This window comes from Narcine bancroftii, unplaced genomic scaffold (assembly GCF_036971445.1).
Source record: "Narcine bancroftii isolate sNarBan1 unplaced genomic scaffold, sNarBan1.hap1 Scaffold_130, whole genome shotgun sequence".
NCBI classification, from domain to species: Eukaryota; Metazoa; Chordata; class Chondrichthyes; order Torpediniformes; family Narcinidae; genus Narcine; species Narcine bancroftii.
The window spans coordinates 22,362-92,674 of record NW_027211865.1 but is presented as its reverse complement, the minus strand read 5'-3'; the positions used below and the strand labels follow the sequence as shown (position 1 = coordinate 92,674).

The 70,313-nt window shown below is 49.5% G+C and overlaps 2 protein-coding genes and 3 long non-coding RNA genes across 5 annotated transcripts; 2 read left to right on the top strand and 3 right to left on the bottom strand.

Moving 5' to 3' along the window:
* Window positions 1-11,154: 11,154 nt before the first annotated feature.
* Window positions 11,155-17,313, bottom strand: LOC138750383 (uncharacterized). The gene is made up of 3 exons (XR_011349299.1): window positions 17,226-17,313; window positions 13,648-13,840; window positions 11,155-11,257 (listed from the first exon to the last, which is right to left on the bottom strand). It is a non-coding gene; the product is annotated as an uncharacterized lncRNA (long non-coding RNA).
* A 17,535-nt stretch (window positions 17,314-34,848) lies between these two features.
* On the top strand, window positions 34,849-36,653 carry LOC138750382 (proline-rich protein 2-like). The gene is made up of 5 exons (XM_069912451.1): window positions 34,849-34,853; window positions 34,955-35,126; window positions 35,454-35,879; window positions 36,057-36,295; window positions 36,578-36,653. The coding sequence occupies exons 1-5, from the start codon at window positions 34,849-34,851 to the stop codon at window positions 36,651-36,653; spliced, it is 918 nt and encodes a 305-aa protein (XP_069768552.1).
* Window positions 36,654-37,047: 394 nt separating this feature from the next.
* LOC138750379 (uncharacterized) lies at window positions 37,048-41,073 on the bottom strand. Its single transcript, XR_011349297.1, has 3 exons — window positions 41,030-41,073; window positions 40,026-40,251; window positions 37,048-37,241 (listed from the first exon to the last, which is right to left on the bottom strand). It is a non-coding gene; the product is annotated as an uncharacterized lncRNA (long non-coding RNA).
* A 13,571-nt stretch (window positions 41,074-54,644) lies between these two features.
* LOC138750381 (proline-rich protein 2-like) lies at window positions 54,645-56,449 on the top strand. The gene is made up of 5 exons (XM_069912450.1): window positions 54,645-54,649; window positions 54,751-54,922; window positions 55,250-55,675; window positions 55,853-56,091; window positions 56,374-56,449. The coding sequence occupies exons 1-5, from the start codon at window positions 54,645-54,647 to the stop codon at window positions 56,447-56,449; spliced, it is 918 nt and encodes a 305-aa protein (XP_069768551.1).
* A 394-nt stretch (window positions 56,450-56,843) lies between these two features.
* On the bottom strand, window positions 56,844-60,865 carry LOC138750380 (uncharacterized). Its single transcript, XR_011349298.1, has 3 exons — window positions 60,822-60,865; window positions 59,824-60,049; window positions 56,844-57,037 (listed from the first exon to the last, which is right to left on the bottom strand). It is a non-coding gene; the product is annotated as an uncharacterized lncRNA (long non-coding RNA).
* Between the last annotated feature and the right edge of the window lie 9,448 nt (window positions 60,866-70,313).

Here is a 70,313-nt window from a genome sequence, read left to right as displayed (position 1 = left end):
AACCAAGCGAGATGGAGGACTGGTCACGGTGGCTGCTGGGGAGCACATGCAGATAGCCTTGCCCACAAGGAAACTTTTGAGTCCTCATTCTCAGCATAGGGTGGCAGTGTCCTAGGGTCTCCTTCTTTCGCCTCGTCTTCCTTAATCATCTGGAGCCTGATTTCTTTCCCCTCTCATTCAGCCTGCATTATTTTCTGCATCCTCTCCCTGTTACTCCCTTGCTTTCTATTCCCTTCATTTTCTCCCTCATCATTAATTTTAGCAAAGATGACTGGCTTGGTTTAGTCTGTAACATGTTTGAGTTTCAAGTGGAACATTTAACGTGGGCTCAGTGCTGTTTTGAAATATTAGCAGAACAGAGGATGACACCAGTCACTGATGGATAGAAGAGAAAAAGATCCCCCTCTCTCTGGTAAGGTCGTGGGCAAGAGTCCTAAGAGAGGAACAAGTCTGAATAAACATCTTTCCTGATTAACTGTGTCCGGTGCATTGATTGAGTGGTGCTGTTGCAGCAGACCCCACTCTTATCCATAATTGATTGGAAACTAATCTATGGTCACTGGACCCAAAATGTTCACATACACGTTTTACCTCTCTAACCATTACAGCATCGCAATAGGCCAACTTGGCCCTTCGAGTCCACGCCGAACACTTTGTCCTACCTAATCCCATTGACCTACACTTGCCCCTTGACCCTCCATTCCTTTCCTGTCCAAATACATATCCAACTTCTCCTTAAGAGCTAATATTGAGCCTGCCTCCTCCACTTCATCTGCAAGTCCATTCCACACACCCACCACTCTGAGTGAAAGTCCCCCCTCACATTTCCTCGAAACTTCTGCCCCTTTCTCTCAACCCACGTCAAATCTATACCCCAATAATTTTAAATACCTCAACCCAATCCAACCTCAACCTTTTATGCTCCGCAGAATAAAAATCTTGCTTAACCTTTCCCTATAACTTAGACCTGTGGTTTTCAAAATGCTCTCAAACTCAAATTCCACTTGAAGCAATCCCTACACCAGAAGTGCTCTGTGATTAGTCAGGGATTGATTCAGGTGCTATGAAAGGAACCATCTACATCCTACAGGATGGAGCGCCAGAATAGCGTACATAGTTGAAGAAATTAAATTCCAAGACCTTGCTCTGCAAAGTGTTTCAACTTCAAAAGTACAGCCCCTCATGGCCAATCGCAGGAATTTACTGGGACAGGGTCCAGTGGAAAAGGGACACTGTCCAAATGCCAGTGTCAAATGATGTCATTTCACGCCACCTCTAACCCTACTCATATCCTCGGAGTTTGCCGATGTCGGCCTGATGGTAAAACCAGTGGCAGAGAGACAGCAGAGAATCACCTGTTTCCAGTCGAAGGCAGAACACTCCGCTCCCCGGGGATGAGTTGTGTTCAGTGGAAAAGCAATCTTGTGTCCCAGTGGAAATGGCACCAAGGGCTTCCTAACCTGAGACACTGCATGGCCAATGAACTGGGATTCCCGTGGAAAAAGGGTTTCAGACTGCTTTGTAAAATCTGCATGCAGTGCTTCAACCGAAATGAAGGCCAATGGGATGATGAGCTTCATTAAACTTTTCTACGTGGTCGTGCGTGAAAGTGAGGCCATTTTGTCAAGAAAGCGTAGAAAAATTAACCACGATCACAGGAGTGGCCTCCACGTGAGACCTGGAGCAATATCTTCATGGAAACAAGCGACAACTTGACCAAATATCTAATCTCATTTATCAAAATAGCACTGGCCTTCGCGAAAAGATGTATCACAATCAACTGGATGTCCGATAGCACGCTGGGCTGTGGAAATGAACTGCTGTTACCTACGGGGGAAAAAAAATCACATAAACGTGACCCTTTGGTAAAGGTCTGTCAACTGTACCTGGACCACATAGGGGCCCAGACACTAATATAAATGAACAATAAAAGGGGATGAATGTAACCATTATATAGACCAAAACCAAGTTTCCCCAACTGGACTCATCTACTTGTAATCTCTGAAAACGTGGATATGAAAACAAACTGCAATAGAGAGAGAAAAAATTCAAAGTGCAAAAGGGAGAGTCTTTAAATGAGTCCCTGAATGTGTGTTGAGTCTCGTGGTGAAGGGGTGGCAGCTGTTCCTGAACCTGGCTATACCTCTTTCCTGATGGGAGCAGTGAGAACAGAGCGGGTGATGTTGATCCTTGATTATTGCTGCTCTCTGACAGCAGCGTTCCCTGCAAATGTTCTCAATGGTGGAGGGTTTTTACCTAAGATATCCTGGGCGGTGTCTTAACTTTTGCAGAGCTTTTTGCTCAGGGGTATTGGTGTCACAAGACAACTGATCAAACCTACTACAAACTGAACCTTTCACCCCTCACACCCGCAAACCCACTATTTTTCTTGCATCAATGTGCCTGTCTAAATGTTAAAGGTCCCTATTATTCCAGACTCCACCATCCTGCCCGGCCATGCACTCCAGGCACCCGCAGCCTTCTGCACGTTCTCTTTATACAAGTCCTTCAGCAGCCTTGTGTTTTCTCAGCACTGCCTGCTCCTCCACCAAGCTCTGCCTCAAATCCATTCACTCTATCAGCTTCCTGCATCACTCCAGAGAAAAGCCCAAGGTTTCTCTCTCTGGATATTGCATTTACTTCATTCTGATGGGCTGAATTCCTGCAGCTTCCCAATCAAACATCTGCAATCACCTTTAAATTGTGCCCCTCTGCACAGATTTGTGCCACCTGCTTTTAAACAGGTTAAATCCTATGGGCATTCTGACAGTATCCTTCCACTCTCTCTCTCTTTCTCTCTCTACCGGTGGACATAAATCCTTCTGCCCAAATTGTTGCTTGGTCTGGGCTTCTGTCCTTTTGCCTGGATTCTCATCCTCTGCTATTTCAGTCTGAACCTTGCCGTCAGCCCAAGGAATAAAACCGTGGGGATATGGATCGGAATTCTTTCTGGCTAGAGCATCTCAAACACTGCTCTCATCCTCGTGTGTGCACAGCTAGAGACAAGAACAAATCTTGTCCTTAGTCACTGTGAAATCCATCTCCAGGATGCTGGCACTTTATTCCTGTGTGTTTTTTTTGAACCTTGCTTAGTGATAGTTTTTCCTTTTGAATTGAACATTACAATATATGTCAATGCACTTTCCAAATTGTTTTACAATGTCAACAAAATTTTGAAGAAAAATCTGAAGACTTCACCATCTGAGATGCAGGAAATAATCTGTGGCTTCGGCGGGTCTGCGCCCAGGTGTATTTGGATTATTTTAAACAGGACCATCTTCCAATGTCTGCAGTGGAACTGGGAGAAAGAAGGTTGGGCTGTCGGTGTCATAGTTAATGACGTCTCATTACAGAACTGAAAGCTTACAGTCTGTGGTGAACTGATATTCTCGTCTCACTGACGAGCACCCCTTCCTGCTCATTCCCATCCATGGGGCCGGGACTCCCTCACCCTCACGGGTCCCCCTCACACTCGCAGTTCTCCGATCCCCTCAACCACACGGATCCCCTAAACCACGCGGGTTCCCACCCCCACCTTCAGCCTCGCAGGTGCCCTCAGACTTCTGGGTCCACGTCCCGGTCCCCCCTCCGCCCTATGGGTCACCGTACCCCCTCAGCCTCCTGGGTCCCCGTCCCCCCTCAGCCTCCTGGGTCCCCGTCCCCCCTCAGCCTCCTGGGTCCCCGTCCCCCCTCAGCCTCCTGGGTCCCCGTCCCCCCTCAGCCTCCTGGGTCCCCGTCCCCCCTCAGCCTCCTGGGTCCCCGTCCCCCCTCAGCCTCCTGGGTCCCCGTCCCCCCTCAGCCTCCTGGGTCCCCGTCCCCCCTCAGCCTCCTGGGTCCCCGTCCCCCCTCAGCCTCCTGGGTCCCCGTCCCCCCTCAGCCTCCTGGGTCCCCGTCCCCCCTCAGCCTCCTGGGTCCCCGTCCCCCCTCAGCCTCCTGGGTCCCCGTCCCCCCTCAGCCTCCTGGGTCCCCGTCCCCCCTCAGCCTCCTGGGTCCCCGTCCCCCCTCAGCCTCCTGGGTCCCCGTCCCCCCTCAGCCTCCTGGGTCCCCGTCCCCCCTCAGCCTCCTGGGTCCCCGTCCCCCCTCAGCCTCCTGGGTCCCCGTCCCCCCTCAGCCTCCTGGGTCCCCGTCCCCCCTCAGCCTCCTGGGTCCCCGTCCCCCCTCAGCCTCCTGGGTCCCCGTCCCCCCTCAGCCTCCTGGGTCCCCGTCCCCCCTCAGCCTCCTGGGTCCCCGTCCCCCCTCAGCCTCCTGGGTCCCCGTCCCCCCTCAGCCTCCTGGGTCCCCGTCCCCCCTCAGCCTCCTGGGTCCCCGTCCCCCCTCAGCCTCCTGGGTCCCCGTCCCCCCTCAGCCTCCTGGGTCCCCGTCCCCCCTCAGCCTCCTGGGTCCCCGTCCCCCCTCAGCCTCCTGGGTCCCCGTCCCCCCTCAGCCTCCTGGGTCCCCGTCCCCCCTCAGCCTCCTGGGTCCCCGTCCCCCCTCAGCCTCCTGGATCCGGGTCCCCGTCCCCCCTCAGCCTCCTGGATCTGGGTCCCCCTCCCCCTCCTGGGTCCCCCTCCCCCTCCTGGGTCCCCCTCCCCCTCCTGGGTCCCCCTCCCCCTCCTGGGTCCCCCTCCCCCTCCTGGGTCCCCCTCCCCCTCCTGGGTCCCCCTCCCCCTCCTGGGTCCCCCTCCCCCTCCTGGGTCCCCCTCCCCCTCCTGGGTCCCCCTCCCCCTCCTGGGTCCCCCTCCCCCTCCTGGGTCCCCCTCCCCCTCCTGGGTCCCCCTCCCCCTCCTGGGTCCCCCTCCCCCTCCTGGGTCCCCCTCCCCCTCCTGGGTCCCCCTCCCCCTCCTGGGTCCCCCTCCCCCTCCTGGGTCCCCCTCCCCCTCCTGGGTCCCCCTCCCCCTCCTGGGTCCCCCTCCCCCTCCTGGGTCCCCCTCCCCCTCCTGGGTCCCCCTCCCCCTCCTGGGTCCCCCTCCCCCTCCTGGGTCCCCCTCCCCCTCCTGGGTCCCCCTCCCCCTCCTGGGTCCCCCTCCCCCTCCTGGGTCCCCCTCCCCCTCCTGGGTCCCCCTCCCCCTCCTGGGTCCCCCTCCCCCTCCTGGGTCCCCCTCCCCCTCCTGGGTCCCCCTCCCCCTCCTGGGTCCCCCTCCCCCTCCTGGGTCCCCCTCCCCCTCCTGGGTCCCCCTCCCCCTCCTGGGTCCCCCTCCCCCTCCTGGGTCCCCCTCCCCCTCCTGGGTCCCCCTCCCCCTCCTGGGTCCCCCTCCCCCTCCTGGGTCCCCCTCCCCCTCCTGGGTCCCCCTCCCCCTCCTGGGTCCCCCTCCCCCTCCTGGGTCCCCCTCCCCCTCCTGGGTCCCCCTCCCCCTCCTGGGTCCCCCTCCCCCTCCTGGGTCCCCCTCCCCCTCCTGGGTCCCCCTCCCCCTCCTGGGTCCCCCTCCCCCTCCTGGGTCCCCCTCCCCCTCCTGGGTCCCCCTCCCCCTCCTGGGTCCCCCTCCCCCTCCTGGGTCCCCCTCCCCCTCCTGGGTCCCCCTCCCCCTCCTGGGTCCCCCTCCCCCTCCTGGGTCCCCCTCCCCCTCCTGGGTCCCCCTCCCCCTCCTGGGTCCCCCTCCCCCTCCTGGGTCCCCCTCCCCCTCCTGGGTCCCCCTCCCCCTCCTGGGTCCCCCTCCCCCTCCTGGGTCCCCCTCCCCCTCCTGGGTCCCCCTCCCCCTCCTGGGTCCCCCTCCCCCTCCTGGGCCCCCCTCCCCCTCCTGGGCCCCCCTCCCCCTCCTGGGCCCCCGTCCCCCTCCTGGGCCCCCGTCCCCCTCCTGGGCCCCCGTCCCCCTCCTGGGCCCCCGTCCCCCTCCTGGGCCCCCGTCCCCCTCCTGGGCCCCCGTCCCCCTCCTGGGCCCCCGTCCCCCTTCTGGGCCCCCGTCCCCTTTCTGGGCCCCCGTCCCCTTTCTGGGCCCCCGTCCCCTTTCTGGGCCCCCGTCCCCTTTTTGGGCCCCCGTCCCCTTTCTGGGCCCCCGTCCCCTTTCTGGGCCCCCGTCCCCTTTCTATGCCCTCGTCCCCTTTCTGGGCCATCGTCCCCTCAGAGGTATTTAAAATTATGAGATGGATAGACAGTAAATGTAGGTCAGCATTATCCACTCAGAGATAAACCAGCGGATTTGGGATAAGAGTGAAATGGGAAAAGTTGAGAGGGGAAATTGGAGGAATTTATTCAGAGTAGAGGGAATGTGGAATGAGCTGCTGGGTGATGGTGAATGAGGAGTCAATTTTAATTATGAAGAATTTGGATGGGGATGTGAATGGGAAGGGTATAGTGGGCGATGGACTGGTTGCAGGTCAGTGGGAATGGGCCAAATAATAGTTCAGCACAGACTCGAAGGATCAAAGGACCTGTTTCTGTGCTGTACTGTTCTCTGGAGACTGGAGGTTAATTGGGGGTGAAGGGCCTGTTATTGTCCTGCACGTATAACGTTAAAGATTTAAGACACAGATGAACCTAAAAATTTTTAAATGTTGCATTGATAGGACTTTAATGCACAAAACTCCCCACCTAATTCTGATTGGATACCCTGGTTTGTTTGCTCCAGACAGTATTCAGATAAACATACAACCAGCATTTCAGGCTTGAGCCCTTTATTAGGCAAGTATCTGTACTATATAAAGTTCTCTGCTTGACCTGCTGAGTCTCTCCAGTATTTGCGTCGCTACAGAAATTGGTTGAGTTACTACGAGTGAACACAAAAAAATGTACATCCACAGGGACAGGAACTTGAAACATACACAACAGAACCACACAAATACCCCCATTAACCTTCCCATTTTGTGAAGGGTAAGATAAAAACACTCCTTACACGGGGACAGATCTGAACCTGGGTCACTGTCATTTTAAGAACATTCTGCTAAACATGCCAAGATCAAAATTCAATTGATTGTCCTGTAATAAAGCGCAATATTACACAAACCACTTCATTCATGCATAAGGCAGATAGGGTTACATGAGCAGAAAGTTAAATGAAGTGCTTCTTGCATTCAAGAGCAAGAGAATTCCCCATTTCCCATGCAATCCTCAAACCCAGCTCTTGCCCACCTACGTCCATCAGCAGCCCACACTTCAGAGGCAAACCTCAGACACAATCAGGTACAAACATCCCAAAACCATCATCCCAAGACAAGAGCTAAAGTTGCATGCACCGTAAACCACACACACGAAACCAACACATTTCTCTGACTCCATCGTTCTGAGCCACATGGAAAACACCAGATTGCAAACTACCCACATACGGTGGCTTCCACGAACACCAAATTCCTTTCACCCCAACAACTCAAATAACCCCAGAAAAAGGAGCCACAGTAAAACCAGGCTTCCTACCTTCCTCTGATGGCAGCATCATCTCAGGATGAAAGCCACAGGTTACAGGGGGGGGGGGGGGGGTAAGAGCGAAGAGCAGAAGGAGGGGAGGAGAAGAGGGGAAGAAGAGGGGGGTGAAGAGGGTTGGAGAATAGGAGAAGGGGAGAAGAGGGAAAAGTGGGAGGAGAACACGGGGGGGAGGAGGGGAGCAGGGGAAGGGGAAAGAGAGAAGAGTGGGGGGGAAGGGGAAGAAAAAAAATCACCTGCTTTAAACCCATGAATTTCTGTCACCTGATTAACAGCCCCTGAATTGATGCTCTCTCGCTATTGGCCACCTTGATGGAGACAGGAGCCAGGCCTGAGCTGGAATCTGGCCAACAGTTAATTGGCTGATCCTTCAGGTGTGAGGTATCAATGCTGAATATTGCTGGACATTGAAACAAGGGCTGGCTCCAACCTTTGTCATTGTGGTCAAAACAACATCAATGTTGTTTATTAGTTCGTGGGGTCAAAACAGTAACCAATGCTTCCAGCTCAGGGAGTGTCGGAGGAGCCTTGACTCATGACAGAGATCTGTTTGTTTTGGGGACTTGTTCTTTGACTGTGGGTTTGAAAGCCTTTTGTGCTCTATGATAGCTGAAAATTTCAATAAGACCAACTAGGGTTTTCTTTGTTCCTGATGGTTGTACAGCAGTTCAAACTATGCAGAATTGGGTATACTTTAAGCTGTTTGCTCTCCCAGTGCCTTGGAGCATTGGTTTAGGGCGATGACTTGGGAATATTTATGCCACAGGTGGTGCAATGGTCCTGCCACGTCAGTCACCTTGGTTCAAATCTGGCCCCGTCTGCACGGGTCTGCTTGTATGTTCACCCCACCCTTCAAACTCTGTACACGTGTGTGTGTGTGTGTGTGTGGGGGGGGGGATGGGGGTGGTGGTGGGTGGTTAATGGGACTATTTATGTGGTCAGAGTTCCTTTGGCCAATTACTCTGCTCTATGTTTAAATGTAAAGATTCAGTCTGGGTTCTCTCTGTGTGGATGTATAGTTAGTGCCCAAAATGTCTTGGCATTAATTAGAACCATAAAAACACAGACAACACCCCATTCAGCCCTTCAAGTCTGTGCTGAAGACATCATTCCACTCGTCCCACTGACCTGCACCCATTTCCATAACCCTCGAGACTTCTCCATCCTTGTCGCTATCCAATTTATTCTTCAAACTGAAGACTGAGCCTGCACCCACCACATCAGATGGCAGCTCGTTCCACACTCCCACCACTCATTAAGTTTCGAAGTTCCACCTAAACCTTTCCACTTTCACCCTAAAGTCACGTCCTCTTGTATATATATCTCCTCATTAAAGTGGTAAGAGCCTGCTCACATTTCCTGTGTCTGCATCATTCTGTGTCATATTAAGCCCTGACCACACAAATTCCCCCCATTCACTTTCCAATTTGATGAAGGGTGCAGAATATTAGCTGGATCTTGTTCTGATAATTGTGATGAAGACACCATCACACAGATTTTGCCAGGAAGCTAGGAGATAGAGTGACTAAGGACATTTCAATTCTCAACTCCTCGACTGAGTCTCATATCCTAATGCCTGCCTCATCTCTAAAACAATAGTGCGAATTGACTACAGCTGGAGCCACTTTCAGCTGCATTCTACGTCAAGAATCAGTCTGCAGAAGCAGAAACAGCCCTATGGAATGTTCTTTCAGATGGCAGCCTGAAAGGGACAGCTGCAGGAGAGGCGCCTCAGAGCGCACTCCAGTTCCTGTCAGTGCAGGACATCAGGGCAAGTGCGGCTGGCACAGGATGTTGGGTCAGGGGAGGCTGTCAGGCAGCAGTGATGGGTGGTGTCGTGCGCAGTGATGGAGGCTCTCGGGTGAGGTGAATGGGGCTGTCGGACGCGGGAAGGGTGGGTTGTCGGGCATGAGGAGGGGGGCTGTCAGGCGCGGGGATTTGGGTCCCTGGCTGATTATCATCAGGCGGCTGCATTCAGGTTCCTCGGGGGAATTGCTCAGACACGGAGATTATATCTCCCGAAGGAAGATTGGTAAGTACTCCTCCGATCCACATCAGGCTCTTTCACATGGCCTCCATACAGCCGCATTCGGGTAGAATATGTGACTTTACATCGGGGGTATTCTGGCCACCTGAAGGAGGCTCATCAGGCCTGATCCAAAGGCTGCAAGAAGCCTTCAGCACCACTCAGACCCAGAATGGCAGTTTCTGCTTTGAACTGTTAGCCACCATTGTCAACTTCAACAATTAAAAATTACTATGAAACTAGACATTTACATGTGTAAATTGGAAACCAGAAATCAGACAGGCAGAGAATGATTACCAATGTGTACTGTGAGCAACCCTTCCAGATTTCTGTTGAAATTTTGTAGACCAGAAGGATGTTCTTAATTATAACGGGCACATGAGATTAAATTGCCAACAACAAATCCTTTCTCTGTCTTGAGGAAGAGGATGTGCAAAATGTAAAGCAGAAGCTGTACTAATACCTTCCAAGAAATGTTATCCAATTTGTTGGCAGGAAAATGTCTTAAAAGCTCTACCATGTGACTGTGTTCTTTAACTCCCGTTCAAACATCGATAGTGAGGTGAGTCTGTTCACCCACCACTGGTACCCCTCATTCCTTCTGGCATGACTCAATAAAGACTGTGTTTTAGAGTTTGTGCTTTGTTACTGTACCTTTTTGTACCTTGACAGGAACTCGACTTCAACAAGGATGAGAAAAAAAAAACACTCAAACCCCTTACATGGTGACAGATTTGTCACTAAGAACATTCTTCCAAACATGCCAAGATCAAAATTCAATTGATTGTCATGGTATAAAGTGCAATATTACACAAAATTCACTTCATTCAGTCATAAAGCAGACAGAGTCACATCAGCAGGAAGTTAGACATAGTGTTCCTTGCAGTCAAGAGGAAAAGAGAATTCCCTGAGCCCCAAACCCAGCCCTTGCCCACAAACACCCAGCCCCCTGCCCCCAAAATCCAGCACAAACCATCAAATGCAGTCGCCTTGTTTAGAAAAGGTAATGGGGAGAATCTTGGGAATTATAGACCAGTATAGGATCTATGAGCATTTGCAGAAGTACAGACTTCTCAAAGACAGTCAGCATGGCTTTGTGATGGGAAGGTCATGCCTCATGAGTCTAAATGAGTTTTATTTGAGTGGGGTAACAAAGGAAATGAATGAGGGTCGTGTGGGAGATGTGGTCTACATGGATTTTAGCAAGAATTTGACGAGACTCATCAGAAAGTAATTTGGCAAAGGATCAGGGTAACTTTGGCTGTTGATAAAAAATTGTCTTGTTGGAAGAAAGCAGAGAGGAGTGGAGTGCCACAAGGATCTGTTCTGGGACCCCTGCTCTTGGTGATTTTTATAAATGACCTGCATGAAGAGGCAGAAGTTGGGTCAGTAAGTCTGGGTCTGTAAGGTTGTCAAAGGATACAAGAGGATACAGACAGGATGCAGATTTGGGCAGAAAAGTTGCAGGTGGATTTCAATCCAGCTAAGTGTGAGGTGATGCATTTTGGAAGGACAAACCAGAAGGCTGGGTACAAGGTTACCAGTCGGTTACATGAGTGAGGATAAAGAGAGGGACTTTGGGGTTCAAATCCAAATATCCCTCAAGGTTGCCGCTCAGGTTGATAGGATAGTTATGAAGGCCAATGGGATGATGAGCTTCATTAAACTTTTCTACGTGGTCGTGAGTGAAAGTGAGGCCATTTTGGCAAGAAAGCGCAGAAAAATTAACCACGATCACAGGAGTGGCCTCCGCGTGAGACCTGGAGCAATATCTTCATGGAAACAAGCGACAACTTGACCAAATATCTAATCTCATTTATAAAAATAGCACTGGCCTTCGCGAAAATATGTATCACGATCAATTGGATGTCCGCTGGGCTGTGGAAATGCACTGCTGTTACCTACGGAAAAAAAAAAAATCACATAAACGTGACCCTTTAGTAAAGGTCTGTCAGCTGTACCTGGACCACATAGTGGCCCAGACACTAATATAAATGAACAATAAAAGGGGATAAAAGTAACCATTACATAGACCAAAACCAAGTTTCCCCAACTGGGCTCATCTACTTGTAATCTCTGAAAATTTGGATATGAAAACAAACTGGAATTGAGAGAGAAAAAATTCAAAGTGCAAAAGGAAAAGTCCCTGAATGTGTGTTGAGTCTCGTGATGAAGGGCTATTCCTGAACCTGGCTATACCTCTTTCCTGATGGGAGCAGTGAGAACAGAGCGGGTGACGTGGATCCTTGATTCCTGATGCTCTCTGACAGCATCATTCCCAGCAAATGTTCTCAATGGTGGAGGCTTTTTACCTGAGATGTCCTGGGCGATGTCCATACTTTTGCAGAGCTTTTTGCTCAGGTGTATTGCTGTCACAAGACACCTGCTCAAACCTACTACAAACTGAACCTTTCACCCCTCAAATCCATAACCCACTATTTTTGTTGCATCGATGTGCCTGTCTAAATGTTAAATGTCCCTATTATTCCAGACTCCACAATCCTCCCCGGCCATGTGCTCCAGGCACCCGCAGCCTTCTGCACGTTCTCTTTTTACAAGTCCTTCAGCAGCCTTCTGTTTCCTCAGCACTGCCTGCTCCTCCACCAAGCTCTGCCACAAATCCATTCAGTCCATGAGCTTCCTGCATCACTCCAGAGAAAAGCCCAAGGTTTCTCTCTATGGATATTGCATTTACTTCATTCTGATGGGTTGAATTCCTGCAGCTTCCCAATCAAACATCTGCAATCGCCTTTAAATTGTGCCCCTCTGCACAGATTTGTGCCACCTGCTTTTAAACAGGTTAAATCCTATGGGCATTCTGAAAGTGTCCTTCCACTCTCCCTCTCTCTCTACCGGTGGAACTAAATCCTTCTGCTGCAATTTTTGCTTTGGTCTGGGCTTCTGTCCTTTTGCCTGGATTCTCATCCTCTGCTATTTCAGGCTGAACCCTGCCGTCAGCCCCAGGAATAAAAACGTGGGGATATGGATCGGAATTCTTTCTGGCTGGGTATACGTTGTAACACGGAGGCTGGAGCATCTCAAACACTGCTCTCATCTTCGTGTGTGCACGGCGAGAGACGAGAATAAATCTGGTCCTTAGCCACTGATAAATCCATCTGCAGGATGTTGGCACTTTATTCCTGTGGGTTTTTTTTTGAACCTTGCTTAGCGCTCGGGCTTTGAATTAAGATTTTTTCATTATTTTTTCTTTTTGAATTGAACATTCTTCTTTGGCTTGGCTTCGCGGACGAAGATTTATGGAGGGGGTAAAAAGTCCACGTCAGCTGCAGGCTCGTTTGTTGCTGACAAGTCCGATGCGGGACAGGCAGACACGGTTGCAGCGGTTGCAGGGGAAAATTGGTTGGTTGGGGTTGGGTGTTGGGTTTTTCCTCCTTTGCCTTTTGTCAGTGAGGTGGGCTCTGCGGTCTTCTTCAAAGGAGGTTGCTTCACGCCAAACTGTGAGGCGCCAAGATGCACGGTTTGAGGCGTTATCAGCCCACTGGCGGTGGTCAATGTGGCAGGCACCAAGAGATTTCTTTAGGCAGTCCTTGTACCTTTTCTTTGGTGCACCTCTGTCACGGTGGCCAGTGGAGAGTTCGCCATATAACACGATCTTGGGAAGGCGATGGTCCTCCATTCTGGAGACGTGACCCATCCAGCGCAGCTGGATCTTCAGCAGCGTGGACTCGATGCTGTCGACCTCTGCCATCTCGAGTACTTTGACGTTAGGGATGAAAGCGCTCCAATGGATGTTGAGGATGGAGCGGAGACAACGCTGGTGGAAGCGTTCTAGGAGCCGTAGGTGATGCCGGTAGAGGACCCATGATTCGGAGCCGAACAGGAGTGTGGGTATTAACTAAAGTTAATGCACTTTTCAAATTGTTTTACAATGTAAACAATATTTTAAAGAAAAATCTGTAGATTTCACCATCTGAGGTGCAGGAACTAAACTGTGGCTTCGGTGGGTCCGCGCCCAGGGTTATTCGGATTATTTTAAACAGGACCGTCTTCTAATGTCTGCAGCGGAACTGGCAGAAAGAGGATTGGGCTGTCGGTGTCATTGTTAATGACGTCTCATTCCAGCACAGAAACCTTCCAGTCTGTGGTGAACTGATTTTCTCATCCCACTGACAAGCACCCATTTCATATCCCTTCATACCCCTCCCATCCATGCCCATATCCAAATGCTTTCTGCAGTTAAGCCATTTCTGAATCCACACATCCATAGATCCCAAGCCTTATGACTAAGTCTGTGGAGCCTATCAAATGCCTCACCAAAATGAAGACAAACCTCATCCTCTGCCAGACCTTCATCCATTCCTTTTAGTAACATGATGGTTGAGGTCAGGGGTCACCAAACGGGTCAGACTGTCGACCGCCCTCATAGCATCCCTGATCCCTCATCGACCCCCACGCCTGGAATCCTGGCGCTGGATGGGGTGGGGGGAACATCACTGCCGCATCTACTTGAGGAACAGAGAGTCCTGTGGAAAAGTGGAACCTTTCTATTATTGGCCCCGACCACCCATTCCACATGCAGGTCCCCATCCCCAGCCCCCTCACATCCATCACAAACTTCCCGCTCATTCCCATCCAAGGTTCCCCGACCCCCTCACCGTTCTGGGTTCCCGACACCCCCCTCAGCCTCGCGGGTCCCCGACCCCCCCTCAGCCTCGCGGGCCCCGACCCCCCCTCAGCCTCGCGGGCCCCGACCCCCCCCCTCAGCCTCGCGGGCCCCGACCCCCCCCCTCAGCCTCGCGGGCCCCGACCCCCCCCCTCAGCCTCGCGGGCCCCGACCCCCCCCCTCCGCCTCGCGGGCCCCGACCCCCCCCCTCCGCCTCGCGGGCCCCGACCCCCCCCTCCGCCTCGCGGGCCCCGACCCCCCCCTCCGCCTCGCGGGCCCCGACCCCCCCCCTCCGCCTCGCGGGCCCCGACCCCCCCCCTCAGCCTCGCTGGCCCCGACCCCCCCCCTCAGCCTCGCGGGCCCCGACCCCTCCTCAGCCTCGCGGGCCCCGACCCCCCCTCAGCCTCGCGGGCCCCGAACCCCCCTCAGCCTCGCGGGCCCCGACCCCCCCTCAGCCTCGCGGGCCCCGAACCCCCCTCAGCCTCGCGGGCCCCGACCCCCCCTCAGCCTCGCGGGCCCCGACCCCCCCTCAGCCTCGCGGGCCCCGACCCCCCCTTCAGCCTCGCGGGCCCCGACCCCCCCCCTAAGCCTCGCGGGCCCCGACCCCCCCCTCAGCCTCGCGGGCCCCGACCCCCCCCTCAGCCTCGCGGGCCCCGAACCCCCCTCAGCCTCGCGGGCCCCGAACCCCCCTCAGCCTCGCGGGCCCCGACCCCCCACTCAGCCTCGCGGGCCCCGACCCCCCCCCTCAGCCTCGCGGGCCCCGACCCCCCCGCTCAGCCTCGCGGGCCCCGACCCCCCCCCTCAGCCTCGCGGGCCCCGACCCCCCCCTCAGCCTCGCGGGCCCCGACCCCCCCCCTCAGCCTCGCGGGCCCCGACCCCCCCCCCTCAGCCTCGCGGGCCCCGACCCCCCCCCTCAGCCTCGCGGGCCCCGACCCCCCCCCTCAGCCTCGCGGGCCCCGACCCCCCCTCAGCCTCGCGGGCCCCGACCCCCCCCCTCAGCCTCGCGGGCCCCGACCCCCCCTCAGCCTCGCGGGCCCCGACCCCCCCTCAACCTCGCGGGCCCCGACCCCCCCTCAGCCTCGCGGGCCCCGACCCCCCCTCAACCTCGCGGGCCCCGACCCCCCCTCAACCTCGCGGGCCCCGACCCCCCCCTCAACCTCGCGGGCCCCGACCCCCCCTCAACCTCGCGGGCCCCGACCCCCCCCTCAACCTCGCGGGCCCCGACCCCCCCTCAACCTCGCGGGCCCCGACCCCCCCTCAGCCTCGCGGGCCCCGACCCCCCCCTCAACCTCGCGGGCCCCGACCCCCCCCTCAGCCTCGCGGGCCCCGACCCCCCCCCCTCAGCCTCGCGGGCCCCGACCCCCCCTCAGCCTCGCGGGCCCCGACCCCCCCTCAGCCTCTCGGGCCCCGACCCCCCCCTCAGCCTCGCGGGCCCCGACCCCCCCTCAGCCTCTCGGGCCCCGACCCCCCCTCAGCCTCTCGGGCCCCGACCCCCCCTCAGCCTCTCGGGCCCCGACCCCCCCCTCAGCCTCGCGGGCCCCGACCCCCCCTCAGCCTCGCGGGTCCCGACCCCCCCTCAACCTCGCGGGCCCCGACCCCCCCTCAACCTCGCGGGCCCCGACCCCCCCTCAGCCTCGCGGGTCCCCGACCCCCCCCCCTCAGCCTCGCGGGCCCCGACCCCCCCCTCAGCCTCGCGGGTCCCCGACCCCCCCTCAGCCTCGCGGGCCCCGACCCCCCCCCTCAGCCACGCGGGTCCCCGCCCCCCCTCAGCCTCGCGGGCCCCGACCCCCCCTCAACCTCGCGGGCCCCGACCCCCCCTCAACCTCGCGGGCCCCGACCCCCCCTCAACCTCGCGGGCCCCGACCCCCCCTCAACCTCGCGGGCCCCGTCCCCCCTCAACCTCTCGGGCCCCGACCCCCCCTCAGCCTCGCGGGCCCCGACCCCCCCTCAGCCTCGCGGGCCCCGACCCCCCCTCAGCCTCGCGGGCCCCGACCCCCCCCTCAGCCTCGCGGGTCCCCGCCCCCCCTCAGCCTCGCGGGCCCCGACCCCCCCTCAGCCTCGCGGGCCCCGACCCCCCCTCAACCTCGCGGGCCCCGACCCCCCCTCAACCTCGCGGGCCCCGACCCCCCCCTCAACCTCGCGGGCCCCGACCCCCCCTCAGCCTCGCGGGCCCCGACCCCCCCTCAACCTCGCGGGCCCCGACCCCCCCTCAGCCTCGCGGGCCCCGACCCCCCCTCAGCCTCGCGGGCCCCGACCCCCCCCTCAACCTCGCGGGCCCCGACCCCCCCTCAACCTCGCGGGCCCCGACCCCCCCCTCAACCTCGCGGGCCCCGACCCCCCCCTCAGCCTCGCGGGCCCCGACCCCCCCCCTCAGCCTCGCGGGCCCCGACCCCCCCTCAGCCTCGCGGGCCCCGACCCCCCCCCCTCAGCCTCGCGGGCCCCGACCCCCCCTCAGCCTCTCGGGCCCCGACCCCCCCCAACCTCTCGGGCCCCGACCCCCCCTCAGCCTCGCGGGCCCCGACCCCCCCTCAGCCTCGCGGGTCCCGACCCCCCCTCAACCTCGCGGGCCCCGACCCCCCCTCAGCCTCGCGGGCCCCGACCCCCCCTCAGCCTCGCGGGTCCCCGACCCCCCCCTCAGCCTCGCGGGCCCCGACCCCCCCTCAGCCTCGCGGGCCCCGACCCCCCCTCAGCCTCGCGGGCCCCGACCCCCCCTCAGCCTCGCGGGCCCCGACCCCCCCCTCAGCCTCGCGGGCCCCGACCCCCCCCCTCAGCCTCGCGGGCCCCGACCCCCCCTCAGCCTCGCGGGCCCCGACCCCCCCCTCAGCCTCGCGGGCCCCGACCCCCCCCTCAACCTCGCGGGCCCCGACCCCCCCCTCAACCTCGCGGGCCCCGACCCCCCCTCAGCCTCGCGGGCCCCGACCCCCCCCTCAACCTCGCGGGCCCCGACCCCCCCTCAACCTCGCGGGCCCCGACCCCCCCTCAACCTCGCGGGCCCCGACCCCCCCTCAGCCTCGCGGGCCCCGACCCCCCCCTCAACCTCGCGGGCCCCGACCCCCCCTCAACCTCGCGGGCCCCGACCCCCCCCCTCAACCTCGCGGGCCCCGACCCCCCCTCAGCCTCGCGGGCCCCGACCCCCCCCCTCAACCTCGCGGGCCCCGACCCCCCCCCTCATCCTCTCGGGCCCCGACTACCACACACCCTAATGTCACCCCGACCCAAACTCCCTCACGGTTCCCCGGCCCCACCTCACAACCATCTCCCCGCCCGTTCCCCTCCGAGCTCCGGCCGCCCCGGACCCAAAGGGCGACCCGTGGAAACTCCCTCCTCCCTGGTCTCGCTCCCAAAATGCCCCGATTCCCGCCCGTGAAGCACCGACACGAACCTCTCCCGCTCGCGACCAACTGCTCCGAAGGCGGGAAAGATCAACAACATGGCGGCCCCCAGGGGTCGCTCTCGCGAGAGCTTAAGCCACCCCTCCACGGGATCTCTTCGCCAGCCCAGTCCCACTGGGGAAGGGGCCGAGAGCTGCCTCGGGCCTCCAGTCCATCTCCCCTTCAGGCTGCACATTTCCACACCAGGACCTGCCCCACATTCCCCCCCAAGAGTCCAGTCCATCCCACCTCCACCACCTTGGCCCAAAGCTCATTCCACGCTCCCACCCCCCTCTGAGGGAAGAAAATCCCCCTTCAATCTCAATCCATGTCCTCCTCTTTGAATCTCTCCCACTCTCCTTGGAAACAGCCTGTCCCCATGGACACGATCCGTCCCCCCTCACAATTTTCAAATCTTCCTCAATCTTCTACGCTCCAGGGAATAAAGTCCCAGCCTGTCCAACCTTCCCCTGGAACTCAAACCCCGAAAGCCAGACCACCTTCTTGTCCCTCTCCTCGACGCGCTGTCTCATTCCTATCCTTCCTCTCCTCCGGCCACCCAAACGGCACACAATGTTCCCAAGTTGGCCTCACCCAGGCCTTGTCCAACTTCCTCGTGTCCTCCCACCTCCTGCACTCAATCCTCTCATTTCTGAAAGCCAAAATACCAGAAGCTTTCTTCACCCCCTATCTCTACATGGGACTCCACTTTTGTGCAGTTCTGTACCACAGTTCCTCCATCCCTTTGTTCGACGACACTCCTCAATGGTCTGCCATTTAACATTCAAACTCTTACGTTTTAAGAATCAATTGCAGAGATCCATGGATGTGGGAAGTCAGGAGGGTTAGGGACTGGGTGCAGGTCGATGAGACTGGCAGAATGATATTTCACCAGGGATGAGAAGGGCTGAATGGTCTCTTTGCTGTGGTTGTTTCTAGGGTAGAGTTCACACCATTCTCAAGTACGAGGGTGAGGTGAGGGAGTCACGTGATGGAGTCGTGGCTGGTCGAGTGGAACCAGCCCTCTCCAGGGAAAAGAAAAAAAAGTTTGAAAAATCAGAGCTCAATAAACATAAAATACAGGAAGAGAAAGAGAAAGTTTCAGAGAAGGGACAGAAGATGGCACCTGTGAGAAACAGAAGTACCTTCACAGAAATTGTTCGAGACAAAAATTGAGAACAAAGAACATTTATTATACAACAATGCAAAGTTGGGTGCTTCCCCTTACCCTGGGAATACACACAGATACTGGGGCTGACCCAACTTTTATACATTTCATTTCAGTACAGAGATACCTTCCCCCCAACATTCTTCTGCCTCCTGGATTGGTTTAGCATTAGGTAATTCTGCCCACGTGGATTCTAACTTCTTATCAGTTTGTGTCTTCTTGCAAACTTGTTAGCCAGAGAAGTATCATGTCTTTGTTCTTCACTCATTAATCAATCCCTAAGACTTGCTAAAGCTATCTACTTGTTATCCTGTTTTGAAGATCCTTAGTTTATTACACTTTTACAACCCTTCCTCTCATTCCAGCATCCCTTCACCCTGATTTAACCCATAATACTTCATCTCTAATGAGCACTTGCTTGACTCCTCACATTCCAGTATCCCTTCACCTTAAGTTAACCCATAATACTTTATTCTTAATTGGCACTTGCTTCCAGTATCTCTGGACTCCTAACATTCCAGTATCCCTCACACACCCAAAAGAGAAATCGTAATAATAAAAGAGAAAAGGGAAGAAGGAAAATCACTGGAGAAGAAAGAAGAAGGCCTTATCTGCACATTGGAGCAGAGAGCCACCGTGGAGAAGAGCGGCCGATCTCTGATGTTCCCAGAGGAGTGGTGTCCTCCCAACCGGTGGACTTCAAAAATGGCTCTCAGAGCCAAGAAGAGGTGTTCAACTGCACTTGCGCGAAGAGTTGCACAAAGCGCAAGTCAAAGAAAAGGTGAATGCCAGTGGGAGGGGGACTCAGCTGAGAGACGCAAAAAATTGACGTATTGGAAACAGTAGGCGAAACAACATGAACAACATAAAAATTGTGGGCCTGAAAGAAGGCAAAGAAGGGTCAGGTATGAAGGAATTTATAAAAGGATGGATCCCAAAGATGCTGGGAATGACAGATTCACATGAAGAAATAGAAATCGAAAGGGCACATGGAACTGCCACCACATCTAAAACCGAGATCCATATTGGTAACATTTCTAAGATAGACGAGATAACATACTGGAGCAGGCAAGAGAACACAATAAGCCGTTGGAATACAAGGGACAAAAAAATTTTTTCCCGGTCATAAGCTTTGAACTTTTAAAGAAGAGGAAGGAATTCAACACGGCGAAAACAATCTTATGGAAGAAAGGTTATAACTTAATATTAAGACATCCAGCAGTACTCAAACTATTTATTTCAGGGGAACAGAATAGAATGTTCTTGGACCCAAAGAAAGCCCAAGAATTTGCTGAACATTTGCAGGACAGGAGAAGAGTGACAAGAAAGAAGTCTGGCAAGAAAATATACAAAAATATAAAGTAAAGATAATGTATCCATAAAGATTTAAAGATGGCTAACAGAAGGAGAAGAAGGGAAAAAAAGAGAGAGAGAGAGAGAACTTTGTTATATGTATAGGAAAATAGTGTTCTCTGGGGGGTTGGGGGGGGAAGAATAATGGTCACTGTGAAATCGGTTGATGCTTGCGAGTAAGTTTGCAAACTGAATGGAAAGGGGAGTTGTGGTTCCTGTCAAGGGACAAGGGGCAATCCAAGGAGGGGAGGTTCATTTGGGGTTAAAGGGTTATTGCTTGTGGGGATTGTTGGGGTATTTCATGTCTTAAGTGTGTTGTCATATACTGAGTTTAAAAAGGAAAGCTTAAAAAACAGTAATGGAAAAAAGGGATGGAGGTGGTGAAGAGGCGGGAAAGAGTGAAAATAAAGATATAAGATGGCCACTTTGGACGATATGACTACAAACATTTTTTTTTTAATTTTTTATTTTTCACACCATAAACCACATTAGCCATGTTACACACTTTTTCCTTTTCACACATATACAGTGACATTTTCTCCCCCCCCACCTCCCTCCTCCCAATCCACACCCCCCCCCCATCCCCCACCTCCCATCCATTTAAGGTATACAATCTAGGATACATTAAACCAGTCAGACAATGTTGTCACTCAACAAAAATACACCAGAAATTCTACTGAGTCCATTCTTTTCTTTCCTTCTCCTTCCATCAACTTAGGTAATGATTGTCCCCGGTAGGTTTTCGCTATTGTATTTAATGTAAGGCTCCCATATTTGTTCGAATATTTCAATATTATTTCTTAAACTATATGTTATTTTTCCTAATGGAATACATTTATTCATTTCTATATACCATTGTTATATTTTCAAATTATCTTCCAATTTCCAGGTTGACATAATACATTTTATTGCTACGGCTAGAGCTATCTTAACAAATCTTTTTTGTGCATCCTCCAAATCAATTCCAAATTCTTTGTTTTTTATGTTACTTAGGAGAGAGATCTCTGGATTCTTTGGTATATTGTTTTCTGTTATTTTATTTAATATCTGATTGAGATCTTCCCAAAATTTTTCTACTTTCTCACATGTCCAGATTGCATGAATTGTTGTTCCCGTTTCTTTTTTACATCGAAAACATCTATCAGATACTGTTGGGTCCCATTTATTTAACTTTTGAGGTGTAATGTAGAGTCTGTGTATCCAGTTATATTGTATCATACGTAGCCTCGTATTTATTGTATTTCTCATCGTTCCAGAACATAATTTCTCCCATGTTTCCTTTTTTTATCTTTATATTTAAATCTTGTTCCCATTTTTGTTTAGTTTTACCATTTGTTTCCTCATTCTCCTTTTCTTGCAGTTTAATATACATATTTGTTATAAATCTTTTGATTATCATTGTATCTGTAATCACATATTCAAGGTTACTTGCCTCTGGCAAACTCAAACTGCTTCCTAATTTATCCTTCAAGTAGGATCTCAATTGGTAATATGCCAGCGCTGTATCTTGAGTTATATTGTACTTATCTTTCATTTGTTCAAAGGATAAGAATCTATTTCCTGAAAAACAATTTTCTATTCTTTTAATCCCTTTTTTTCCCCCATTCTCTAAAGGAAAGGTTATCTATTGTAAAAGGGAGTAACTTGTTTTGCGTCAATGTTAGTTTTGGTAATTGATAATTTGTTTTATTTCTTTCTACATGAATCTTCTTCCAAATATTGAGGAGATGATGTAATACTGGAGAACTTCTATGTTGTACCAATTTTTCATCCCATTTATATAATATGTGTTCAGGTATCTTTTCCCCTATTTTATCTAATTCTAATCTCATCCAGTCTGGTTTTTCCCTTGCTTGATAAAAATCTGATAGGTATCTTAATTGTGCGGCTCTATAATAATTTTTAAAGTTTGGCAGTTGTAAGCCTCCTTCTTTATACCATTCTGTTAATTTATCTAGTGCTATCCTCGGTTTCCCCCCTCTCCATAAAAATTTCCTTATTATTTTCTTCAACTCCTTGAAGAATTTTTCTGTCAGTTGTATTGGCAATGCCTGGAATAAGTATAATATCCTTGGAAAAATGTTCATTTTAATACAGTTTATCCTTCCTATTAGTGTTAGTGGCAAATCTTTCCAATGCTCTAAATCGTCCTGTAATTTTTTCATTAGTGGATAATAATTGAGTTTATATAGTTGGCCGAGATTTTTGTTTATTTGTACACCTAGGTATCTTATTGCCTGCATTTGCCATCTAAATGGAGATTCCTTCTTAAATTTTGAGAAATCCGCATTATTCATAGCCATTGCTTCACTTTTATTTACGTTTATCTTGTAACCCGACACTTCTCCATATTCCTTCAATTTCTTATATAATTCTTTTATTGATAGTTCTGGTTCTGTTAAGTACACTATAACATCATCCGCAAATAGACTGATTTTATATTCCTTGTCTTTTATTTTTATTCCTTTTATATTATTATCTATTCTTATCAATTCTGCTAGTGGTTCTATAGCTAACGCAAACAATAAAGGTGATAGTGGGCATCCCTGCCGCGTTGACCTGCTTAAGTTAAATTGCTTTGATACATGTCCATTTACTGTCACTTTCGCTAACGGTCCCTTATATAATGCTTTAATCCAATTAATATACTTCTCCGGTAAATTGAATTTTTGCAATACTTTGAACAAATAATTCCATTCTACTCTGTCAAAGGCTTTCTCTGCGTCTAAAGCAACTGCTACTGTAGGTGCTTTATTTCCTTCTACTGCATGAATTAAGTTAATAAATTTACAAATATTGTCTGTTGTGCGTCTTTTTTTGATAAATCCAGTTTGGTCTAAATTTACCATTTTCGGTACATGCTCTGCTAATCTGTTTGCTAATAGTTTAGCTATTATCTTATAATCTGTGTTTAGTAAAGATATTGGTCTATATGACGCTGGTGAGAGTGGATCTTTCCCTTGCTTTAGTATTACTGTAATTATTGCTGTTTTACATGAATCTGGTAAGCTTTGTGTTTCATCAATCTGGTTGATTACATCCAGGAGGGGTGGAATTAATAAGTCTTTAAATGTTTTGTAGAATTCTATTGGGAATCCATCCTCTCCTGGTGTCTTATTATTTGGTAATTTTTTTATTATCTCTTGTATTTCTACTATTCCAAATGGTTCTGTTAATTTATTTTGTTCCTCTATTTTTAGTTTTGGTAGTTCAATTTTAGACAGAAATTCATCTATTTTCCCTTCTTTCCCTTCGTTTTCAGTTCGGTATAATTGTTCATAGAATTCTCTAAAGTTTTCCTTAATTTCTTTTGGATTATATGTAATTTGTTTGTCTTTTTTCTTTGATGCCAATACCATTTTCTTAGCTTGTTCTGTCTTAAGCTGCCATGCTAGGATTTTGTGCGTTTTTTCACCCAGTTCATAATATTTCTGTTTTGTCTTCATTATATTCTTCTCCACCTTATATGTTTGTAGTGTTTCATATTTTATTTTTTTATCCGCCAATTCTCTTCTTTTAGTTGTATCTTCCTTCATTGCTAATTTTTTTTCTATATTTACTATTTCCTTTTCCAACTGCTCTGTTTCCTGATTATAGTCCTTCTTCATCTTGGTTACATAAATTCTCTAAAATCCTGCCTTTTAAGTATCATGGGGTTTAATCTCCATCTATACATTCTTGGAGGGATGTCCTCTAGCTTTACTGTCAATATTAAGGGTGAATGGTCCGATAGTATTCTAGCTTTATATTCTGTTTTTCTTACTCTATCTTGCATACTAGCTGATAACAAAAATAGGTCTATTCTTGAGTATGTTTCATGTCTAGCCGAGTAATATGAATATTCCTTTTCTTTTGGGTGTTGTTTCCTCCACATATCCAAAAGTTTCATTTCTTCCATTGATTTAATTATAAATTTGGTTACTTTGTTCTTTCTGTTAATTTTTTTCCCAGTTTTATCCATATTTGAATCCAAATTCAGGTTGAAATCCCCTCCTATTAATATGTTCCCTTGCGTATTTGCTACCTTCAAAAAGATATCTTGCATAAACTTTTGATCTTCTTCGTTAGGTGAATATACATTGAGTAGATTCCAAAACTCCGAATATATCTGACATTTTATCATTACATATCTCCCTGCTGGATCCATTATTTCCTCTTCTATTTTAAATGGCACATTTTTACTAATTAATATAGCCACTCCTCTTGCTTTTGAATTATACGATGCTGCTGTTACATGTCCTACCCAATCTCTCTTTAATTTCTTGTGCTCCAATTCAATTAAGTGTGTTTCTTGCACAAATGCTATATCAATTTTTTCTTTTTTCAGTAAATTTAGCAGTTTCTTCCTTTTAATTTGGTTATGTATTCCATTACTATTTAAAGTCATATAGTTCAACGTAGCCATTTTATACTTTGTTTATCTTCCCTTTCCGTTTTTCCATCATTACCTTTCCTCCTTTTCCATTTCTGTTTTCTTATTTTAAACCCTTTATAAGACAACATTCCTAAAACATCAAACATTTTCCTTATTCTCCTATTTAAAACTTCTTTAGCCCCAATCTCCCCTTCCCCTCCTGTGTTGTCCTTTATCCCTTGTCGGACAACCACATCTCCCCTCTCCATTTGGGTTTGCGAATTCACTCGCAAGCGTCAGCTGATTTTGCAGTGACCGCAACTCCTCCCCACCCAGCCCCCCCCCAGAAAAGATTTCACTTTACATATGTAACAAAGGTATGACTACAAACATTAATGGAATATATAACCAAGTTTAAGTATATCCCATTGGGAAAAAAAACCACATACAATTTAAAAGACAAAGTTACAATGTTTGAAAAATCCTGGGAAGCATATATGGAACATAACAGAAAGAGCAGGCCTTGGACCACCACCACCTAAAATGATAAGAAGATAAACACGATCAGATTTAATGTGAATAAGTAGATGATACGTCTTTTTTGTTCGTATTCCTTTTGTAAAAGATATTGTTTTATTGTATTTTATATGTTCAATATTTACTGTTTTTGGAGGGGGGTGGGAAGGGGGAAGCCTGTAACTAGTGGTGTGCTGCAGGGATCTGTACTGCAGGGATCGGTGCTGGGACCAGCGTAGCTTGTCATATAGATGCACAATCTGGACAACAATGTGGTGATTGGATCAGCAAGTTTGCAGACAATACTCAGATCAGAAGCGTGGTGGACAGCAAGGAAGGTTTTCAAAGCTTGCAGATGGATCTGGACCAGCTGGAATAAACAGCAGATGGAATTTAACATGAACAACTGTGAGGTGTTGTGTTTTGAAGGACAAACCATGAAAAGACGGTGAACGGTTGGGCACTGAGGAGTGCGGTAGAACAGAGGGAACTGGGAAACAGGTGTCATTCCATGAAAGTGCTGTCACAGGTGGATAGAGTTGTAAAGAGAGTTTTTGTCATATTGGCCTTCATATACCAAAGTACTGAGTTTCAAAGTGTGGAGTTTACGGTGAAGCCTCACAAGAAATTGGTGAGGCCAAAATTGGAGTCTTATGTGCAGTTGTGATCACCTAACGACAGGGAAGATATCAATAAGATTGAAAGAGAAAATTCACTAGGATGTTGCTCTGACTTCAGGAAATCAGTTCCAAGGAAAGGTTTAACAGGTTAGGACTTTATTCCCTGGAGGGTAGAAGAATGACTGAGATTTGACAGAGGTATTTAAAATTATGAGGTGGATAGACAGTAAATGTAAGTCAGCGTTATCCACTCAGAGACAAACCAGCAGATTTGGAATAAGAGTGAAATGGGAAAAGTTTAGAGGGAAAATTGGAAGAAATTTGTTCAGAGAGTAAAGGGAATGTGGAATGAGCTGCTGGGTGATGGTGAATGAGGAGTCAATCTTAATATTGAAGAATTTGGATGGGTATGTGGATGGGAAGGGTATGGTGGGCTATGGACTGGTTGCAGGTCAGTGGGAATGGGCCAAATAATAGTTCAGCACAGGGCGGAGCGGGGAGGGGAGCGGGGGAGGGGGGAGCGGGGGCGGGGGAGGGGGGAGCGGGGGCGGGGGGAGCGGGGGGGAGCGGGGGCGGGGGGAGCGGGGGCGGGGGGAGCGGGGGCAGGGGGGGAGCGGGGGCAGAGGGGGAGCGGGGGCAGGGGGGCAGGGGGGAGCGGGGGCAGGGGGGAGCGGGGGCAGGGGGGAGCGGGGGCAGGGGGGAGCGGGGGCAGGGGGGAGCGGGGGCAGGGGGAGCGGGGGCAGGGGGGAGCGGCGGCAGGGGGGAGCGGCGGCAGGGGGGAGCGGCGGCAGGGGGGAGCGGGGGCAGGGGGGGCAGGGGGGAGCGGGGGCAGGGGGGGAGCGGGGGCAGGGGGGAGCGGGGGCAGGGGGGAGCGGGGGAAGGGGAAAGAGAGGAGAGTGGGGCGGGGAGAGAAACTCATCTGCTTTAAACCCATGAATTTCTGTCACCTGATTAACAGCCCCTGAACTGATGCTCTCTCACTATTGGCCATGGTGATGGAGACAGCAGCCAGGCCTGAGCTGGAATCTGGCCAACAGTTAATTGGCTTATCCTTCAGGTGTGAGGTGTCACAGCTGCATGTTGCTAGACATTGAAACAAGGGGCGGATTCGACCTTCTTCATTGTGGTCAAGACAACATCATAGAATAGTAACATCATGAGCAGCTCCTGGAATGGGATGCTGCTCGGCAGTGGACTAGTTAAGCAAGTGACATATCTTTGTGAGGTGATGAATTCAGCTCACATATGTGCTTGTATGGCCCATCTGGTCCAGGATATCTGGCCTAATGCCCTTGCCCACATCTCTATTCCCAACCCTGCTCCTCCTCCCCCACCCCCCTCAATATAACAAGGACAGAATTCTCCTGGTCATTGCCTCCCACACCATAAATTTTCCACCACTCCTGCCATCAGACACCTCCTTCCTTTCTGTTGTGATTGCTCCATCAGTGATTTGCTAATTTCTTCCCATCAACTGTTCCCTTGGAACCTGACTGTGAAGCAAAACTTCACTGATGAACCCGTAGGGTCCTCCACTGGATCTGTTGATCCTGACGTGGCCTCCTCTATGCTGGGTCGATTGGACGCAAACTGGAAAAATCATTTCATTGGTCACCTTCACTCCGATGGCTCCAACAGAAGGATCTCCCAGGGGCAGACCATTTTAATTCCACATCCCATTCCCACTCAACATGGTTGTCCAAGGCCTCACGCATTGCCAAACCAAGGCCTAGCACAAATTCCATCTTGGAAGTCTCTAATCAAATAGCATCAATATCGACCTCCAAATTTCTGGTAAGACCACTCCTCTGGTCTCTATTTCCCCACCTGTCTCCTTTCCTCTCATGTCCCTTTGCCTTCATTCTATCAGAGCTATGCTTCCCTGTCCTTTTTCCCCCAATTTTTCTCTTCTACCCTCCCACCTGTGTCCACCTGTTACCCCTTAACTGTTACCTTTTTGTCTCTTCCTCTCCCCTATCTTTTTATTCAAGTGTTTGCCTGTTATCCTGCACTCCTGATGAAGGGCTCAGACTCCTCAAAAAATCCCAAGAATTCCTCTCAAAACACCTGGACCCATGAACATGCCCAAATATCCACCATGTCCTTTTTAGTAAATACTGATGGCAAACACCCAGTCAGTACCACAACCATGTCCTCAGACTCCAAGCAACACTGTCACAGCCTCAGTGACCAGGTTTCAAATGTGGCGCTGTCCGTAAGGAGTTGGTACTTTCTCCTTGTGTCTGTGGTTTCCTCACATGCTTCAAAACATACACCACCAAACTTCTTAATGACCCAAAACACTTCTAAAATGAAACATTGGAATAAAGAGTGTTTTACAAATATTTAAGATTCAAAAACACCTAAAAATGATTGACTTAATTTTGGTGAATCAGTAAGTGCAGGTGGAGATGGAGTTGAGAGAAATTGGGACCACACCGCCCTCCAGTGTCACGATGGGCAAACTGCAAAAGCCCACATTAGGCGCAATATCTCCCCCTGGTGTCAGAGTGAACTCACCGCGCACTTGAGCGCTTCATTCAGTGGAGCAGAATTGGAGGGGCAGAGACAGATGAGAGGGCTCAAAACAGAGGGGTCAAAAGCAAGAGGAGGAGACACCGCATGGAGTGAGAGGTGTGGAAAAAGAAGGGTGGAAACAGAGATGTTGAAACCAAGATGCGACCAGAGGGCTGCAAATAGATGGATTCAAACAGAGGGATGTAAAAAGAGGCGTGGAAACAAAGGGAGGAAACAGAAGATTGAATCAAGAGGCGGAGAAACAGACGTTTGGAAACAAATGGGTGGAAACCCTAAGCCTCAGTGCCCAAGTGTTGGGTCACATCATTAACCAGCGTCCCAGGTAACGCATGAACCAATCGGATGGGGAATAGCATTAACCAGCGTCCCAAGCCACGCATGAACCAATCAGGTGGGGAATAGCATTAACCAGCGTCACGTGCAACCGACGAACCAATCGGGTGGGGAATATCAATAAAAAGCATCCTCGGCAACGTATGAACCAATCGGGCGGTGAATATAAATAAACAGCGTCACATGTAACGCATGAACCAATTGGGTGGAGCATATTATTAACCACCATCCCAGGCAAAGCATGAAGCAAACGGGTCGGGTATATCATTAACCAGCGTCACATGCAACCCCTGAACCAATCAGATGGGGAATATCATTAACTAGCGTCCCAGGCAACGGATAAACCAATCGGGTGGGGAATATCATTAACCAGGGTCACATGCAACCCACAAACCAATCAGGTGGGGAATGTCATTACCCAGCGTCACATGCAACCCCTGAACCAATCAGGTGGGGCATATCATTAACCAGCGTCCCAGGCAACGTATGACCCAATCGGGTGGGGTATATCATTAATCAGCGTCCCAGGCAACGTATGAACCAATCGGGTGGGGTATATCATTAATCAGCGTCCCAGGCAACGTATGAACCAATCGGGTGGGGTATATCATTAATCAGCGTCCCAGGCAACGTATGAACCAATCGGGTGGGGTATATCATTAATCAGCGTCCCAGGCAACGTATGACCCAATCGGGTGGGGTATATCATTAATCAGCGTCCCAGGCAACGTATGAACCAATCGGGCAGGGCACATCATTAACCAGCGTCACGTGCAACCCACGAACCAATCAGGTGGGGAATATCATTAACCAGCATTAAAGGCACCTCACGAACCAATCGGGTGGGGAATATCAATAAAAAGTATCCTCGGCAAATTGTGAACCAATCGAGCTGTGAATATAAATAAACAGCGTCACATGTAACGCATGAACCAATCGGGTGGAGCATATCATTAACCAGCATCCCAGGCAAAGCCTGAACCATTCGGGTGGGGTATATCATAAACCAGCATCACATGCAACCCCTGAACCAATCAGATGGGGCATATCTTTAACCAGCGTCCCAGGCAACGCATAAACCAATCGAGTGGGGCATATTATTAACCAGCGGCCCAGGCACCACATGAACCAATCGGGTGGGGCATAATAATTAACCAGGGTCACATGCACCTCACGAACCAATCGGGTCTGTCTGTGACTCTCTCTCTCGGTGTCTCTCATATTTGCTTATTCATTACCCACCATTATCCATCCCGACTGGTGGTGTGGGCTTTGTTCCCCAAGGCGTCTGTATTGGCTGTCCATAGACCATCTCTGCCCCAACGCATTCCTCAGTGTCACCTGCATTAAAATCAAGATGGCATCAGCACCTTTTTGGACACTTTTAGCCGTGTTTCCTCAGTTGTTCTGGCCAGTTTTGTGTTTCGTTCACACATTCCTGCTGCCTGGGGTTCACGGCACTCGTGGAAGATCGCCAGTTCCTGAAACAATTCTTCATTTATCTTATTTGTAACGTTTTTACATTTAATTTAACATATGCATTAAAAAACTTAAATTTCTTATTTGAAAATAAGATAAAATTAATGCATAGTGATTTCAAAAGTAACCCCTCCCACAGCTGCCCAATAGAAAACAATAAAGAGAGGAAACATCTAGATAGTATTTATAAAAATTGAGCAAAACTCTCAAATAAAATCTTGCTTTTCTTGGTTTTAGGAGTCAGAAAGTTCGTGTTGGGTGATTACAACTTAATTCCTACAATTGGTAAATACACATCCCAAATCTTCAAAAGAGAAATTCAAATTTGTTCCATGAATTCAATGTAATTATTTCAAGTGGGATACAACGGCCTATTTCAGTGTGGCCCTCGACCCATTCCCAAATACGCATCGGACTTCCAAGTTACTGCCACACATTTTAACCCAATAACAATTACAGCACAGAAACAGGTCATTTGGCCCTTCTTGTTTGCACTAAACTAAAAATACTCTCTTCTAGTACCACCTCTCTGCATTCCCCTCCCCTCCAATTTGGACCCTGCCACCACTATTTCTCCTGGAAGCTCATTCCACTCAGCCACCACTCTGAGTAAAGAAGGTCCCCCTTATGTGACTTCGAAACTTTTGCCTCTTAACTCAAGACCTGTTTCAATCTCTGCTACTCGCAATGGAAAAAGCTTATCCACATCAACTCAATCTATCCTTCTAGTAATTTTAAATACTCTATCAAATCCGCTCTCAACCATCTGCAATCCAAAGAATAAAGTCTTCCTTGGCTCAATCTTTCTTTGTAATCAAGTTTCTGATATCCAGGTAACATTGACGTAAATCTTCTCTGCACCCTCTCTACTTTGTTGATCGTGTAAGAGATCAGTAACACTGATCATTGTGAGAGATCAGTATCACTGATCTTAAAGAAAAGTGAGGATTGTGAGAGATGAGTAAAACTGATATAAAAATATGAAGATGAGGAAACTAATATAGATATATGGGTACATGAATAAAGCCAGTATGAACAGGATAAGAAATGGATATTAGAATGTAGGAAGTAGAGTTAGTCAGAATAAGATAAGGGTCTTCTAGCCCTAGACAGTATTAGCAAGTTCTACATATGAAGAGGTTGTAGCCCTGAGAGTTAGGAAGGTGTAAATTAGAACAAAGACAGGTTTGTGAATAAGGACAATGAGGATAATGACATGATGGGACACCGACAGGTCCTCCAAGTTCACAGAAACAGCACGTAGGCAGACAGGATTGCCTAATGCCAAACTCATCCAGGAGGCAGAAGAATGTAAGGGGGAGGGTATTCCTATACTGAAATCAACTCTATAAAAGTTGGGTGAGCCCCTGTGTGTGTGCGTATTCCCAGGGTAAGGGGAAGCACCCAACTTTGCATTGTTGTATAATAAATGTTCTTTGTTCTCAATTTTTGTCTCGAGCAATTTCTGTGAAGGTACTTGTCTTGGGTAAACTTGTACCTCTCACTTTGTTCATTTTAGATTGGTCACAGTGTTTGAACTACCGAAAGAAAATAGACACACACACCGAGAGCAGTTCAGATTATACAAATGTTTATTACAAATTCAAAAGCTGATTTCACACTACAATATGCAAGCCCTTCCCAACTATACTTATCAACGCTTGGACTGGTCCCAACTGCCGAAGCGAGGCAACGACTGCACACTTATAGTTGGTTGTCAGGGCGCCGGTAGCAACTTCTCCACCTCCCCTGACTGGGACGTTGGCTGGACTCCAGAAGTTCTTCTTCTTGCTGAGAGATGCTGCCACCACTCGGAGAGTCTCTCCCTTCAGCAGCAGGACCTTGCCTTTTATTACCCAAAAACTGCTTACCCAAGCACCTATTCCCAGCACAGCATGAAAGTTAAGCAAGCAAGCTAGCATGCTAGGATAATTAACGAATAACATAATTTTCAGCTTATCATTTTTAATACAATGGTTTATTCTACATCAAGGCTAAGCTCTGACAGTCTGTGACCAAAACAAGCAGGAAGATTAAATGTTCTCGGTACACAGATGTCCTTTCTTCAGATAACAGCATCTCTGGCCCCTCGGTGGAATTTTGCTTATGTCTGCTGAGTCTAAAAACAATTAGGTTCTCAGCCTTGCAGAACCCAAAGCTGCAAGTTTAAAAAAAAAGGTTCTCAGCTCTGCAGAACCAAGAGCTGGAAATTAAGAAAAAAACAGGTTAACTAAAATAGGTTAGAATCTCCCATTACAGTACTTCTTTTTCTAACAATAGCTTTCCTCTCATTTGGTGACTAGAACTGCACACAGTACTCTCAATAGGGCCTCACCAATACCTTGTTTAGTCTCAACCTCACTGCCCGACTCCTGTATTCGATGCTATGGTTGATCAAGGCCAGCTATTTGAACAGATTCTTTTTGAGGTACTCTCTGATTACCCTCCAATAATTTACCTATCACTGTCAGGCTCACCTGGTTAGCTTTTGAAGCCATTTTTAAACAAAGGAGCATTAGATTACATCCATTCCTCTGGCACCTCACCCGTGGATAAACAGGTTTTAAATATTTCTGTCAGGGCCCTTGCAATTTCTACTCTTCTTTCCCTCAAGGCCAAGGGAATATCATGTCAGACCTCCATCCACCAACAGACAAAAATCAGCCATCACAAGGTGAAGGCAGGACAGTAGTCCCACCTCTCCAGCACGAGTCACCCCAGGATCAAGTCAGCACTGACTGCAAGAAGTTTCTACATCCTCTCGGTGTCTGTGTGGATTTCCTCCCACACTCCACAGCTCAAGGGGGCCGTAAGTTCATTGGCGATTTGGGATGCTCAAGACCATGGGGTGGAAGTGCACATTCTGGTCCTGGGGGCATCAATTCAATTCAACAGCACAGATGAACCTTTGGGCACGACCTGATCTTTTTCTGGTTTCAAACTCATTATTTTTGAAAATTGTATGTGCACCTCTAATGCAACACGACTGCTGCTAAACAGGCTTCATGATACATATCCATGACAAGAACTCGGGAGAATCTGATTTGGTTGCTAGACTTTTGAACAGAACAGTGTCTGGACATTTTATCCCTAAACTGAAACTTTATAGACGTACAGAACAAAAAGAGGGCAAAACAAGCTTGTGTCTCACCAATACCACAATTCACAGACACTTTTTAAGTTCTCAAGGGTGGCAGAAAACACAAAAATAGACAAACTCCTTCCACACTGTCACTTTGAGAGTTTGGACTCACCATGCTGTAAATATTGCCAAGCCATCACTCTCTCTCCAAATCAATGACCAAAAGTACTGGCTGAGCGATAGATTTGAGACATTTTACCCGCTATGTAGCAATCAGGCACAAGGAAAATTGCTGCTTCCATTGTAAAGTATTTAGGAATCTCAGACCACAAACAACCTTCACCCCGAAAAACAAGCAATTCTCCACAATAAAACTAGGTTTCCTTCCTGTCTGCAAGCATTTGCTCTCTTGAGTCTGAATGGCACAAGTGGGGAAACCGTTTCAAACCCATGACCTGAAACAGCATATTCTCTTCCCCTAATTGGAGCTGTCTTGCAATTGGCCACCACTGCCCAAGCAAGAATGAACTGGGAGATCTCACACTTGCTCCTTCACAGGTGAGACCTCCCTGTTCATTGGAGCTCCATATTATCCATCTTGCTCTATTTTGTTAACCTTAATCAAGTCTCCTCTCATTCTCCAACACTCCCATGAAAAATAAAAATCATGTATCCTGTAGTTCGCGAGTCCGGACACCAGGTGGTGGTATTATACCTAGATCTCTCTCCCTCGCTTCATGCATGCAGTACTCGGTGTGAACATGCGGTGGCAGCACTTTACAGCCCTTGCAATCTGCAGCTTGGACAGGAGATGGTTGCTTTGCACCTCGTGGGCTCTTGCACCAAGATTGAAGATTTGGAGATTTCCCATTGATTGGCAGAGAACATACACGACATCACATCCAACCCTGAGATTCCCTTTTTCCTGTGGACACGGCCGAATTCCCACGCATGGGTCGTGCAAAAATAAACGGTTCAGTGGAAACCTGGAAAGATAAAAGAATTGAAAACAAAGAAAATCAATAAAGTGCTGCAAGAGTCCTGAAATGAGTTCCTGATTGAGTCTGAAGGTGGAGGGGGAGCAGCTTTCCTGAACCTGGGGGTGTGAGTCTTGAGGCTCCTTGTGCTCCAATTGTTGCTTTGGTCTGGGCTTCTGTCCTTTTGCCTAGATTCTCATCCTCTGCTTTTTCAGTCTGAACCTTGCCATCAGCCCCAGGAATAAAAACGTGGAGATATGGATCGGAATTCTTTCTGGCTGGGTACACGTTGTAACACGGAGCCTGGAGCACCTCAAACACTGCTCTCATCCTCGTGTGTTCACGGCTAGAGACGAGAACAAATCTGGTCCTTAGCCACTGATAAATCCATCTCCAGGATGCTGGCACTTTATTCCTGTGTGTTTGCTTTGAACCTTGCTTCGTGCTAGGGCTTTGAATTAAGAATTTTTCATTATTTTTTTCCTTTTGAATTGAATATTACAATATATGCTAATGCACTTTTCAAATTGTTTAACAATGGAAACAATATTTTAAAGAAAAATCTGTAGATTTCACCACCTGAGGTGGAGGAACTAAACTGTGGTTTCGGTGGGTCCATGCCCAGGGGTATTCGGATTATTTTAAACAGGACCGTCTTCCAATGTCTGCAGCGGAACTGGCAGAAAGAGGATTAGGCTGTCGGTGTCATTGTTAATGACGTCTCATTCCAGCACAGAAACCTTCCAGTCTGTGGTGAACTGATTTTCTCATCCCACTGACCAGCACCCATTTCATATCCCTTCATACCCCTCCCATCCATGCCCATATCCAAATGCTTTCTGCAGTTAAGCCATTTCTGAATCCACACATCCATAGATCCGAAGCCTTATGACTTAGTGTGTGAAGCCTATCAAATGCCTCACCAAAATGAAGACAAACCTCATCCTCTGCCAGACCTTCATCCATTCCTTTTAGTAACACTTGATGGTTGAGGTCAGGGGTCCCCAAACGGGTCAGACTGTCCTCATAGCATCCCTGATCCCTCATTGACCTCAACGCCAGGAATCCTGGCGCTGGATGGGGTGGGGGGAACATCACTGCCGCATCTACTTGAGGAACAGAGAGTCCTGTGGAAAAGTGGAACCTTTCTATTATTGGCCCTGACCACCCGTCTCACTTGCAGGTCCCCATCCCCAGCCCCCTCACATCGCTCACAAACTTCCCGCTCATTCCCATCCAAGGGTCCCCGACCCCCTCACACTCACTGGTCCTCCTCACCCTCGCAGATCCCAAACCCCGTCACCGTTCTGGGTCCTCAACCTCCTGAGCTTCACGGTTCTACCTCAGGCTCTCAGGTCCCCCTCACCCTTCTGGGCCCCCCTCCCTCCTCCCCCCTCAGCCTCACGTGTCTCCGATCCCCGCTCACCCTTCTGGGTTCCCGACAACCCCTCAGCCTAGAGGATCGCCGACACCCCTCTCACCCACGCAGGTCCCCAACACCCCTCACCCATCTGGTTCCCCCCTCACCCATCTGGTTCCCCCTCACCCTTCTGGTTCCCCCTCACCCTTCTGGTTCCCCCTCACCCTTCTGGTTCCCCCTCACCCTTCTGGTTCCCCTCAACCTTCTGGTTGCCCCTCCCTCCTCAGCCTCACCGGTCCCTGATGCCCCCACACCTTTCTAGGTCCCAACCACCCTCAGCCTCGCGGGGCCCAACCACCCTCAGCCTAGCGGGGTCCAACCACCCTCAGCCTCGCGGGGCCCCGACACCCATCAGCCTCGCGGGTGCCCGACCCCCCCTCAGCCTCATGGGTCCCCGACCCTCGTGAGCCACGTGGGGCCCGACCCCCTAAGCCTCACGGGTCACCCCCTCAGCCTCGCGGGCCCCGACCCCCCTCAGCCTCACCTGGCACAACGCCCCTCAGCCTCGCGGGACCCAACACCCCACAGCCTCGCGGGGCCCAACCCCCCACAGCCTCGCAGAGCCCAACACCCCACAGCCTCGCGGGGCCCGACCGCCTTCAGCCTCGCGGCCACCGACCAACATCAACCTCGCGGGTCCCCGACCGACCTCAGCCTCGCGTGTCCCCGACCACCCTTAGCCTCGCGGGTCCCCGACCCCACTCAGCCTCACGCTTCCCCCTCCCCCCAACAGCCTCACGGACCCCGACCCCCCTTCAGCCTCGCGGGTCCCCGACTACCACACCCTAATGTCACCCCGATCCAAACTCCCTCACGGTTCCCCGGACCCACCTCACAACCATCCCTCTGCACGTTCCCCTCCGAGCTCCGGCCGCCCCAGACACAAACGGCGATCCGTGGAAACTCCGTCCTCTCTGGTCTCGCTCCCAAAATGCCTCGATTCTCACCCGTGAAGAACCGACACGAACCTCTCTCTCCCTCCCGCTCGCCAACTACTCCTCCAAAGGCGGGAAAGATCAACAACATGGCGGCCTCCAGGGGTCGCTCTCGCGAGAGCTTTGGCCACCCCTGCACGGGATCTCTTCTCCGCCACCCCGAGCCCCTGTATGGAGCCCTTTGGAGCCCCCTCTGTCCTGAGAACCTCGACCCACTGGGGAAGGGTCCAAGAGTTGCCTCGGGCCTCCAGTCCATCTCCCCTTCAGGCTGCACATTTCCACATCAGGACCTGCACCACATTCCCCCACAAGATTCCAGTCCATCCCACCTCCACCACCTTGGCCCAAAGCTCATTCCACGCTCCCACCCCCCTCTGAGGGAAAAAAAATCCCCCTTCAATCTCAATCCATGTCCTCCTCTTTGAATCTCTCCCACTCTTCTTGGTAACAGCCTGTCCCCATGGACACGATCTGTCCCCACTCACAATTTTCAAATCTTCCTCAATCTTCTACGGTCCAGGGAATAAAGTCCCAGCCTGTCCAACCTTCCCCTGGAACTCAAACCCCGAAAGCCAGACCACCTTCTTGTCCCTCTCCTCGATGCGCTCTCATTCCTATCCTTCCTCTCCTCCGGCCACCCAAACGGCACACAATGTTCCCCAGTTGGCCTCACCCAGGCCTTGTCCAACTTCCTCGTAGCCTCCCACCTCCTGCACTCAATCCTCTCATTTCTGAAGGCCAAAATACCAGAAGCATTCTTCACCCCCCCACCCCCCCCCCCCCATCTCTACATGGGACTCCACTTTCGGGCAGTTCTGTATCACAGTTCCCCAATCCCTTTGTTTGACAACACTCCTCAATGGTCTGCCATTTAACATTCAAACTCTTACGTTTTAAGAATCAATTGCAGAGATCCATGGATGTGGGAAGTCAGGAGGGTTAGGGACTGGCTGCAGGTCGATGAGACTGGCAGAATGATATTTCACCATGGATGAGAAGGGCCGAAGGGTCTCTTTTCTTTGCTGTGGGGTTTCTAGGGTAGAGTTCACACCATTCTCAGGAAGGAGGATGAGCAGACAATGTCATGGTCCATGGGTAGGAAAGTTGATGAGATCCTGCCAGGAGAGATGAGAGATGAGAGAGTTAAGTGCGAAGGTGAAGGGCACAACCAAGGGGTCTCTCTCTGTCTGTTTGTGTGCGTGTGTAACTACGTCTGTGTGTTTCTCTCTATGTCTGTGTGTGTGTCTCTCTCTGTCTGTCTCTCGGTCTGAGTGTGTCTCTGTCTCTGTGTCTGACTCTGTCTGTGTCTCTCTCTGTCTGTGTGTGTCTCTCTCTCTGTGTATCTCCCTCTGTGTGTGTGTCTCTGTGTCTGTTTGTGTGTCTCTGTCTGTCTGTTTGTCGCTCTGTGTGTGTGTCTCTCTCTCCCTCTGTGTCACAATTTGTGTCTCTCTGTCTGTATATGTGTGTGTGTCTCCCTGTCTATGTCTCTGTATCTGAGTCTCTGTATCTGAGTCTCTGTGTGTGTGTGTGTCTCTCTCTCTGTCTGTGTCTTTCTCTCTCTCTGTCCCTCTCTCTGTGTGTCTCTCTCACTCTGTGTTTCTCTCTCTGTGTCTCTGTGTGTGTTTCTATATCTGTGTCTCTGTCTCTGTGTGTGTCTCTATGTCTGTCTCTCTGTGTCGTGTGTTTGTCTCTGTGTGTGTGTGTGTCTGTCCTCATAGCATCCCTGATCCCTCATTGACGTCAACGCCAGGAATCCTGGCGCTGGATGGGGTGGTGGGAACATCACTGCCGCATCTACTTGAGGAACAGAGAGTCCTGTGGAAAAGTGGAACCTTTCTATTATTGGCCCTGACCACCCGTCCCCCTCACATCGCTCACAAACTTCCCGCTCATTCCCATCCAAGGGTCCCCGACCCCCTCACACTCACTGGTCCTCCTCACCCTCGCAGTTCCCAAACCCCGTCACCGTTCTGGGTCCTCAACCTCCTGAGCTTCACGGTTCTACCTCAGGCTCTCAGGTCACCCTCACCCTTCTGGGCCCCCCTCCCTCCTCCCCCCTCAGCCTCACGTGTCTCCGATCCCCGCTCACCCTTCTGGGTTCCCGACAACCCCTCAGCCTAGAGGATCGCCGACACCCCTCTCAGCCACGCAGGTCCCTAACACCCCTCACCCATCTGGTTCCCCCCTCACCCATCTGGTTCCCCCTCACCCTTCTGGTTCCCCTCAACCTTCTGGCTGGCCCTCCCTCCTCAGCCTCACCGGTCCCTGATGCCCCCTCACCTTTCTAGGTCCCAACCACCCTCAGCCTCGTGGAGTCCAACCACCCTCAGCCTCGCGGGGCCCCGACCCCCATCAGCCTCGCGGGTGCCCGACCCCCCCTCAGCCTCATGGGTCCACGACCCTCGTGAGCCACGTGGGGCCCGACCTCCTCAGCCTCACGGGTCACACCCTCAGCCTCGCGGGCCCCGACCACCCTCAGCCTCGCCGGGACCCAACGCCCCTCAGCCTCGTGGGACCCAACGCCCCTCAGCCTCGTGGGACCCAACGCCCCTCAGCCTCGCGGGGCCCAACCCCCCACAGCCTCGCGGGGCCCAACCCCCCACAGCCTCGTGGGGCCCAACCCCCCACAGCCTCGCGGGGCCCAACCCCCCACAGCCTCGCGGGGCCCAACCCCCTTCAGCCTCGCGGCCCCCAACCGACCTCAGCCTCGCGGGTCCCCGACCGACCTCAGCCTCGCGTGTCCCCGACCCCCCTTAGCCTCGCGGGTCCCCGACCCCACTCAGCCTCACGTTTACCCCTCCCCCCAACAGCCTCACGGACCCCGACCCCCCTTCAGCCTCGCGGGTCCCCGACTACCACACCCTAATGTCACCCCGACCCAAACTCCCTCATGGTTCCCCGGACCCACCTCACAACCATCCCTCTGCACGTTCCCCTCCGAGCTACGGCCGCCCCAGACCCAAAGGGCGACCCGTGGAAACTCCGTCCTCTCTGGTCTCGCTCCCAAAATGCCTCGATTCCCGCCCGTGAAGAACCGACACAAACCTCTCTCTCCCTCCCGCTCGCCAACTACTCCTCCAAAGGCGGGAAAGATCAACAACATGGCGGTCCCCAGGGGTCGCTCTCGCGAGAGCTTTGGCCACCCCTGCACGGGATCTCTTCGCCACCACGAGCCCCTGGATGGAGCCCTTTGGAGCCCCCTCTGTCCTGAGAACCTCGTCCCACTGGGGAAGGGTCCGAGAGTTGCCTCGGGCCTCCATTCCATCTCCCCTTCAGGCTGCACATTTCCACACCAGGACCTGCACCACATTCCCCCACAAGATTCCAGTCCATCCCACCTCCACCACCTTGGCCCAAAGCTCATTCCACGCTCCCACCCCCCTCTGAGGGAAAAAAAATTCCCCTTCAATCTCAATCCATGTCCTCCTCTTTGAATCTCCCCCACTCTCCTTGGAAACAGCCTGTCCCCATGGACACGATCCGTCCCCACTCACAATTTTCAAATCTTCCTCAATCTTCTACGCTCCAGGGAATAAAGTCCCAGCCTGTCCAACCTTCCCCTGGAACTCAAACCCCGAAAGCCAGACCACCTTCTTGTCCCTCTCCTCGATGCGCTCTCATTCCTATCCTTCCTCTCCTCCGGCCACCCAAACGGCACACAATGTTCCCCAGTTGGCCTCACCCAGGCCTTGTCCAACTTCCTCGTAGCCTCCCACCTCCTGCACTCAATCCTCTCATTTCTGAAGGCCAAAATACCAGAAGCATTCTTCACCCCCCCACCCCCCCCCCCCCATCTCTACATGGGACTCCACTTTCGGGCAGTTCTGTATCACAGTTCCTCAATCCCTTTGTTTGACAACACTCCTCAATGGTCTGCCATTTAACATTCAAACTCTTACGTTTTAAGAATCAATTGCAGAGATCCATGGATGTGGGAAGTCAGGAGGGTTAGGGACTGGCTGCAGGTCGATGAGACTGGCAGAATGATATTTCACCATGGACGAGAAGGGCCGAAGGGTCTCTTTTCTTTGCTGTGGGGTTTCTAGGGTAGAGTTCACACCATTCTCAGGATGGAGGATGAGCAGACAGATGTCATGGTCCACGGGTAGGAAAGGTGATGAAATCCTGCCAGGAGAGATGAGGGAGTTAAGTGCGAAGGTGAAGGGCACAACCAAGGGGTCTCTCTCTGTCTGTTTGTGTGCGTGTGTAACTACGTCTGTGTGTTTCTCTCTATGTCTGTGTGTCTGTCTCTCGGTCTGAGTGTGTCTCTGTCACTGTGTGTCTCTCTGTGTCTGAGTGTGTCTCTGTGTCTGTGTCTCTGTGTCTGACTCTGTCTGTGTCTCTGTCTGTGTGTGTCTCTCTCTCTGTGTATCTCCCTCTGTGTGTGTGTCTCTGTCTGTCTGTTTGTCGCTCTGTGTGTGTGTCTCTCTCTCCCTCTGTGTCACAATTTGTGTCTCTCTGTCTGTATGTGTGTGTGTCTCTCTGTCTATGTCGCTGTATCTGAGTCTCTGTGTGTGTGTCTCTCTCTCTCTGTCTGTGTCTTTCTCTCTCTCTGTGTGTCTGTCTCTCTCTCTCTGTGTTTCTCTCTCGGTGTGTGTTTCTATATCTGTGTCTCTGTCTCTGTGTGTGTCTCTCTGTCTATGTCTGTCTCTCTGTGTCGTGTGTTTGTCTCTCTGTGTGTGTGTGTCTGTCTCTCTGTGTCGTGTGCGTGTCTCTTTCTCCGTCTGTGTGTGTCTCTTGTCTGTCTCTCTCTCTCTGTCTGTGTATGTTTCTGTGTGTGTCTCTCTCTGTGTGTCTGTCTGTGTGTGTGTGTCTGTCTCTCTGTTTCTGTGTGTGTGTGTGTCTGTCTGGGTATGTGTGTGTCGCTCTCTCTCGGTGTCTCTAATATTTATTCATTACCCACCATTATCCATCCCTACTGGTGGTGCGGGCTTTGTTCCCCAAGGCGTCTGTATTGGCTGTCCATAGACCATCTCTGCCCCAACGCATTCCTCAGTGTCACCTGCATTAAAATCAAGATGGCATCAGCACCTTTTTGGGCACTTTTAGCCGTGTTTCCTCAGTTGTTCTGGCCAGTTTTGTGTTTCGTTCACACATTCCTGCTGCCTGGGGTTCACGGCACTCGTGGAAGATCGCCAGTTCCTGAAACAATTCTTCATTTATCTTATTTGTAACATTTTTACATTTAATTTAACATATGCATTAAAAAACTTAAATTTCTTATTTGAAAATAAGATAAAATTAATGCATAGTAATTCAAAAAGTAACCCCTCCCACAGCTGCCCAATAGAAAACAATAAAGAGAGAAAACATCTAGATAGTATTTATAAAAATTGACCAAAACTCTCAAATAAAATCTTGCTTTTCTTGGTTTTAGGAGTCAGAAAGTTCGTGTTGGGTGATTACAATTTAATTCCTACAATTGGTAAATACACATCCCAAATCTTCAAAAGAGAAATTCAAATTTGTTCCGTGAATTCGATGTAATTATTTCGTGGGAATCAATGGCCTATTTCAGTGTGGCCATCGACCCATTCCCAAATACGCATCGGACTTCCAAGTTACTGCCACACATTTTAACCCTATAACAATTACAGCACAGAAACAGGTCATTTGGCCCTTCTTGACTGCACTGAACTAAATACTCTCCTCTCGTACCACCTCTCTGCATTCCCCTCCCCTCCAATTTTTCCTGAAATGACAAAATGGACCCTGCCGCCACTATTTCTCCCGGAAGCTCACTCCACTCAGCCACCACTCTGAGTAAAGAAGTTCCCCGTCATGTTACTTCCAAACTTTTACCTCCTGTTTCAATCTCTGAGATTTCTTCATTATTTTTTTCCTTTTGAATTGAACATTACGATATATGTTAATGCACTTTTCAAATTGTTTTACAATGTAAACAATATTTTAAAGAAAAATCTGTAGATTTCACCATCTGAGGTGGAGGAACTAAACTGTGGTTTCGGTGGGTCCACGCCTAGGGGTATTCGGATTATTTTAAACTGGACCGTCTTCCAATGTCTGCAGCGGAACTGGCAGAAAGAGGATTGGGCTGTCGGTGTCATTGTTAATGACGTCTCATTCCAGTACAGAAACCTTCCAGTCTGTGATGAACTGATTTTCTCATCCCACTGACCAGCACCCATTTCATATCCCTTCATACCCCTCCCATCCATGCCCATATCAAATGCTTTCTGCAGTTAAGCCATTTCTGAATCCACACATCCATAGATCCCAAGCCTTATGACTGAGTCTGTGGAGCCTATCAAATGTCTATGTTTGTGTGTGTCTCTCTGTGTCTGTGTGTGTCTCTGTGTGGGTCTCTCTCTCTCTCTCTCTGTGTCTCTCTGTGTCTGTGTGTGTCTCTCCCTCTGTATGTGTGTCTCTGTCTGTCTGTCTGTGTGTCGCTGTGTGTGTGTCTCTCTCTCTCCCTCTGTGTCACAATTTGTGTCTCTCTGTCTGTATGTGTGTGTCTCTCTCTGTCTGTGTCTCTGTATCTGTGTGAGTCTCTGTGTCTGTCTCTGTGTGTCTGTGTCTCTCTGTCTGTGTCTCTCTCTCTCTGTCTGTGTGTGTGTCTCTCTGTGTCTCTGTGTGTGTTTCTATATCTGTGTGTCTGTGTGTGTCTATGTCTCTGTGTGTGTCTCTCTATCTGTCTGTGTGTGTCTGTCTGTGTGTTTGTGTGTCTCTGTCTGTTTGTGTGTCGCTGTGTGTGTGTCTCTGTCTGTTTGTGTGTCGCTGTGTGTGTGTCTCTCTCTGTGTCTCTGTGTCACAATTTGTGTCTCTCTGTCTGTATGTGTGTGTGTCTCTCTCTGTCTGTGTCTCTGTATCTGTGTGAGCCTCTGTGTCTCTCTGTCTGTCTCTCTCTCTGTCTGTGTGTGTGTCTCTCTCTGTGTCTGTGTGACGCTGTCTGTGTCTCTGTGTGTGTTTCTATATCTGTGTGCCTCTGTGTGTCTCTCTGTCTATGTCTGTGTGTGTATCTGTCTGTGTGCATCTGTCTCTCTGTGTCGTGTGTCTGTCTCTCTGTGTCGTGTGTGTGTCTCTCTGTGTGTCTCTCTGTCTCTTTCTGTGTGCATGTCTCCCTCTCCGTCTGTGTGTATCTCTCAATCTGTCTGTGTCTGTCTGTCTGTGTGTGTCTCTGTCTGTCTCTCTCTCGCTGACAGTGTCTCTCTCTCTGTCTCTGTCTGTGTGTGTTTCTCTGTGTGTGTGTGTCTGTCTCTCTGTTTCTGTGTGTGTGTGTGTCTGTCTGGGTATGTGTGTGTCGCTCTCTCTCGGTGTCTCTAATATTTGCTTATTCATTACCCACCATTATCCATCCCTACTGGTGGTGCGGGCTTTGTTCCCCAAGGCGTCTGTATTGGCTGTCCATAGACCATCTCTGCCCCAACGCATTCCTCAGTGTCACCTGCATTAAAATCAAGATGGCATCAGCACCTTTTTGGGCACTTTTAGCCGTGTTTCCTCAGTTGTTCTGGCCAGTTTTGTGTTTCGTTCACACATTCCTGCTGCCTGGGGTTCACGGCACTCGTGGAAGATCGCCAGTTCCTGAAACAATTCTTCATTTATCTTATTTGTAACATTTTTACATTTAATTTAACATATGCATTAAAAAACTTAAATTTCTTATTTGAAAATAAGATAAAATTAATGCATAGTAATTCAAAAAGTAACCCCTCCCACAGCTGCCCAATAGAAAACAATAAAGAGAGAAAACATCTAGATAGTATTTATAAAAATTGACCAAAACTCTCAAATAAAATCTTGCTTTTCTTGGTTTTAGGAGTCAGAAAGTTCGTGTTGGGTGATTACAATTTAATTCCTACAATTGGTAAATACACATCCCAAATCTTCAAAAGAGAAATTCAAATTTGTTCCGTGAATTCGATGTAATTATTTCGTGGGAATCAATGGCCTATTTCAGTGTGGCCATCGACCCATTCCCAAATACGCATCGGACTTCCAAGTTACTGCCACACATTTTAACCCTATAACAATTACAGCACAGAAACAGGTCATTTGGCCCTTCTTGACTGCACTGAACTAAATACTCTCCTCTCGTACCACCTCTCTGCATTCCCCTCCCCTCCAATTTTTCCTGAAATGACAAAATGGACCCTGCCGCCACTATTTCTCCCGGAAGCTCACTCCACTCAGCCACCACTCTGAGTAAAGAAGTTCCCCGTCATGTTACTTCCAAACTTTTACCTCCTGTTTCAATCTCTGAGATTTTTTCATTATTTTTTTCCTTTTGAATTGAACATTACGATATATGTTAATGCACTTTTCAAATTGTTTTACAATGTAAACAATATTTTAAAGAAAAATCTGTAGATTTCACCATCTGAGGTGGAGGAACTAAACTGTGGTTTCGGTGGGTCCACGCCTAGGGGTATTCGGATTATTTTAAACTGGACCGTCTTCCAATGTCTGCAGCGGAACTGGCAGAAAGAGGATTGGGCTGTCGGTGTCATTGTTAATGACGTCTCATTCCAGTACAGAAACCTTCCAGTCTGTGGTGAACTGATTTTCTCATCCCACTGACCAGCACCCATTTCATATCCCTTCATACCCCTCCCATCCATGCCCATATCAAATGCTTTCTGCAGTTAAGCCATTTCTGAATCCACACATCCATAGATCCCAAGCCTTATGACTGAGTCTGTGGAGCCTATCAAATGTCTATGTTTGTGTGTGTCTCTGTGTGGGTCTCTCTCTCTCTGTGTCTCTCTCTCTCTGTGTCTGTGTGTGTCTCTGTGTCTGTGTGTGTCTCTCCCTCTTATGTGTGTCTCTGTCTGTCTGTTTGTGTGTCGCTGTGTGTGTGTCTCTCACTCCCTCTGTGTCACAATTTGTGTCTCTCTGTCTGTATGTGTGTGTCTCTCTCTGTCTGTGTCTCTGTATCTGTGTGAGTCTCTGTGTCTGTCTCTGTGTGTCTGTGTCTCTCTGTCTGTGTCTCTCTCTCTCTGTGTCTCTCTCTCTCTGTCTGTGTGTGTGGTCTCTCTGTGTCTCTGTGTGTGTTTCTATATCTGTGTGTCTGTGTGTGTCTATGTCTCTGTGTGTGTCTCTCTATCTGTCTCTGTGTGTCTGTCTGTGTGTTTGTGTGTCTCTGTCTGTTTGTGTGTCGCTGTGTGTGTGTCTCTCTCTGTGTCTCAATTTGTGTCTCTCTGTCTGTATGTGTGTGTGTCTCTCTCTGTCTGTGTGTGTGTCTCTCTCTGTGTCTGTGTGACGCTGTCTGTGTCTCTGTGTGTGTTTCTATATCTGTGTGCCTCTGTGTGTCTCTCTGTCTATGTCTGTGTGTGTGTATCTGTCTGTGTGTGTCTGTCTCTCTGTGTCGTGCATCTGTCTCTCTGTGTCGTGCGTCTGTCTCTCTGTGTCGTGTGTGTGTCTCTCTGTGTGTCTCTCTGTCTCTTTCTGTGTGCATGTCTCCCTCTCCGTCTGTGTGTATCTCTCAATCTGTCTGTGTCTGTCTGTCTGTGTGTGTCTCTGTCTGTCTCTCTCTCGCTGACAGTGTCTCTCTCTCTGTCTCTGTCTGTGTGTGTTTCTCTGTGTGTCTGTGTCTGTCTCTCTGTTTCTGTGTGTGTGTGTGTCTGTCTGGGTATGTGTGTGTCGCTCTCTCTCGGTGTCTCTAATATTTGCTTATTCATTACCCACCATTATCCATTCCTACTGGTGGTGTGGGCTTTGTTCCCCAAGGCGTCTGTATTGGCTGTCCATAGACCATCTCTGCCCCAACGCATTCCTCAGTGTCACCTGCATTAAAATCAAGATGGCATCAGCACCTTTTTGGGCACTTTTAGCCGTGTTTCCTCAGTTGTTCTGGCCAGTTTTGTGTTTCGTTCACACATTCCTGCTGCCTGGGGTTCACGGCACTCGTGGAAGATCGCCAGTTCCTGAAACAATTCTTCATTTATCTTATTTGTAACATTTTTACATTTAATTTAACATATGCATTAAAAAACTTAAATTTCTTATTTGAAAATAAGATAAAATTAATGCATAGTGATTTCAAAAGTAACCCCTCCCACAGCTGCCCAATAGAAAACAATAAAGAGAGAAAACATCTAGATAGTATTTATAAAAATTGACCAAAACTCTCAAATAAAATCTTGCTTTTCTTGGTTTTAGGAGTCAGAAAGTTCGTGTTGGGTGATTACAACTTAATTCCTGCAATTGGTAAATACACATCCCAAATCTTCAAAAGAGAAATTCAAATTTGTTCCGTGAATTCGATGTAATTATTTCGTGGGAATCAATGGCCTATTTCAGTGTGGCTATCGACCCATTCCCAAATACGCATCGGACTTCCAAGTTACTGCCACACATTTTAACCCTATAACAATTACAGCACAGGTCATTTGGCCCTTCTTGTCTGCACTGAACTAAATACTCTCCTCTCGTACCACCTCTCTGCATTCCACTCCCCTCCAATTTTCCCTGAAATGACAAAATGGACCCTGCCGCCACTATTTCTCCCGGAAGCTCACTCCACTCAGCCACCACTCTGAGTAAAGAAGTTCCCCCTCATGTTACTTCCAAACTTTTGCCTCTTAACTCAATACCTCCTGTTTCAATCTCTGCTCCCCGCAATGAAAAAAGTCTATCCACATCAACACTTTCCATCCTCCTAGTAATTTTAAAGACCTCAATCAAATCCCCTCTCAACCATCTACAATCCAAAGAATAAAGACTTCATTTGCTCAATCTTTCTTTGTAATCTAGTTGCTGATATCCAGGTAACATTGACGTAAATCTTCTCTGCACCCTCTCTACTTTGTTGATAGCTTTCCTCTCATTTGGTGACCAGAAGTGCACACAGTATCTCAACAGGGCCTCACCAATACCTTGTCTAGTCTCAACCTCACTGCCCGACTCCTGTATTCTATGCTATGGTTGATCAAGGCCAGCTATTTGAACAGATTCTTTTCGAGGTACTCTCTGATTACCCTCCAATAATTTACCTATCACTGTCAGGCTCACCTAGTTGGCTTTTGAAGCCGTTTTTCAACAAAGGAACATTAGATTACATCCATTCCTCTGGCACCTCACCCGTGGATAAACAGGTTTTAAATATTTCTGTCAGAGCCCTTGCAATTTCTACTCTTCTTTCCCTCAAGGCCAAGGGAATATCATGTCAGACCTCCATCCACCAACAGACAAAAATCAGCCATCACAAGGTGAAGGCAGGACAGTAGTCCCACCTCTCCAGCACGAGTCACCCCAGGATCAAGTCAGCACTGACTGCAAGAAGTTTCTACATCCTCTCGGTGTCTGTGTGGATTTCCTCCCACACTCCACAGCTCAAGGGGGCCGTAAGTTCATTGGCGATTTGGGAAGCTCAAGACCATGGGGTGGAAGTGCACATTCTGGTCCTGGGGGCATCAATTCAATTCAACAGCACAGATGAACCTTTGGGCACGACCTGATCTTTTTCTGGTTTCAAACTCATTATTTTTGAAAATTGTATGTGCACCTCTAATGCAACACGACTGCTGCTAAACAGGCTTCTTGATACATATCCATGACAAGAACTCGGGAGAATCTGATTTGGTTACTAGACTTTTGAACAGAACAGTGTCTGGACATTTTATCCCTAAACTGAAACTTTATAGACATACAGAACAAAAAGAGGGCAAAACAAGCTTGTGTCTCACCAATACCACAATTCACGGACACTTTTTAAGTTCTCAAGGGTGGCAGAAAAGACAAAGAACAGACAAACTCCTTCCACACCGTCACTTTGAGAGCTTTGGACTCACCATGCTGTAAATATTGCCAAGCCATCACTCTCTCTCCAAATCAATGACCAAAAGTACTGGCTGAGCAATAGATTTGAGACATTTTACCCGCTATGTAGCAATCAGGCACAAGGAAAATTGCTGCTTCCATTGTAAAGTATTTAGGAATCTCAGACCACAAACAACCTTCACCCCGAAAAACAAGCAATTCTCCACAATAAAACTAGGTTTCCTTCCTGTCTGCAAGCATTTGCTCTCTTGAGTCTGAATGGCACAAGTGGGGAAACCGTTTCAAACCCATGACCTGAAACAGCATATTCTCTTCCCTAATTGGAGCTGTCTTGAATTGGCCACCACTGCCTAAGCAAGAATGAACTGGGAGATCTCACACTTGCTCCTTCACAGGTGAGACCTCCCTGTTCATTGGAGCTCCATATTATCCATCTTGCTCTATTTTGTTAACCTTAATCAAGTCTCCTCTCATTCTCCGACACTCCCATGAAAAATAAAAATCATGTATCCTGTAGTTCGCGAGTCCGGACACCAGGTGGTGGTATTATACCTATCTCTCTCTCTCTCTCTCCCTCGCTTCATGCATGCAGTACTCGGTGTGAACATGCGGTGGCAGCACTTTACAGCCCTTGCAATCTGCAGCTTGGACTGGAGATGGTTGGTTTGCACCTCGTGGGCTCTTGCACCAAGATTGAAGATTTGGAGATTTCCCATTGATTGGCAGAGAACATACACGACATCACATCCAACCCTGAGATTCCCTTTTTCCTGTGGACACGGCCGAATTCCCACGCATGGGTCGTGCAAAAATAAACGGTTCAGTGGAAACCTGGAAAGATAAAAGAATTGAAAACAAAGAAAATCAATAAAGTGCTGCAAGAGTCCTGAAATGAGTTCCTGATTGAGTCTGAAGGTGGAGGGGGAGCAGCTTTCCTGAACCTGGGGGTGTGAGTCTTGAGGCTCCTTGTGCTCCAATTGTTGCTTTGGTCTGGGCTTCTGTCCTTTTGCCTAGATTCTCATCCTCTGCTTTTTCAGTCTGAACCTTGCCATCAGCCCCAGGAATAAAAACGTGGAGATATGGATCGGAATTCTTTCTGGCTGGGTACACGTTGTAACACGGAGCCTGGAGCACCTCAAACACTGCTCTCATCCTCGTGTGTTCACGGCTAGAGACGAGAACAAATCTGGTCCTTAGCCACTGATAAATCCATCTCCAGGATGCTGGCACTTTATTCCTGTGTGTTTGCTTTGAACCTTGCTTCGTGCTAGGGCTTTGAATTAAGAATTTTTCATTATTTTTTTCCTTTTGAATTGAACATTACGATATATGTTAATGCACTTTTCAAATTATTTTACAATGTAAACAATATTTTAAAGAAAAATCTGTAGATTTCACCACCTGAGGTGGAGGAACTGAACTGTGGTTTCGGTGGGTCCACGCCTAGGGGTATTCGGATTATTTTAAACTGGACCGTCTTCCAATGTCTGCAGCGGAACTGGCAGAAAGAGGATTGGGCTGTCGGTGTCATTGTTAATGACGTCTCATTCCAGTACAGAAACCTTCCAGTCTGTGATGAACTGATTTTCTCATCCCACTGACCAGCACCCATTTCATATCCCTTCATACCCCTCCCATCCATGCCCATATCAAATGCTTTCTGCAGTTAAGCCATTTCTGAATCCACACATCCATAGATCCCAAGCCTTATGACTGAGTCTGTGGAGCCTATCAAATGTCTATGTTTGTGTGTGTCTCTCTGTGTCTGTGTGTGTCTCTCTGTGGGTCTCTCTCTCTCTCTCTCTCTGTGTCTGTGTGTGTCTCTGTGTGTCTCTCCCTCTGTATGTGTGTCTCTGTCTGTCTGTTTGTGTGTCGCTGTGTGTGTGTCTCTCACTCCCTCTGTGTCACAATTTGTGTCTCTCTGTCTGTATGTGTGTGTCTCTCTCTGTCTGTGTCTCTGTATCTGTGTGAGTCTCTGTGTCTGTCTCTGTGTGTCTGTGTCTCTCTCTCTGTGTCTCTCTCTCTGTGTCTCTGTGTGTGTTTCTATATCTGTGTGTCTCTGTGTGTCTATGTCTCTGTGTGTGTCTCTCTATCTGACTGTGTGTGTCTGTCTGTGTGTTTGTGTGTCTCTGTCTGTTTGTGTGTCGCTGTGTGTGTGTGTCTCTCTCTGTGTCACAATTTGTGTCTCTCTGTCTTTATGTGTGTGTCTCTCTCTGTCTGTGTCTCTGTATCTGTGTGAGCCTCTGTGTCTCTCTCTGTCTGTGTCTCTCTCTGTCTGTGTGTGTGTCTCTCTCTGTGCCTGTGTGTCACTGTCTGTGTCTCTGTGTGTGTTTCTATATCTGTGTGCCTCTGTGTGTGTGTATCTGTCTGTGTGTGTCTGTCTCTCTGTGTCGTGCATCTGTCTCTCTGTGTCGTGTGCCTGTCTCTTTGTGTCGTGTGTGTGTCTCTGTCTCTGGCTGTGTGTGTGTGTCTGTCTCTTTGTGTCGTGTGTGTGTCTGTCTCTTTGTGTCGTGTGTGTGTCTCTCTGTGTGTCTCTCTGTCTCTTTCTGTGTGCATGTCTCCCTCTCCGTCTGTGTGTATCTCTCAATCTGTCTGTGTCTGTCTGTCTGTGTGTGTCTCTGTCTGTCTCTCTCTCGCTGACAGTGTCTCTCTCTCTGTCTCTGTCTGTGTGTGTTTCTCTGTGTGTCTGTGTCTGTCTCTCTGTTTCTGTGTGTGTGTGTGTCTGTCTGGGTATGTGTGTGTCGCTCTCTCTCGGTGTCTCTAATATTTGCTTATTCATTACCCACCATTATCCATTCCTACTGGTGGTGCGGGCTTTGTTCCCCAAGGCGTCTGTATTGGCTGTCCATAGACCATCTCTGCCCCAACGCATTCCTCGGTGTCACCTGCATTAAAATCAAGATGGCATCAGCACCTTTTTAGGCACTTTTAGCCGTGTTTCCTCAGTTGTTCTGGCCAGTTTTGTGTTTCGTTCACACATTCCTGCTGCCTGGGGTTCACGGCACTCGTGGAAGATCGCCAGTTCCTGAAACAATTCTTCATTGATCTTATTTGTAACATTTTTACATTTCATTTAACATATGCATTAAAAAACTTAAATTTCTTATTTGAAAATAAGATAAAATTAATGCATAGTGATTTCAAAAGTAACCCCTCCCACAGCTGCCCAATAGAAAACAATAAAGAGAGAAAACATCTAGATAGTATTTATAAAAATTGACCAAAACTCTCAAATAAAATCTTGCTTTTCTTGGTTTTAGGAGTCAGAAAGTTCGTGTTGGGTGATTACAACTTAATTCCTGCAATTGGTAAATACACATCCCAAATCTTCAAAAGAGAAATTCAAATTTGTTCCGTGAATTCGATGTAATTATTTCGTGGGAATCAATGGCCTATTTCAGTGTGGCCATCGACCCATTCCCAAATACGCATCGGACTTCCAAGTTACTGCCACACATTTTAACCCTATAACAATTACAGCACAGAAACAGGTCATTTGGCCCTTCTTGTCTGCACTGAACTAAATACTCTCCTCTCGTACCACCTCTCTGCATTCCCCTCCCCTCAATTTTTCCTGAAATGACAAAATGGACCCTGCCGCCACTATTTCTCCCGGAAGCTCACTCCACTCAGCCACCACTCTGAGTAAAGAAGTTCCCCCTCATGTTACTTCCAAACTTTTGCCTCTTAACTCAATACCTCCTGTTTCAATCTCTGCTCCCCGCAATGAAAAAAGTCTATCCACATCAACACTTTCCATCCTCCTAGTAATTTTAAAGACCTCAATCAAATCCCCTCTCAACCATCTACAATCCAAAGAATAAAGACTTCATTTGCTCAATCTTTCTTTGTAATCTAGTTGCTGATATCCAGGTAACATTGACGTAAATCTTCTCTGCACCCTCTCTACTTTGTTGATAGCTTTCCTCTCATTTGGTGACCAGAAGTGCACACAGGATCTCAACAGGGCCTCACCAATACCTTGTCTAGTCTCAACCTCACTGCCCGACTCCTGTATTCTATGCTATGGTTGATCAAGGCCAGCTATTTGAACAGATTCTTTTCGAGGTACTCTCTGATTACCCTCCAATAATTTACCTATCACTGTCAGGCTCACCTGGTTGGCTTTTGAAGCCGTTTTTCAACAAAGTAACATTAGATTACATCCATTCCTCTGGCACCTCACCCGTGGATAAACAGGTTTTAAATATTTCTGTCAGAGCCCTTGCAATTTCTACTCTTCTTTCCCTCAAGGCCAAGGGAATATCATGTCAGACCTCCATCCACCAACAGACAAAAATCAGCCATCACAAGGTGAAGGCAGGACAGTAGTCCCACCTCTCCAGCACGAGTCACCCCAGGATCAAGTCAGCACTGACTGCAAGAAGTTTCTACATCCTCTCGGTGTCTGTGTGGATTTCCTCCCACACTCCACAGCTCAAGGGGGCCGTAAGTTCATTGGCGATTTGGGATGCTCAAGACCATGGGGTGGAAGTGCACATTCTGGTCCTGGGGGCATCAATTCAATTCAACAGCACAGATGAACCTTTGGGCACGACCTGATCTTTTTCTGGTTTCAAACTCATTATTTTTGAAAATTGTATGTGCACCTCTAATGCAACACGACTGCTGCTAAACAGGCTTCTTGATACATATCCATGACAAGAACTCGGGAGAATCTGATTTGGTTGCTAGACTTTTGAACAGAACAGTGTCTGGACATTTTATCCCTAAACTGAAACTTTATAGACATACAGAACAAAAAGAGGGCAAAACAAGCTTGTGTCTCACCAATACCACAATTCACAGACACTTTTTAAGTTCTCAAGGGTGGCAGAAAACACAAAAATAGACAAACTCCTTCCACACTGTCACTTTGAGAGCTTTGGACTCACCATGCTGTAAATATTGCCAAGCCATCACTCTCTCTCCAAATCAATGACCAAAAGTACTGGCTGAGCGATAGATTTGAGACATTTTACCCGCTATGTAGCAATCAGGCACAAGGAAAATTGCTGCTTCCATTGTAAAGTATTTAGGAATCTCAGACCACAAACAACCTTCACCCCGAAAAACAAGCAATTCTCCACAATAAAACTAGGTTTCCTTCCTGTCTGCAAGCATTTGCTCTCTTGAGTCTGAATGGCACAAGTGGGGAAACCGTTTCAAACCCATGACCTGAAACAGCATATTCTCTTCCCCTAATTGGAGCTGTCTTGAATTGGCCACCACTGCCTAAGCAAGAATGAACTGGGAGATCTCACACTTGCTCCTTCACAGGTGAGACCTCCCTGTTCATTGGAGCTCCATATTATCCATCTTGCTCTATTTTGTTAACCTTAATCAAGTCTCCTCTCATTCTCCGACACTCCCATGAAAAATAAAAATCATGTATCCTGTAGTTCGCGAGTCCGGACACCAGGTGGTGGTATTATACCTAGATCTCTCTCCCTCGCTTCATGCATGCAGTACTCGGTGTGAACATGCGGTGGCAGCACTTTACAGCCCTTGCAATCTGCAGCTTGGACAGGAGATGGTTGCTTTGCACCTCGTGGGCTCTTGCACCAAGATTGAAGATTTGGAGATTTCCCATTGATTGGCAGAGAACATACACGACATCACATCCAACCCTGAGATTCCCTTTTTCCTGTGGACACGGCCGAATTCCCACGCATGGGTCGTGCAAAAATAAACGGTTCAGTGGAAACCTGGAAAGATAAAAGAATTGAAAACAAAGAAAATCAATAAAGTGCTGCAAGAGTCCTGAAATGAGTTCCTGATTGAGTCTGAAGGTGGAGGGGGAGCAGCTTTCCTGAACCTGGGGGTGTGAGTCTTGAGGCTCCTTGTGCTCCAATTGTTGCTTTGGTCTGGGCTTCTGTCCTTTTGCCTAGATTCTCATCCTCTGCTTTTTCAGTCTGAACCTTGCCATCAGCCCCAGGAATAAAAACGTGGAGATATGGATCGGAATTCTTTCTGGCTGGGTACACGTTGTAACACGGAGCCTGGAGCACCTCAAACACTGCTCTCATCCTCGTGTGTTCACGGCTAGAGACGAGAACAAATCTGGTCCTTAGCCACTGATAAATCCATCTCCAGGATGCTGGCACTTTATTCCTGTGTGTTTGCTTTGAACCTTGCTTCGTGCTAGGGCTTTGAATTAAGAATTTTTCATTATTTTTTTCCTTTTGAATTGAATATTACAATATATGCTAATGCACTTTTCAAATTGTTTAACAATGGAAACAATATTTTAAAGAAAAATCTGTAGATTTCACCACCTGAGGTGGAGGAACTAAACTGTGGTTTCGGTGGGTCCATGCCCAGGGGTATTCGGATTATTTTAAACAGGACCGTCTTCCAATGTCTGCAGCGGAACTGGCAGAAAGAGGATTAGGCTGTCGGTGTCATTGTTAATGACGTCTCATTCCAGCACAGAAACCTTCCAGTCTGTGGTGAACTGATTTTCTCATCCCACTGACCAGCACCCATTTCATATCCCTTCATACCCCTCCCATCCATGCCCATATCCAAATGCTTTCTGCAGTTAAGCCATTTCTGAATCCACACATCCATAGATCCGAAGCCTTATGACTTAGTGTGTGAAGCCTATCAAATGCCTCACCAAAATGAAGACAAACCTCATCCTCTGCCAGACCTTCATCCATTCCTTTTAGTAACACTTGATGGTTGAGGTCAGGGGTCCCCAAACGGGTCAGACTGTCCTCATAGCATCCCTGATCCCTCATTGACCTCAACGCCAGGAATCCTGGCGCTGGATGGGGTGGGGGGAACATCACTGCCGCATCTACTTGAGGAACAGAGAGTCCTGTGGAAAAGTGGAACCTTTCTATTATTGGCCCTGACCACCCGTCTCACTTGCAGGTCCCCATCCCCAGCCCCCTCACATCGCTCACAAACTTCCCGCTCATTCCCATCCAAGGGTCCCCGACCCCCTCACACTCACTGGTCCTCCTCACCCTCGCAGATCCCAAACCCCGTCACCGTTCTGGGTCCTCAACCTCCTGAGCTTCACGGTTCTACCTCAGGCTCTCAGGTCCCCCTCACCCTTCTGGGCCCCCCTCCCTCCTCCCCCCTCAGCCTCACGTGTCTCCGATCCCCACTCACCCTTCTGGGTTCCCGACAACCCCTCAGCCTAGAGGATCGCCGACACCCCTCTCACCCACGCAGGTCCCCAACACCCCTCACCCATCTGGTTCCCCCCTCACCCATCTGGTTCCCCCTCACCCTTCTGGTTCCCCCTCACCCTTCTGGTTCCCCCTCACCCTTCTGGTTCCCCCTCACCCTTCTGGTTCCCCTCAACCTTCTGGTTGCCCCTCCCTCCTCAGCCTCACCGGTCCCTGATGCCCCCACACCTTTCTAGGTCCCAACCACCCTCAGCCTCGCGGGGCCCAACCACCCTCAGCCTAGCGGGGTCCAACCACCCTCAGCCTCGCGGGGCCCCGACACCCATCAGCCTCGCGGGTGCCCGACCCCCCCTCAGCCTCATGGGTCCCCGACCCTCGTGAGCCACGTGGGGCCCGACCCCCTAAGCCTCACGGGTCACCCCCTCAGCCTCGCGGGCCCCGACCCCCCTCAGCCTCACCTGGCACAACGCCCCTCAGCCTCGCGGGACCCAACACCCCACAGCCTCGCGGGGCCCAACCCCCCACAGCCTCGCAGAGCCCAACACCCCACAGCCTCGCGGGGCCCAACCGCCTTCAGCCTCGCGGCCACCGACCAACATCAACCTCGCGGGTCCCCGACCGACCTCAGCCTCGCGTGTCCCCGACCACCCTTAGCCTCGCGGGTCCCCGACCCCACTCAGCCTCACGCTTCCCCCTCCCCCCAACAGCCTCACGGACCCCGACCCCCCTTCAGCCTCGCGGGTCCCCGACTACCACACCCTAATGTCACCCCGATCCAAACTCCCTCACGGTTCCCCGGACCCACCTCACAACCATCCCTCTGCACGTTCCCCTCCGAGCTCCGGCCGCCCCAGACACAAACGGCGATCCGTGGAAACTCCGTCCTCTCTGGTCTCGCTCCCAAAATGCCTCGATTCTCACCCGTGAAGAACCGACACGAACCTCTCTCTCCCTCCCGCTCGCCAACTACTCCTCCAAAGGCGGGAAAGATCAACAACATGGCGGCCTCCAGGGGTCGCTCTCGCGAGAGCTTTGGCCACCCCTGCACGGGATCTCTTCTCCGCCACCCCGAGCCCCTGTATGGAGCCCTTTGGAGCCCCCTCTGTCCTGAGAACCTCGACCCACTGGGGAAGGGTCCAAGAGTTGCCTCGGGCCTCCAGTCCATCTCCCCTTCAGGCTGCACATTTCCACATCAGGACCTGCACCACATTCCCCCACAAGATTCCAGTCCATCCCACCTCCACCACCTTGGCCCAAAGCTCATTCCACGCTCCCACCCCCCTCTGAGGGAAAAAAAATCCCCCTTCAATCTCAATCCATGTCCTCCTCTTTGAATCTCTCCCACTCTTCTTGGTAACAGCCTGTCCCCATGGACACGATCTGTCCCCACTCACAATTTTCAAATCTTCCTCAATCTTCTACGGTCCAGGGAATAAAGTCCCAGCCTGTCCAACCTTCCCCTGGAACTCAAACCCCGAAAGCCAGACCACCTTCTTGTCCCTCTCCTCGATGCGCTCTCATTCCTATCCTTCCTCTCCTCCGGCCACCCAAACGGCACACAATGTTCCCCAGTTGGCCTCACCCAGGCCTTGTCCAACTTCCTCGTAGCCTCCCACCTCCTGCACTCAATCCTCTCATTTCTGAAGGCCAAAATACCAGAAGCATTCTTCACCCCCCCACCCCCCCCCCCCCATCTCTACATGGGACTCCACTTTCGGGCAGTTCTGTATCACAGTTCCCCAATCCCTTTGTTTGACAACACTCCTCAATGGTCTGCCATTTAACATTCAAACTCTTACGTTTTAAGAATCAATTGCAGAGATCCATGGATGTGGGAAGTCAGGAGGGTTAGGGACTGGCTGCAGGTCGATGAGACTGGCAGAATGATATTTCACCATGGATGAGAAGGGCCGAAGGGTCTCTTTTCTTTGCTGTGGGGTTTCTAGGGTAGAGTTCACACCATTCTCAGGAAGGAGGATGAGCAGACAATGTCATGGTCCATGGGTAGGAAAGTTGATGAGATCCTGCCAGGAGAGATGAGAGATGAGAGAGTTAAGTGCGAAGGTGAAGGGCACAACCAAGGGGTCTCTCTCTGTCTGTTTGTGTGCGTGTGTAACTACGTCTGTGTGTTTCTCTCTATGTCTGTGTGTGTGTCTCTCTCTGTCTGTCTCTCGGTCTGAGTGTGTCTCTGTCTCTGTGTCTGACTCTGTCTGTGTCTCTCTCTGTCTGTGTGTGTCTCTCTCTCTGTGTATCTCCCTCTGTGTGTGTGTCTCTGTGTCTGTTTGTGTGTCTCTGTCTGTCTGTTTGTCGCTCTGTGTGTGTGTCTCTCTCTCCCTCTGTGTCACAATTTGTGTCTCTCTGTCTGTATATGTGTGTGTGTCTCCCTGTCTATGTCTCTGTATCTGAGTCTCTGTATCTGAGTCTCTGTGTGTGTGTGTGTCTCTCTCTCTGTCTGTGTCTTTCTCTCTCTCTGTCCCTCTCTCTGTGTGTCTCTCTCACTCTGTGTTTCTCTCTCTGTGTCTCTGTGTGTGTTTCTATATCTGTGTCTCTGTCTCTGTGTGTGTCTCTATGTCTGTCTCTCTGTGTCGTGTGTTTGTCTCTGTGTGTGTGTGTGTCTGTCCTCATAGCATCCCTGATCCCTCATTGACGTCAACGCCAGGAATCCTGGCGCTGGATGGGGTGGTGGGAACATCACTGCCGCATCTACTTGAGGAACAGAGAGTCCTGTGGAAAAGTGGAACCTTTCTATTATTGGCCCTGACCACCCGTCCCCCTCACATCGCTCACAAACTTCCCGCTCATTCCCATCCAAGGGTCCCCGACCCCCTCACACTCACTGGTCCTCCTCACCCTCGCAGTTCCCAAACCCCGTCACCGTTCTGGGTCCTCAACCTCCTGAGCTTCACGGTTCTACCTCAGGCTCTCAGGTCACCCTCACCCTTCTGGGCCCCCCTCCCTCCTCCCCCCTCAGCCTCACGTGTCTCCGATCCCCGCTCACCCTTCTGGGTTCCCGACAACCCCTCAGCCTAGAGGATCGCCGACACCCCTCTCAGCCACGCAGGTCCCCAACACCCCTCACCCATCTGGTTCCCCCCTCACCCATCTGGTTCCCCCTCACCCTTCTGGTTCCCCTCAACCTTCTGGCTGGCCCTCCCTCCTCAGCCTCACCGGTCCCTGATGCCCCCTCACCTTTCTAGGTCCCAACCACCCTCAGCCTCGTGGAGTCCAACCACCCTCAGCCTCGCGGGGCCCCGACCCCCATCAGCCTCGCGGGTGCCCGACCCCCCCTCAGCCTCATGGGTCCACGACCCTCGTGAGCCACGTGGGGCCCGACCTCCTCAGCCTCACGGGTCACACCCTCAGCCTCGCGGGCCCCGACCACCCTCAGCCTCGCCGGGACCCAACGCCCCTCAGCCTCGTGGGACCCAACGCCCCTCAGCCTCGTGGGACCCAACGCCCCTCAGCCTCGCGGGGCCCAACCCCCCACAGCCTCGCGGGGCCCAACCCCCCCACAGCCTCGCGGGGCCCAACCCCCCACAGCCTCGCGGGGCCCAACCCCCCACAGCCTCGCGGGGCCCAACCCCCTTCAGCCTCGCGGCCCCCAACCGACCTCAGCCTCGCGGGTCCCCGACCGACCTCAGCCTCGCGTGTCCCCGACCCCCCTTAGCCTCGCGGGTCCCCGACCCCACTCAGCCTCACGTTTACCCCTCCCCCCAACAGCCTCACGGACCCCGACCCCCCTTCAGCCTCGCGGGTCCCCGACTACCACACCCTAATGTCACCCCGACCCAAACTCCCTCATGGTTCCCCGGACCCACCTCACAACCATCCCTCTGCACGTTCCCCTCCGAGCTACGGCCGCCCCAGACCCAAAGGGCGACCCGTGGAAACTCCGTCCTCTCTGGTCTCGCTCCCAAAATGCCTCGATTCCCGCCCGTGAAGAACCGACACAAACCTCTCTCTCCCTCCCGCTCGCCAACTACTCCTCCAAAGGCGGGAAAGATCAACAACATGGCGGTCCCCAGGGGTCGCTCTCGCGAGAGCTTTGGCCACCCCTGCACGGGATCTCTTCGCCACCACGAGCCCCTGGATGGAGCCCTTTGGAGCCCCCTCTGTCCTGAGAACCTCGTCCCACTGGGGAAGGGTCCGAGAGTTGCCTCGGGCCTCCAGTCCATCTCCCCTTCAGGCTGCACATTTCCACACCAGGACCTGCACCACATTCCCCCACAAGATTCCAGTCCATCCCACCTCCACCACCTTGGCCCAAAGCTCATTCCACGCTCCCACCCCCCTCTGAGGGAAAAAAAATTCCCCTTCAATCTCAATCCATGTCCTCCTCTTTGAATCTCCCCCACTCTCCTTGGAAACAGCCTGTCCCCATGGACACGATCCGTCCCCACTCACAATTTTAAATCTTCCTCAATCTTCTACGCTCCAGGGAATAAAGTCCCAGCCTGTCCAACCTTCCCCTGGAACTCAAACCCCGAAAGCCAGACCACCTTCTTGTCCCTCTCCTCGATGCGCTCTCATTCCTATCCTTCCTCTCCTCCGGCCACCCAAACGGCACACAATGTTCCCCAGTTGGCCTCACCCAGGCCTTGTCCAACTTCCTCGTAGCCTCCCACCTCCTGCACTCAATCCTCTCATTTCTGAAGGCCAAAATACCAGAAGCATTCTTCACCCCCCCACCCCCCCCCCCCCCCATCTCTACATGGGACTCCACTTTCGGGCAGTTCTGTATCACAGTTCCTCAATCCCTTTGTTTGACAACACTCCTCAATGGTCTGCCATTTAACATTCAAACTCTTACGTTTTAAGAATCAATTGCAGAGATCCATGGATGTGGGAAGTCAGGAGGGTTAGGGACTGGCTGCAGGTCGATGAGACTGGCAGAATGATATTTCACCATGGACGAGAAGGGCCGAAGGGTCTCTTTTCTTTGCTGTGGGGTTTCTAGGGTAGAGTTCACACCATTCTCAGGATGGAGGATGAGCAGACAGATGTCATGGTCCACGGGTAGGAAAGGTGATGAAATCCTGCCAGGAGAGATGAGGGAGTTAAGTGCGAAGGTGAAGGGCACAACCAAGGGGTCTCTCTCTGTCTGTTTGTGTGCGTGTGTAACTACGTCTGTGTGTTTCTCTCTATGTCTGTGTGTCTGTCTCTCGGTCTGAGTGTGTCTCTGTCACTGTGTGTCTCTCTGTGTCTGAGTGTGTCTCTGTGTCTCTGTGTCTGACTCTGTCTGTGTCTCTGTCTGTGTGTGTCTCTCTCTCTGTGTATCTCCCTCTGTGTGTGTGTCTCTGTCTGTCTGTTTGTCGCTCTGTGTGTGTGTCTCTCTCTCCCTCTGTGTCACAATTTGTGTCTCTCTGTCTGTATGTGTGTGTGTCTCTCTGTCTATGTCGCTGTATCTGAGTCTCTGTGTGTGTGTCTCTCTCTCTCTGTCTGTGTCTTTCTCTCTCTCTGTGTGTCTGTCTCTCTCTCTCTGTGTTTCTCTCTCGGTGTGTGTTTCTATATCTGTGTCTCTGTCTCTGTGTGTGTCTCTCTGTCTATGTCTGTCTCTCTGTGTCGTGTGTTTGTCTCTCTGTGTGTGTGTGTCTGTCTCTCTGTGTCGTGTGCGTGTCTCTTTCTCCGTCTGTGTGTGTCTCTTGTCTGTCTCTCTCTCTCTGTCTGTGTATGTTTCTGTGTGTGTCTCTCTCTGTGTGTCTGTCTGTGTGTGTGTGTCTGTCTCTCTGTTTCTGTGTGTGTGTGTGTCTGTCTGGGTATGTGTGTGTCGCTCTCTCTCGGTGTCTCTAATATTTATTCATTACCCACCATTATCCATCCCTACTGGTGGTGCGGGCTTTGTTCCCCAAGGCGTCTGTATTGGCTGTCCATAGACCATCTCTGCCCCAACGCATTCCTCAGTGTCACCTGCATTAAAATCAAGATGGCATCAGCACCTTTTTGGGCACTTTTAGCCGTGTTTCCTCAGTTGTTCTGGCCAGTTTTGTGTTTCGTTCACACATTCCTGCTGCCTGGGGTTCACGGCACTCGTGGAAGATCGCCAGTTCCTGAAACAATTCTTCATTTATCTTATTTGTAACATTTTTACATTTAATTTAACATATGCATTAAAAAACTTAAATTTCTTATTTGAAAATAAGATAAAATTAATGCATAGTAATTCAAAAAGTAACCCCTCCCACAGCTGCCCAATAGAAAACAATAAAGAGAGAAAACATCTAGATAGTATTTATAAAAATTGACCAAAACTCTCAAATAAAATCTTGCTTTTCTTGGTTTTAGGAGTCAGAAAGTTCGTGTTGGGTGATTACAATTTAATTCCTACAATTGGTAAATACACATCCCAAATCTTCAAAAGAGAAATTCAAATTTGTTCCGTGAATTCGATGTAATTATTTCGTGGGAATCAATGGCCTATTTCAGTGTGGCCATCGACCCATTCCCAAATACGCATCGGACTTCCAAGTTACTGCCACACATTTTAACCCTATAACAATTACAGCACAGAAACAGGTCATTTGGCCCTTCTTGACTGCACTGAACTAAATACTCTCCTCTCGTACCACCTCTCTGCATTCCCCTCCCCTCCAATTTTTCCTGAAATGACAAAATGGACCCTGCCGCCACTATTTCTCCCGGAAGCTCACTCCACTCAGCCACCACTCTGAGTAAAGAAGTTCCCCGTCATGTTACTTCCAAACTTTTACCTCCTGTTTCAATCTCTGAGATTTCTTCATTATTTTTTTCCTTTTGAATTGAACATTACGATATATGTTAATGCACTTTTCAAATTGTTTTACAATGTAAACAATATTTTAAAGAAAAATCTGTAGATTTCACCATCTGAGGTGGAGGAACTAAACTGTGGTTTCGGTGGGTCCACGCCTAGGGGTATTCGGATTATTTTAAACTGGACCGTCTTCCAATGTCTGCAGCGGAACTGGCAGAAAGAGGATTGGGCTGTCGGTGTCATTGTTAATGACGTCTCATTCCAGTACAGAAACCTTCCAGTCTGTGATGAACTGATTTTCTCATCCCACTGACCAGCACCCATTTCATATCCCTTCATACCCCTCCCATCCATGCCCATATCAAATGCTTTCTGCAGTTAAGCCATTTCTGAATCCACACATCCATAGATCCCAAGCCTTATGACTGAGTCTGTGGAGCCTATCAAATGTCTATGTTTGTGTGTGTCTCTCTGTGTCTGTGTGTGTCTCTGTGTGGGTCTCTCTCTCTCTCTCTCTGTGTCTCTCTGTGTCTGTGTGTGTCTCTCCCTCTGTATGTGTGTCTCTGTCTGTCTGTCTGTGTGTCGCTGTGTGTGTGTCTCTCTCTCCCTCTGTGTCACAATTTGTGTCTCTCTGTCTGTATGTGTGTGTCTCTCTCTGTCTGTGTCTCTGTATCTGTGTGAGTCTCTGTGTCTGTCTCTGTGTGTCTGTGTCTCTCTGTCTGTGTCTCTCTCTCTCTGTCTGTGTGTGTGTCTCTCTGTGTCTCTGTGTGTGTTTCTATATCTGTGTGTCTGTGTGTGTCTATGTCTCTGTGTGTGTCTCTCTATCTGTCTGTGTGTGTCTGTCTGTGTGTTTGTGTGTCTCTGTCTGTTTGTGTGTCGCTGTGTGTGTGTCTCTGTCTGTTTGTGTGTCGCTGTGTGTGTGTCTCTCTCTGTGTCTCTGTGTCACAATTTGTGTCTCTCTGTCTGTATGTGTGTGTGTCTCTCTCTGTCTGTGTCTCTGTATCTGTGTGAGCCTCTGTGTCTCTCTGTCTGTCTCTCTCTCTGTCTGTGTGTGTGTCTCTCTCTGTGTCTGTGTGACGCTGTCTGTGTCTCTGTGTGTGTTTCTATATCTGTGTGCCTCTGTGTGTCTCTCTGTCTATGTCTGTGTGTGTATCTGTCTGTGTGCATCTGTCTCTCTGTGTCGTGTGTCTGTCTCTCTGTGTCGTGTGTGTGTCTCTCTGTGTGTCTCTCTGTCTCTTTCTGTGTGCATGTCTCCCTCTCCGTCTGTGTGTATCTCTCAATCTGTCTGTGTCTGTCTGTCTGTGTGTGTCTCTGTCTGTCTCTCTCTCGCTGACAGTGTCTCTCTCTCTGTCTCTGTCTGTGTGTGTTTCTCTGTGTGTGTGTGTCTGTCTCTCTGTTTCTGTGTGTGTGTGTGTCTGTCTGGGTATGTGTGTGTCGCTCTCTCTCGGTGTCTCTAATATTTGCTTATTCATTACCCACCATTATCCATCCCTACTGGTGGTGCGGGCTTTGTTCCCCAAGGCGTCTGTATTGGCTGTCCATAGACCATCTCTGCCCCAACGCATTCCTCAGTGTCACCTGCATTAAAATCAAGATGGCATCAGCACCTTTTTGGGCACTTTTAGCCGTGTTTCCTCAGTTGTTCTGGCCAGTTTTGTGTTTCGTTCACACATTCCTGCTGCCTGGGGTTCACGGCACTCGTGGAAGATCGCCAGTTCCTGAAACAATTCTTCATTTATCTTATTTGTAACATTTTTACATTTAATTTAACATATGCATTAAAAAACTTAAATTTCTTATTTGAAAATAAGATAAAATTAATGCATAGTAATTCAAAAAGTAACCCCTCCCACAGCTGCCCAATAGAAAACAATAAAGAGAGAAAACATCTAGATAGTATTTATAAAAATTGACCAAAACTCTCAAATAAAATCTTGCTTTTCTTGGTTTTAGGAGTCAGAAAGTTCGTGTTGGGTGATTACAATTTAATTCCTACAATTGGTAAATACACATCCCAAATCTTCAAAAGAGAAATTCAAATTTGTTCCGTGAATTCGATGTAATTATTTCGTGGGAATCAATGGCCTATTTCAGTGTGGCCATCGACCCATTCCCAAATACGCATCGGACTTCCAAGTTACTGCCACACATTTTAACCCTATAACAATTACAGCACAGAAACAGGTCATTTGGCCCTTCTTGACTGCACTGAACTAAATACTCTCCTCTCGTACCACCTCTCTGCATTCCCCTCCCCTCCAATTTTTCCTGAAATGACAAAATGGACCCTGCCGCCACTATTTCTCCCGGAAGCTCACTCCACTCAGCCACCACTCTGAGTAAAGAAGTTCCCCGTCATGTTACTTCCAAACTTTTACCTCCTGTTTCAATCTCTGAGATTTTTTCATTATTTTTTTCCTTTTGAATTGAACATTACGATATATGTTAATGCACTTTTCAAATTGTTTTACAATGTAAACAATATTTTAAAGAAAAATCTGTAGATTTCACCATCTGAGGTGGAGGAACTAAACTGTGGTTTCGGTGGGTCCACGCCTAGGGGTATTCGGATTATTTTAAACTGGACCGTCTTCCAATGTCTGCAGCGGAACTGGCAGAAAGAGGATTGGGCTGTCGGTGTCATTGTTAATGACGTCTCATTCCAGTACAGAAACCTTCCAGTCTGTGGTGAACTGATTTTCTCATCCCACTGACCAGCACCCATTTCATATCCCTTCATACCCCTCCCATCCATGCCCATATCCAAATGCTTTCTGCAGTTAAGCCATTTCTGAATCCACACATCCATAGATCCCAAGCCTTATGACTGAGTCTGTGGAGCCTATCAAATGTCTATGTTTGTGTGTGTCTCTCTGTGTCTGTGTGTGTCTCTGTGTGGGTCTCTCTCTCTCTCTCTCTGTGTCTCTCTGTGTCTGTGTGTGTCTCTCCCTCTGTATGTGTGTCTCTGTCTGTCTGTTTGTGTGTCGCTGTGTGTGTGTCTCACTCCCTCTGTGTCACAATTTGTGTCTCTCTGTCTGTATGTGTGTGTCTCTCTCTGTCTGTGTCTCTGTATCTGTGTGAGTCTCTGTGTCTGTCTCTGTGTGTCTGTGTCTCTCTGTCTGTGTCTCTCTCTCTCTGTGTCTCTCTCTCTCTGTCTGTGTGTGTGTCTCTCTGTGTCTCTGTGTGTGTTTCTATATCTGTGTGTCTGTGTGTGTCTATGTCTCTGTGTGTGTCTCTCTATCTGTCTCTGTGTGTCTGTCTGTGTGTTTGTGTGTCTCTGTCTGTTTGTGTGTCGCTGTGTGTGTGTCTCTCTCTGTGTCTCAATTTGTGTCTCTCTGTCTGTATGTGTGTGTGTCTCTCTCTGTCTGTGTGTGTGTCTCTCTCTGTGTCTGTGTGACGCTGTCTGTGTCTCTGTGTGTGTTTCTATATCTGTGTGCCTCTGTGTGTCTCTCTGTCTATGTCTGTGTGTGTGTATCTGTCTGTGTGTGTCTGTCTCTCTGTGTCGTGCATCTGTCTCTCTGTGTCGTGCGTCTGTCTCTCTGTGTCGTGTGTGTGTCTCTCTGTGTGTCTCTCTGTCTCTTTCTGTGTGCATGTCTCCCTCTCCGTCTGTGTGTATCTCTCAATCTGTCTGTGTCTGTCTGTCTGTGTGTGTCTCTGTCTGTCTCTCTCTCGCTGACAGTGTCTCTCTCTCTGTCTCTGTCTGTGTGTGTTTCTCTGTGTGTCTGTGTCTGTCTCTCTGTTTCTGTGTGTGTGTGTGTCTGTCTGGGTATGTGTGTGTCGCTCTCTCTCGGTGTCTCTAATATTTGCTTATTCATTACCCACCATTATCCATTCCTACTGGTGGTGTGGGCTTTGTTCCCCAAGGCGTCTGTATTGGCTGTCCATAGACCATCTCTGCCCCAACGCATTCCTCAGTGTCACCTGCATTAAAATCAAGATGGCATCAGCACCTTTTTGGGCACTTTTAGCCGTGTTTCCTCAGTTGTTCTGGCCAGTTTTGTGTTTCGTTCACACATTCCTTCTGCCTGGGGTTCACGGCACTCGTGGAAGATCGCCAGTTCCTGAAACAATTCTTCATTTATCTTATTTGTAACATTTTTACATTTAATTTAACATATGCATTAAAAAACTTAAATTTCTTATTTGAAAATAAGATAAAATTAATGCATAGTGATTTCAAAAGTAACCCCTCCCACAGCTGCCCAATAGAAAACAATAAAGAGAGAAAACATCTAGATAGTATTTATAAAAATTGACCAAAACTCTCAAATAAAATCTTGCTTTTCTTGGTTTTAGGAGTCAGAAAGTTCGTGTTGGGTGATTACAACTTAATTCCTGCAATTGGTAAATACACATCCCAAATCTTCAAAAGAGAAATTCAAATTTGTTCCGTGAATTCGATGTAATTATTTCGTGGGAATCAATGGCCTATTTCAGTGTGGCTATCGACCCATTCCCAAATACGCATCGGACTTCCAAGTTACTGCCACACATTTTAACCCTATAACAATTACAGCACAGGTCATTTGGCCCTTCTTGTCTGCACTGAACTAAATACTCTCCTCTCGTACCACCTCTCTGCATTCCACTCCCCTCCAATTTTCCCTGAAATGACAAAATGGACCCTGCCGCCACTATTTCTCCCGGAAGCTCACTCCACTCAGCCACCACTCTGAGTAAAGAAGTTCCCCCTCATGTTACTTCCAAACTTTTGCCTCTTAACTCAATACCTCCTGTTTCAATCTCTGCTCCCCGCAATGAAAAAAGTCTATCCACATCAACACTTTCCATCCTCCTAGTAATTTTAAAGACCTCAATCAAATCCCCTCTCAACCATCTACAATCCAAAGAATAAAGACTTCATTTGCTCAATCTTTCTTTGTAATCTAGTTGCTGATATCCAGGTAACATTGACGTAAATCTTCTCTGCACCCTCTCTACTTTGTTGATAGCTTTCCTCTCATTTGGTGACCAGAAGTGCACACAGTATCTCAACAGGGCCTCACCAATACCTTGTCTAGTCTCAACCTCACTGCCCGACTCCTGTATTCTATGCTATGGTTGATCAAGGCCAGCTATTTGAACAGATTCTTTTCGAGGTACTCTCTGATTACCCTCCAATAATTTACCTATCACTGTCAGGCTCACCTAGTTGGCTTTTGAAGCCGTTTTTCAACAAAGGAACATTAGATTACATCCATTCCTCTGGCACCTCACCCGTGGATAAACAGGTTTTAAATATTTCTGTCAGAGCCCTTGCAATTTCTACTCTTCTTTCCCTCAAGGCCAAGGGAATATCATGTCAGACCTCCATCCACCAACAGACAAAAATCAGCCATCACAAGGTGAAGGCAGGACAGTAGTCCCACCTCTCCAGCACGAGTCACCCCAGGATCAAGTCAGCACTGACTGCAAGAAGTTTCTACATCCTCTCGGTGTCTGTGTGGATTTCCTCCCACACTCCACAGCTCAAGGGGGCCGTAAGTTCATTGGCGATTTGGGAAGCTCAAGACCATGGGGTGGAAGTGCACATTCTGGTCCTGGGGGCATCAATTCAATTCAACAGCACAGATGAACCTTTGGGCACGACCTGATCTTTTTCTGGTTTCAAACTCATTATTTTTGAAAATTGTATGTGCACCTCTAATGCAACACGACTGCTGCTAAACAGGCTTCTTGATGCATATCCATGACAAGAACTCGGGAGAATCTGATTTGGTTACTAGACTTTTGAACAGAACAATGTCTGGACATTTTATCCCTAAACTGAAACTTTATAGACATACAGAACAAAAAGAGGGCAAAACAAGCTTGTGTCTCACCAATACCACAATTCACGGACACTTTTTAAGTTCTCAAGGTTGCAGAAAACACAAAAATAGACAAACTCCTTCCACACTGTCACTTTGAGAGCTTTGGACTCACCATGCTGTAAATATTGCCAAGCCATCACTCTCTCTCCAAATCAATGACCAAAAGTACTGGCTGAGCAATAGATTTGAGACATTTTACCCGCTATGTAGCAATCAGGCACAAGGAAAATTGCTGCTTCCATTGTAAAGTATTTAGGAATCTCAGACCACAAACAACCTTCACCCCGAAAAACAAGCAATTCTCCACAATAAAACTAGGTTTCCTTCCTGTCTGCAAGCATTTGCTCTCTTGAGTCTGAATGGCACAAGTGGGGAAACCGTTTCAAACCCATGACCTGAAACAGCATATTCTCTTCCCCTAATTGGAGCTGTCTTGAATTGGCCACCACTGCCCGAGCAAGAATGAACTGGGAGATCTCACACTTGCTCCTTCACAGGTGAGACCTCCCTGTTCATTGGAGCTCCATATTATCCATCTTGCTCTATTTTGTTAACCTTAATCAAGTCTCCTCTCATTCTCCGACACTCCCATGAAAAATAAAAATCATGTATCCTGTAGTTCGCGAGTCCGGACACCAGGTGGTGGTATTATACCTAGATCTCTCTCCCTCGCTTCATGCATGCAGTACTCGGTGTGAACATGCGGTGGCAGCACTTTACAGCCCTTGCAATCTGCAGCTTGGACTGGAGATGGTTGGTTTGCACCTCGTGGGCTCTTGCACCAAGATTGAAGATTTGGAGATTTCCCATTGATTGGCAGAGAACATACACGACATCACATCCAACCCTGAGATTCCCTTTTTCCTGTGGACACGGCCGAATTCCCACGCATGGGTCGTGCAAAAATAAACGGTTCAGTGGAAACCTGGAAAGATAAAAGAATTGAAAACAAAGAAAATCAATAAAGTGCTGCAAGAGTCCTGAAATGAGTTCCTGATTGAGTCTGAAGGTGGAGGGGGAGCAGCTTTCCTGAACCTGGGGGTGTGAGTCTTGAGGCTCCTTGTGCTCCAATTGTTGCTTTGGTCTGGGCTTCTGTCCTTTTGCCTAGATTCTCATCCTCTGCTTTTTCAGTCTGAACCTTGCCATCAGCCCCAGGAATAAAAACGTGGAGATATGGATTGGAATTCTTTCTGGCTGGGTACACGTTGTAACACGGAGCCTGGAGCACCTCAAACACTGCTCTCATCCTCGTGTGTTCACGGCTAGAGACGAGAACAAATCTGGTCCTTAGCCACTGATAAATCCATCTCCAGGATGCTGGCACTTTATTCCTGTGTGTTTGCTTTGAACCTTGCTTCGTGCTAGGGCTTTGAATTAAGAATTTTTCATTATTTTTTTCCTTTTGAATTGAACATTACGATATATGTTAATGCACTTTTCAAATTATTTTACAATGTAAACAATATTTTAAAGAAAAATCTGTAGATTTCACCACCTGAGGTGGAGGAACTGAACTGTGGTTTCGGTGGGTCCACGCCTAGGGGTATTCGGATTATTTTAAACTGGACCGTCTTCCAATGTCTGCAGCGGAACTGGCAGAAAGAGGATTGGGCTGTCGGTGTCATTGTTAATGACGTCTCATTCCAGTACAGAAACCTTCCAGTCTGTGGTGAACTGATTTTCTCATCCCACTGACCAGCACCCATTTCATATCCCTTCATACCCCTCCCATCCATGCCCATATCAAATGCTTTCTGCAGTTAAGCCATTTCTGAATCCACACATCCATAGATCCCAAGCCTTATGACTGAGTCTGTGGAGCCTATCAAATGTCTATGTTTGTGTGTGTCTCTCTGTGTCTGTGTGTGTCTCTCTGTGGGTCTCTCTCTCTCTCTCTCTCTGTGTCTGTGTGTGTCTCTGTGTGTCTCTCCCTCTGTATGTGTGTCTCTGTCTGTCTGTTTGTGTGTCGCTGTGTGTGTGTCTCTCACTCCCTCTGTGTCACAATTTGTGTCTCTCTGTCTGTATGTGTGTGTCTCTCTCTGTCTGTGTCTCTGTATCTGTGTGAGTCTCTGTGTCTGTCTCTGTGTGTCTGTGTCTCTCTGTCTGTGTCTCTCTCTCTGTGTCTCTCTCTCTGTGTCTCTGTGTGTGTTTCTATATCTGTGTGTCTCTGTGTGTCTATGTCTCTGTGTGTGTCTCTCTATCTGACTGTGTGTGTCTGTCTGTGTGTTTGTGTGTCTCTGTCTGTTTGTGTGTCGCTGTGTGTGTGTGTCTCTCTCTGTGTCACAATTTGTGTCTCTCTGTCTTTATGTGTGTGTCTCTCTCTGTCTGTGTCTCTGTATCTGTGTGAGCCTCTGTGTCTCTCTCTGTCTGTGTCTCTCTCTGTCTGTGTGTGTGTCTCTCTCTGTGCCTGTGTGTCACTGTCTGTGTCTCTGTGTGTGTTTCTATATCTGTGTGCCTCTGTGTGTGTGTATCTGTCTGTGTGTGTCTGTCTCTCTGTGTCGTGCATCTGTCTCTCTGTGTCGTGTGCCTGTCTCTTTGTGTCGTGTGTGTGTCTCTGTCTCTGGCTGTGTGTGTGTGTCTGTCTCTTTGTGTCGTGTGTGTGTCTGTCTCTTTGTGTCGTGTGTGTGTCTCTCTGTGTGTCTCTCTGTCTCTTTCTGTGTGTATGTCTCCCTCTCCGTCTGTGTGTATCTCTCAATCTGTCTGTGTCTGTCTGTCTGTGTGTGTCTCTGTCTGTCTCTCTCTCGCTGACAGTGTCTC

Excerpts from the sequence above, each read along its gene's own strand:
- LOC138750382 (XM_069912451.1), top strand. Across the intron at positions 35,127-35,453 it reads GTTCTACCTCAGGCTCTCAG|GTCCCAACCACCCTCAGCCT; the intron begins GTCCCCCTCACC and ends ACACCTTTCTAG. Across the intron at positions 36,296-36,577 it reads CTCCGCCACCCCGAGCCCCT|CCTGTCCCCATGGACACGAT; the intron begins GTATGGAGCCCT and ends TCTTGGTAACAG.
- LOC138750381 (XM_069912450.1), top strand. Across the intron at positions 55,676-55,852 it reads GACCACCCTTAGCCTCGCGG|CTCCGGCCGCCCCAGACACA; the intron begins GTCCCCGACCCC and ends TTCCCCTCCGAG. Across the intron at positions 56,092-56,373 it reads CTCCGCCACCCCGAGCCCCT|CCTGTCCCCATGGACACGAT; the intron begins GTATGGAGCCCT and ends TCTTGGTAACAG.